The sequence below is a fragment of the Cervus elaphus genome, chromosome 1 (genome assembly GCF_910594005.1).
Source record: "Cervus elaphus chromosome 1, mCerEla1.1, whole genome shotgun sequence".
NCBI lineage: Eukaryota > Metazoa > Chordata > Mammalia > Artiodactyla > Cervidae > Cervus > Cervus elaphus.
Window position 1 is genome coordinate 94,970,998 of NC_057815.1, and position 60,948 is coordinate 95,031,945.

The 60,948-nt window shown below is 42.0% G+C and overlaps 1 protein-coding gene, 1 non-coding gene and 1 pseudogene across 2 annotated transcripts; 2 read left to right on the forward strand and 1 right to left on the reverse strand.

Moving 5' to 3' along the window:
- Positions 1-5,377: 5,377 nt before the first annotated feature.
- On the forward strand, positions 5,378-7,601 carry LOC122703215 (annotated as a pseudogene).
- Positions 7,602-17,917: 10,316 nt separating this feature from the next.
- Positions 17,918-58,608, forward strand: LOC122700551 (fatty acid desaturase 2-like protein FADS2B). Its single transcript, XM_043913503.1, has 12 exons — positions 17,918-18,229; positions 30,841-30,951; positions 39,669-39,866; positions 41,592-41,693; positions 44,899-45,024; positions 49,178-49,238; positions 51,820-51,896; positions 52,058-52,200; positions 53,831-53,927; positions 55,825-55,904; positions 56,639-56,764; positions 58,138-58,608. The coding sequence occupies exons 1-12, from the start codon at positions 17,918-17,920 to the stop codon at positions 58,196-58,198; spliced, it is 1,494 nt and encodes a 497-aa protein (XP_043769438.1). The 3' UTR covers positions 58,199-58,608.
- On the reverse strand, positions 24,933-25,039 carry LOC122703917. Its single transcript, XR_006343658.1, has one exon. It is a non-coding gene; the product is annotated as a U6 spliceosomal RNA (small nuclear RNA).
- Positions 58,609-60,948: the final 2,340 nt, after the last annotated feature.

The window sequence follows — 60,948 nt, forward strand, 5'->3', positions numbered from 1 at the left end:
AGTGAACTGTCACAGGGACAGGGACTCTGGGTGCAACAGACTTGGGTATGGCATAAGTCTTCATGGAGGTCACCATTAACCCCACCATAGAGCTGCCAGAACTTACACGAGACTGGGAAATAGACTCTTGGAGGGCACAAACAGAACCTTGGGCACCAGGACCCAGGAGAAAGGAGCAGTGACCCCACAAGAGACTGACCCAGACTTGCCTGTGGGTTTCCAGGAGTCTCCAGAAGAGACGTGGGTTGGTGGTGGCCTTCTGCAGGGCTGGGGGCACTGAGTGTTGTAGTACATGCATGGGATCTTTTGAAGGAGGTCACCATTATCTTCATTACCTCCACCATAGTTGCAGTTCAGTTCAGTCGCTCAGTCATGTCCGACTCTTTGCGACCCCATGGACTGCAGCACGCCAGGCCTCCCTGTCCATCGCCAACTGCCATGGTTTACTCAAACTCTTGTCCAGTGAGTCAGTGATGCCATCCAACCATCTCATCCTCTGTCGTCCCCTTCTCTTCCCACCTTCAATCTTTTCAGCATTAGGGTCTTTTCAAATGAGTCAGCTCTTTGCATCAGGTGGCCAAAGTATTGGAGTTTCAGCTGCAACATCAGTCCTTCCAATAAACGCTCAGGACTGATCTCTTTAGGATAGACTGGTTGGATCTCCTTGCAGTCCAAGGGACTCTCAAGAGTCTTCTCCAACACCACAGTTCAAAAGCATCAATTCTTTGGCACTCAGCTTTCTTCACAGTCCAACTCTCACATCCATACATGACTACTGTTAAGCCTTCAGAAATCACCTTTTGCCCTTCATGAGAACTTGCTTAGCAGACTTTGCAATCAGACTTAAAGATTATGTAAATGATACAAGAATGTTAACAGCACATCCAAAGATAAATGAGTGCACCGAGAATTAAAGACGTAAGGACACTCTGACCAGGTGAGAAAGAGCAGGCAGGGATCTCACTGAAATCAGTCACAAGGCTTGGCACTGCTAAGGTGAGACAGGAGCTGGGGGTTTAAGTGGGGCTTGCACTCACCCCCTCACCTCCATCACAGAAAGCATATATGACAGAGTGGAGTGTGCACAACTCTGGGCCTTAGCTATCCACTGAACCAGTCATTCACTCTGTAAGCGAATACTGAACACGAGTTAGTGCCTGGTTTGAAAAATGCAGAAGTGAAAAAGGCATGCTCCCTGCCTCCAAACAACTGATGATCTAGAGGAGGAAAGAGACAATAGTGGCGACAGAAATACAAACAAGACGTGCCCAAAGCAATAATCTCACCATGCCGAAGGAATCGTGAGAACACAAAGAGGAATTTCTCTCTATCAAGATTGAGCATGAAACAATAAAGGTGCTTGTTTAAACTGAATTCTGAAGAATGAGCAGGAGTACCCTAGAAAAGCAGGGTGCTGTGGACTAACATAGGCATGGTGACTTTGTGACGTCACACATAGACCTTAACAGGAGTACAGAAGGAGTGAGCAGGTGGGGACGGGAAACCACTGTGAGCAGAGGTCACACACGCAGCCTTTCCTGGGTGTCACCTGAGAATGCCTAGCAGGTTGTTTGGCAGATATGTTCACAGGAGATAAATATTTATTATTAAATGTAATATTATGTGAAGATTTAATCCCATAAGCAATAGAGCAGAATCAGAAGTATAATTTGTCTGTGGTTAAGCGAGAACAATGAAGACCTAACTTTACCAGAGCAAGGAAAACAGACAGGGCTTCTTTTTATCTAAGAGCTGGAAGGATTCTCAGATATTATCCAATGCAGTGTGCAATGATCAGCCAAAAAAAATTGCTTTTGATTTTTAATTCAGTATTCTTTGGGATCACTGAGTCCTTAAGAACAACACTAATGCATCACTTAATGTGAGATGAGGATATGGAGACCCCAAAAAGAAAAGCAGTTGTGTGATGTATACAGCTAATCAACAATATTCAAACTACCGTGCAATTGCACTCATTTCACATGCTAGCAAGCTAATGCACAAAATCCTTCAAGCAAGTCTTCAGCAGTATGGGAACCAAGAAATTCCAAATGTATAAGCTGGATTTAGAAAAAGCAGAGGAACTAGAGATCAAATTATTAAAATTCATTGGATCATATATAAAGCAAGGGAATTCCAAAACAAACAAAGAAAAGAAAAAAAAAAAGCAGGGAATTCCAGAAAAACATCTACTTCTGCTTCATTGACTACACTGAAGCCTTTGACTGTGTGGATCACAGCTGTGGGTAATTCTTAAAGAGATGGGAACACTAGACCATTTTACCTGCCTCCTGTATGCAGGACGAGAAATAATAGAACGGGATAGGGAAATGGACTGGTGAAAAATAGGGAAAGGAATACATCAGGCTGTTTATTTTCACCCTGCTTATTTAACTTCTGAGCAGGGTACATCATGTGAAATGCCAGGCTGGATGAATGACAAGCCAGAATCAAGATTGCCAGGAGAAATAACAACCTCACGTATGCGGATGATATCACTCTAATGGCAGAAAGTGCAGAGGAACTAAAGAGCCTCTTGATGAAAGTGAAAGAAAGGAGTGAAAAAGCTGGCTTAATACTCCACACTCAAAAAATAAAGATCACAGCATACAGTTTCATCACGTCATGGTAAATAGAGGAGGAAAAAGTAGAAACAGTGACAGATTTTATTTTCTTGGGCTCCAAAATCACTGCAAATGATAATTGCAGCCACAAAATTAAAAGATACTTCTTCCTTGGAAGAATGCAATGACCAGTCTAAACAGCATATTAAAAAGCAGAGACATCACTTTGCCAACAAAGGTCCATATAGTCAAACGAAGGTTTTCCCAGTAGTCATGATTGGATGTGAGAGTTGGATCATAAAGAAGGCTGAGCACCAAAGAATTTATGTTTTTGAACTGTGGTGTTGGAGAAGACTCTTGAGAGTCCCTTGGACTGCAAGGAGATCCAACCAGTCCATCCTAAAGGAGATCAGTTCTGGGTGTTCATTGGAAGGACTGATTTGAGGCTGAAACCCCAGTACTTTGGCCACCTCATGCAAAGAGTTGACTTATTGGAAAAGACCCTGATGTGGGGAGGGATTGGGGACAGGAGGAGAAGGGGATGGCAGAGGATGAGATGGTTAAATGGCATCACTGACCCAATGGACATGAATTTGAGCAAACTCCAGGAGATGGTGAAGGACAGGAAGCCTGGGGTGCTGCAGTGAGTGGGGGTCACAAATAGTTGAACACGACCTGTGAGGCGAGCAGAAGTAACACAACTTAGATTAGGAGTAGGCCTTCCTACTATCAGGTAGCTTTCGCTTAACAATGACCACTGTTTGCCAGTTAGGACCAATTAGCTTTCACCGATGTTTGCCAATTAGGAAATTAGGAACGGGGCGGAAACCCCCAGGAGAGTCCCGTGCGTGCAAAAGTATTGACCAATGAAATTGCTTTGCAAACGTGTAACCAATCTGCTTCTCACCCTATAAATTTGTGTATCAGCTTGGGCTCGGGACTCTCTGACTTGCACCACTGTGTTGGTTGCGGGTGGAGAGTCCTGGCTCGAGTCAGTAATAAACTTCCCTTCTGGCGAGTTGCATTGTCTTGGAGGCCTTCTCTCTTCCCGCTCGGGGATTTGGACATCGGGCATAACATTTGGGGGCTCGTCCGGGATCCCTTTACTGGGGGAAGAGAACACTTCCAGGACAGAGGAGAAGGATAGATAATATCACCGGTGCTCAGGAAAACTCAGCGGGCCCGAAAACCCAGCACTGTGTTGTCAGCTGTCTGTGTTTGTCTTTGGCTCTCCGTGTTTGTGTGTGTGCCGGCATTGTCTCAGGCAGGACAGGAAGTCCGGAGTAATTCCGGGGTTCTGCTGTAAAGCAGGGAGGTATCTGGCACAGGAAAAGTCCAGAGTAATTCCGGGGCCCTGCTGTGAAGCAGGGGGTATCTGGCACAGGAGAAAGCTTTCTCTAGCTGGCATAAGGCCAAGGCCAGCGAGCGCAATGGAAGGCAGCTGGCTCTGTGGGAAGGAGAGTTCCTTTCCTGATCCCGAGTCTGGTCTGGTCAGGGGGCCCGAAAACCCAGTGCTGTGTTGTCGGCCGACATTTGTCTGTCTGTGTGTTTGTCTTCGGCTCTCCATGTTTGTCTGTGTTTGTGTGTGTGCCGGCATTGTCTCTGGTTTTTAATTAGACTCTTTTCAGGCAGGAGTTTCAGTGAACAGGCGAATGGTTGTGGGGCAATTGATGAGTCCTGGCCAGGGCTACACTCTGGCGGACTCTGAAGGCCCTACAATAAGTAAGCCTCAGTAACTAGAGCCCAGCCAGGTGAAACTCTCCTTTCACTATGATTGTCAGCAGCTGTTGCAGGAGCAAATTCTGGCAGAAGCACGGAAATGGGTCCCAGGGGCTGACGGGAGGCCAACCGCCCAGCCTCATCTCGTGGACAAGGGGTTTCCTCTGTTGTGGCCTAACTGGGATTTTGAGCGAGCGGAAGGTAGGGGGCTTCTCCGAGTGTACCGCCAGACTCTGATGGCTGGCCTGCAGGCCACAGCAAGAAAGCCGATTTAGTAAGGCAAGAGCCCACTGAGAGCCTGGCAGCCTTCCTAGAGAGGCTAATGGAAGCTTTCAGGCAATATACACCTATGGACCCCCAGGCTGAGGAGTCACGCACTGCAGTCCTCTTAGCATTTGTAAATCAGGCAGCCCCAGATATTAGGAAGAAATTACAAAAGATAGAGGGATTGGGAGAACAGACGATACAGGATTTACTGAAAGCAGCTGAAAAGGTATTTAATAATAAGGAGACCCCAGAAGAAAGGGAAGAACGAATTTGACGGGAGGAAAGGGAATTAGCTGAGAAGATCAGGAAGGATAGAACTAGGGAAAACCGGAAGAACCAGAGGGAGCTAGCCCAGATTCTTTTTGTGGGGATAAAAGCCGGAACAGAATTGAGGGAACCTCGAGACCCCTGGATGGGAGAAAAACAGAAACCAAAAAGGCAGGCCCTAAAGAAAGATCAGTGTGCCTACTGCAGAGAAGAGGGGCACTGGAAAAACGAGTGCCCTAAGAGGGACCTGAGGAGAGGTACAACCCAGAGACAGAGAATCTCCCCTGGAACTCGAGTTCTATATGCGGGGGAAGACAGTGACTAGGGGAGTCAAGACTTGGCACCCCTCCCCGAATCCTGGGTAACCATACATGTGGAAGGGAAACCCGTTGGCTTCATGGTAGACCAGCTTTGTGCAAGGAGCCACGGGGACAAAATGCTATTAACAAAAAGTAGATCTGGGGACCCATCAGGAGTCCCATTCGTTTTTGGTGATACCAGAATGCCCAGCCCCTCTACTTGGAAGAGACTTGTTGTGGCTGATGGCATTCCCTGTGGATATGTTGGATAATTGCAGTCATGAGGAACTGGAAAATTCTGCTGAAGACTACATGTTAGATCTGAGGTATGGGGACCCTGAAAATCTGGAATGTTTTCGTATTAGCCTGTCAAATGTAGGCTTTGTACCTCTCTATGGTGGAGATCAGACCCAGAAAGTTCTTGCTCTCTTTGCACCTGAGGACTCACTCACAGCTGTGGCACTTTACCTTGCTGATCAGTGGTGGGCTATTGATGATACTGTGAAAACATCTATCCCTTCTAGAGAGGGGCTTAAGCAGGTGAGAACTGTTGGGGAGAGAGTGGTTAAAGCAGGAAATGGAGAAAAATGAGATCCCATTCCTGTGTCATAGCAGTATTCTGTGGAAGAAAGGAGAGGCCATTGGGTTTTCCTACAGAGCTGGGAGAATGATCCCTAGCCTTAAGAGATGAATAAATACCTGTTGGCCTGGGCTGAAACGGCAGGGATGGGACTGGCCAAACACATCCGGTCGTCATCGAGCTAAAGGCCTAGGCAACTCCTGTGAGGGTGAGACAGTACCCCATGAGCCAGGAAGCTCAGCAGGGGATCACTCCCCACATTCGACGTCTCATGGATGCCGGAATTCTCAAGCGGTGTCAATCCCCTTGGAACACCCCCTTACTGCTGGTGAAGAAGCCAGGGGGGACAGATTACCTGCAAGAAGTCAACAAACGGGTGAGTGACATACACCCCACTGTCTCTAACCCGTATACCCTCCTGAGCAGTTTGCTGCCTGAGTACACTTGGTACACTGTGTTGGACTTGAAAGATGCCTTTTTCAGCCTACCCCTGGCGGCCCAGAGCCAGGAGATATTTGCCTTTGAGTGGACTGAGGGGGAAGGCCAACCGGTAATCCCACAGAGGTTCAAGAGGTGCTGAGTGAGGACCTGCCACCCAGAGGTCCTTCTGCTACACAATTAATAGCCCAGCAAGAGGTCATCTGTTTGGGGTATAAGATCAGGCAGGGGCAAAAGTGGCTAACCCAGGCCATGAAGGCCCAAGACCCCCCGCCAGGTGAGAGAGTTTCTGGGGACTGTTGGATATTGCAGACTATGGATCATGGGGTTTGCTGAGAAGGCCCGGCCCTTGTATGAGGGAAGTAAAGAGACCCCAAACTGGACTTGGACTGAGCCAATGAAACAGGCTTTCCAGACACTCAGACGGGCCCTACTAGAAGCCCCAGCCCTTGCCCTGCCTAACCCAAATAAGCCATTCCAGCTGTTTGTAGCTCCATGATTGCAGCGAGATACTGGCTGAGGCCCTGGCGGCACAAAAAGACTTAACCGATGTACCCCTAGACAACAGTGAGCTAGTATGGTTCACTGATGGGAGCAGCTATGTAAGAGATGGGCAAAGGAAAGAGCAGCCGAATATGGCTCCGTGAAGTTTTATGCACTGTGTGGCTTTGGTGGGGTCTTAAGTTGTGGTCTGACACACACTGCTGTTGTTCCTCTGGATTTGGTGAAATGCCGTATGCAGGTGGACCCACAGAAGTACAAGGGCATTCTTAATGGATTTTGAGTTACACTCAAAGAGGATGGTTTCCGTGGCTTGGCCAAAGGATGGGCCCCGACCCTCATTGGCTACTCCCTGCAGGGGCTTTGAAAGTTTGGCTTTTATATGCTTGGAGAGAATGCCTATCTGTGGCGCACATCACTGTATTTGGCTGCCTCTGCCAGTGCTGAATTCTTTGCTGACAATTAACTTGGACCCGCCTCCCACAGGGGTTCAAGAACTCCCCTAATGAGGCTCTGAGTGAGGCTATGGAAACTGCTAAATTTCGAATTCAAACCCAACCAGGTTATGGTAACACTCTGAGGAATGCAGCTCCCAAAATGTATAAGGAAGAAGGCTTAAAGGCGTTCTACAAGGGGGTTGCTCCTCTTTGGATGAGACAGATACCATGAAGTTTGCCTGCTTTGAACGTACTGTTGCTGATTCCGTGGTGTCTGTGTTGAATAAGGAGAAGGGTAGCAGTGCCTCTCAGATCCTCAAGAGACTTGGATTTAGAGGTGTATGGAAGGGTGGTATCATGATCGGCACTCTGACTGCACTACAGTGGTTTATCTATGATTCTGTGAAGGTCTACTTCAGGCTCCCTCGCCCTCCTCCCCCTGAGATGCCAGAGTCTGAAGAAGAAGCTTGGGTACACTCAGTAGATAAATGAAAGCAAATATGGACTGAATCTGCGTGTTGATCAGTGTTTGAGGAAAATACAACTGGACGAGAGATAATCCAGGCTTGCGAAGTGTGAACGAGGTACCGAGGGGAAGAGCCAGGGCAACACTGGGAGATAGATTTCACTGAGGTAAGGCCAGGCAAGTACAGGTATCGCTATATGGTGGTTCTGGTAGATACCTTCTCGGGGTGAGTGGAAGGGAGAGCTTAGAGGAGATAGTGCCTAGGTACGGGCTGCCGGTGACTATGGGCTCTGATAACGGACCTGCCTTTGTGAGCCAGATTGTACAAGGGTTGGCCCAAGCTCTGGGGATGAAATGGAAGTTATATTGTGAATATAATCCCCAGAGCTCAGGACAGGTTGAGAGAATGAATCAGAACGAAGTTGGCAATAGAGGCTGGCGGGGACTGGGTGACCCTCCTTCCTTTCGCACTCTTTCAGGCACGTAACACCCCTTATAAGCTGCCCTTTTGAGATTCTGTATGGAAGGCCCCTCCTGTGTGTATTAGAACCTAGATGGAAAGGCAATTATGTTGTTTTGCTTACCACTCCTACTGCTGTAAAGGTTGACGGGATTGGACCCTGGGTTCACTGCAATCGTGTGCAGCAAGCCACACCGGAAGAACAAGAGCAGAATGGAAGGCAAGACCTCACCCATCAAATCCTTTGACTCGTCTGCCAGGAGGTCTCCTAATTCTCCTGCTGATTATTGCAGGAGCTGAAGCTATGTAACCTCTTGTGATGGGCCCTGGGAATGGGACCTAGGAAACAGAGATTTGGTAGACCCGAGTGTGGCGCAACCCGTAGGGTCAAGTACCTCAGATATGGGTGAACCAAGCTTTACTATCTCTGCAAGGCCAAGGGCTTTACTCCCTATGAGCTGCTGTAGATGACTTGATTTTTTTCTCCAACAGAGTAGGGTCTGCGAGGTTTCTATGCAGACCATACAAGAGTGGTAAGAGAATCAATCATTTAGAGAAGTCTTTGACTTCCTTGTCTGAGGTGGTTTTGATTAGAAAGAGAGAATGGGAAGCCCAGCAGAAATGGTTTGAGTCTTGTTTTCAACTACCTTAATTTCCACCCTCCTGGGTCCACTTAGTGTCAGCGGCCCGATGGAAAAGAGGAAGATTCCTCTACTTGAACAACAGACAGGGGGGAATGTGAGGCGAGCAGAAGTAACGCAACTTAGATTAGGAGTAGGCCTTCCTACTATCAGGTAGCTTTCGCTTAACAATGACCACTGTTTGCCAGTTAGGACCAATTAGCTTTCACCGATGTTTGCCAATTAGGAAATTAGGAACGGGGCGGAAACCCCCAGGAGAGTCCCGTGCGTGCAAAAGTATTGACCAATGAAATTGCTTTGCAAACGTGTAACCAATCCGCTTCTCACCCTATAAATTTGTGTATCAGCTTGGGCTCAGGGCTCTCTGACCCGCACCACTGTGTTGGTTGCGGGTGGAGAGTCCTGGCTCGAGTCAGTAATAAACTTCCCTTCTGGCGAGTTGCATTGTCTTGGAAGCCTTCTCTCTTCCCGCTCGGGGATTCAGACATCGGGCATAACAGACCGAGTGAACAACAACAACAACAACAATCAATAATGAGGGTTAGAACCCTGATGCCTTAAGTAATCGTTGCTTTATCACAGTTTAGGCAACACCTGTTTGAATAGGCAGTCACCAGCACCATGACTCCCAGGATTTCTAAGTACAGACCCATTCACAATTCATAATGGTGCAATTTAAGTTTATGGTCAGAGTTTCAGCTTCCAGTTTATCTTGAACTAAAACTAAGTTTGTGGATAGCAAATAGAAAGGGTCAGTATTAAGGAGGCCAGCTTACAATGATAAACAGTGGGTTTTAAAAAATCTCACATTCTCTGGCCTTGTCATATTAGTGATTCATGCCTTCACACATAAAAGAGGGGTTTGTCTTACATTCTGATTACATGGTACTTTGAAACTTCTGAACCAAAAGTAAGAATTGGTGTTTTCTTCATTGAAGGATGGTGGTAACTGATTTTTTAAATCAGAAAGAAATTTTAAAAGCAGAGCAATCAGTTTGTGCTATTCTTTACATACATTTGATCATTTCATCAGTAATCCCTGAATGAATGACAAATTGATGTTATCTAAAACAAACTTAATGGAATAAAAAGTCTAGTACTAGAACTGGGAGATGAATGAACCATAGGGTGTGGGAATTCAAGAAAATCTAAAAATCTCTTTGCTCAGTAAAATCATCTGGTGAACTTTCAGAAAATGCAGAATCTGGAAACCCCAATTGAACTCACTGAATCAGAATTTCCATAGGCTGATACCCAGAATTCAACATTTACAAAAGTTTTCCAAGTGCTCATGACCATCTAATCCACCCAAGTAAATTTTGCAACATTTTTCAGAACAGAAGATCCTAAGTCCAAATGATGACATCAAACAATTATAATCCTACGTGAGATATAAGAACAAGACTTGCTGTCCCTTTCCTTCTTCCAGGTATTTCATCTTTTTAGGACCCTGCCTATTTATTCACTAAATAAATAATTATTAAGTTCCTATTCTGCTAGACTTGAGAGTATGATAGTGGACAAAATAAAAATGATTATTTTCTCTGGAGCCTATTGCTTTCAGTCACTGGAATACTAAACAGATCCATCCAGGAACTTTTCCTGAATTTATAATCATAACTTTTTTTACTGGTATTTCCTCATTTTTTGCACTCGCTACAGACAAGCCTTTGGGCTTCCTGGCCAAAGTGGTGGAGAGCAGCTGTGGTCAATAACACTTAAATTTATATATCCTCCATTCAAGATAATCAGTTCAGTTCAGTTCAGTCGCTCAGTCGTGTCTGACTGTTTGCGACCCCATGAATTGCAGCACTCCAGGCCTCCCTGCCCATCACCAACTCCCGGAGTCCACTCAAACCCATGTCCATCGATTCGGTGATGCTATCCCACCATCTCATCCTCTGTCATCCCCTTCTCCTCCTGCCTTCAATCTTTCCCAGCATCAGAGTCTTTTCCAGTGAGTTGACTCTTAGCATGAGGTGGCCAAAGTATTGGAGTTTCAGCTTCAGCAACAATGCTTCCAATGAACACCCAGGACTGATCTCCTTTAGGATGGACTGGTTGGATCTCCTTGCAGTCCAAGGGACTCTCAAGAGTCTTCTCCAACATCACAGTTCAAAAGCATCAATTTTTCGGCGCTCAGTTTTCTTCACAGTACAACTCTCACATCCATACATGACCACTGGGAAAACCATAGCCTTGACCAGATGGACCTTTGTTGGCAAAGTAATGTCTCTGCTTTTTAATATGCTATCTAGATTGGTCATAACTTTCCTTCCAAGGAGTGTCTTGTAATTTCATGGCTGCAATCACCATCTGCAGTGATTTTGGAGAACAAAAAATAAAGACAGACACTGTTTCCACAGTCTCCCAATCTATTTCCCATGAAGTGATGGGACCAGATGCTATGGCGTTAGTTTTCTGAATGTTCAGATTTAAGCCAACTTTTTCACTCTCCTCTTTCACTTTCATAAACAGGCTCTAGAGTTCTTCTTCACTCTGCCATAAGGGTGGTGTCATCTGAATATCTGAGGTTATTGATATTTCTCCCGACAATCTTGATTCCAGCTTGTGCTTCTTCCAGCCCAGCGTTTCTCATGATGTACTCTGCATAATTTAAAAAAGCAGGGTGTCAATATACAGCCTTGACGTACTCCTTTTCCTATTTGGAACCAGTCTGTTGTTCCATGTCCAGTTCGAACTGTTGCTTCCTAACCTGCATACAGGTTTCTCAAGAGGCAGGTCAGGTGGTCTGGTATTCCCATCTCTTTCAAAATTTTCCACAGTTTATTGTGATCCACACAGTCGAAGGCTTTGGCTTAGTCAATAAAGCAGAAATAGATGTTTTTCCAGAACTCTCTTGCTTTTTTGATGATCCAGCGGATGTTGGCAATTTGATCTCTGGTCCCTCTGCCTTTTCTAAAATCAGCTTGAACATCTGGAAGTTCACGGTTCACATATTGCTGAAGCCTGGCTTGAAGAATTTTGAGCATTACTTTACTAGCGTGTGAGATGAGTGCAATTGTGCGATAGTTGGAGCATTCTTAGGGATTGTGTTCCTTAGGGATTGGAATGAAATCTGACCTTTTCCAGTCCTGTGGCCACTGCTGAGTTTTCCAAATTTTCTGGCATATTGAGTGCAGCACTTTCACAGCATCATCTTTCAGGTTTTGAAATAGCTCAACTGGAATTCCATCACCTCCACTAGCTTTGTTCGTAGTGATGCTTTCTTAGGCACACTTAACTTCACATTCCAGGATGTCTGGCTCTAGGTGAGTGACACACCATCGTGATTATCTGGGTCATGAAGATTTTTTTTGGTAAAGTTCTTCTGTGTATTCTTTCCACCTCTTCTTAATATCTTCTGCTTCTGTTAGGTCCATACCATTTCTGTCCTTTATCGAACCCATCTTTGCGTGAAATATTCCCTTGATATCTATAATTTTCTTGAAGAGATCTCTAGTCTTTCCCATTCTGTTGTTTCCCTCCTTCTCTTTGCACTGATCACTGAGGAAGGCTTTCTTACCTCTCCTGGCTATTCTTTGGAACTCTGCATTCAAATGGTAATATCTTTCCTTTTCTCCTTTGCTTTTCGCTTCTCTTCTTTTCACCTCTATTTATAAGGCCTCCTCTGACAACCATTTTGCCTTTTTGCATTTCTTTTCCATGGGGATGGTCTTGATCCCTGTCTCCTGTACAATGTCATGAACCTCCGTCCATAGTTCATCAGGCACTCTGTCTGTCAGATCTAGTTCCTTAAATGTATTTCTCACTTCCACTGTATAGTCATAAGGGATTTGATTTAGGTCATACCTGAATGGTCTAGTGTTTTTCTCCACTTTCTTTAGTTTAAGTCTGAATTTGGCAATAAGGAGTTCATGATCCAAGCCACAGTCAGCTCCCAGTATTATTTTTGCTGACTGTATAGAGCTTCTCCATCTTTGGCTGCAAAGAATATAATCAATCTCATTTTGGTGTTGACCATCTGGTGATGTCCATGTGTAGAGTCTTCTCTTGTGTTGTTGGAAGAGGGTGTTTGCTATGTCCAGTGAATTCTCTTGGCCAACCTCTATTAGCCTTTGCCCTGCTTCATTCTGTACTTCAAGGCCAAATTTGCCTGTTACTCCCAGTGTTTCTTGACTTCCTACTTGTGCATTCCAGTCCTTCATAATGAAAAGGACATCTTTTTTGGGTGTTAGTTCTAAAATGTCTTGTAGGTCTTCATAGAACCATTCAACTTCAGCTTCTTCAGCGTTACTGGTTGTGGCATAGGCTTGGATTAATCAAGCCATTATGGTATCATAATTAATCATGGTATCATTAATACCATGATATTGAATGGTTTGCCTTGAAAACGAACAGAGATCTTTCTGTCATTTTTGAGATTGCATCCAAGTACTGCATTTTGGACTCTTTTGTTGACCATGATGGCTATTCCATTTCTCCTAAGGGATCCCTATCCACAGTAGTAGATATAAGGGTCACCCATTCCAGTCCATTTTAGTTCACTGATTCCTAGAATGTCAACATTCACTCTTGCCATCTCCTGTTTGACCACTTCCAATTTGCCTTGATTCATGGGCCTAACATTTCAGGTTCCTATGCAATACTGCTCTTTATAGCATTGGACCTTGCTTCTATCACCAGTCACATCCACAACTGGGTATTGCTTTTGCTTTGGCTCCATCTCTTCATTCTTTCTGGAGTTATTTCTCCACTGATTTCCAGTAGCATATTGGGCACCTACCGACCTGGGGAGTTCCTCTCTCAGTATCCTATCATTTTGCCTTTTCATACGGTTCATGGGGTTCTCAAGGCAAGAATACTGAAGTGGTTTGCCATTCCCTTCTCCAATGGACCACATTCTGTCAGACCTCTCCACCATGACCCGACCGTCTTGGGTGGCCCCACACGGCATGGCTTAGTTTCATTGAGTTAGACAAGGCTGTGGTCCTGTGATCAGATTGGCTAGTTTTCTGTGATTATGGTTTTAGTGTGTCTGTCCTCTGATGCCCTCTTGCGACACCTACCGTCTTACTTGGGTTTCTCTTACCTTGGACGTGGGTTACCTGTTGACGGCTGCTCCAGCAAAACGCAGCCGCTGCTCCTTACCTAGGACGAAGGGTATCTTCTCACAGCCGCCCCTTCTGACTTTGAACGTGGAGAAGCTCCTCTCTGCCCTCCTGCGCCCGTGCAGCCGCTGCTTCTTGGAGATGGGGTTGCTCCTCTTGGCAGCCACCCCTGACCTCTGACGTGGGGTAGGTCGTCTCAGCAGCCGCCGGTGACCTCGGAGTGGGGAAGCTCCTCTGCGCCACTCCTGCGCTGTCGCAGCCTGGCGCTCTCGGGGTAATAGCTAATTCCAAAAGAAGTTCCCTGGCTCAGCTGGAGCTGAGTAGCTCTCCTGAATCAGCCTCTGTGGCTTAGAGGAGAAGGGTCACATTACAGAGACATAGTTGTTCCAATTGAACTACATCATCAGAGGCTGGGCAATTCTTCAATGGCACTTCTCTGAGGACAGTTCATTTGGGCTGCTTACTGTTTGAAAATGGCTCTGCTCAAATAATTAAGCTCTTATAGTAATTCTTTCATTATTCACTCATAAAGCATTTATTATGCATTGACCTGGTCCCAAGGATAAAAAGAAGCAAGAATTGTCTAGAGATTAGCAGTGAAGGCAAACAGGCCCATATGAACATTAGTCGGTAGTGAAATATTCTAAGTACCAAGAAAACACAAGAGACTTAAAGAAATATTCAGGTTTCCTTAAATGAGTCTTAATGGATATATAGATGTTTTCCTGGCCAGGTAAAGTAAGAAGGTTCCCAAACAAAGCATAATGCAGAAACAAAGTTTTTGTGCAGCAGAAGGAAGTTTCACGGTTAAGTGTAACTGTGGCTAGCAGATTAGTCATTGTGTAAATGATTTGCCAGTCCTGCCACTGTGAGTTGTGTAAATAACAGCAAGTTACTCAAGTTTTAGTGTGTCTCATAGGATTGTTGTGAGAATTCACCTCTCTAATGCAAGTGAACGGTTTAGAATGCTGCTGATACATCTTTGGTGCTTAATAAATGTTTTATTATTGTTCAGTTCAGTTAAGTCGCTCAGTCGAGTCCGACTCTTTGTGACCCAATGAGCTGCAGCAGGTCAGGCCTCCCTGTGCATCACCAACTCCTGGAGTTTACCCAAATTCATGTCCATTGAGTCGGGGATGCCATCCAATCGTCTCATCCTCTGTCGTCCCCTTTTCCTCCTGCCATCAATCTTTCCCATCATCAGGGTCTTTTCAAATGAGTCTGCTCTTTGCATCAGGTGGCCAAGGTATTGGAGTTTCAGCTTCAGCATCAGTCCTTTCAATGAACATCCAGGACTGATCTCCTTTAGGATGGACTGGTTTTTACCATTGTCAAATCATGATCACCATCATTTCAAACAAATGTTCTGTTCCTGGGCGTGTTTCTTTTACTTGTGAGAGGAGAGCCCATTTTGTTTATCACCATACCACAAATATTGTGATTTGGATGTGGCCCAGGTGCAAAGGAGTAAGTTCAAAGATCACATACATTAGGTTACTGACAAGGTCATGGTAGATGCAATAAACTTAGCTGAGGAAATTCCATTCTTCAAAAAACCACATGCTGTTTTTACATAATCATATACTCCCACCATGAATTACCAATTCTACTTGGTTTCATAAAAAATTTTTACTGGCTATACCTGTCATTCAGCCCAGTCCCCACCATGGAGTCTATAAACCAGAATCTAACTTCATTCTTTCAGAATAATGTTCCAAAGCATGAGTCATCTCAAAAACACAACACCACACCACAGAGACAGCTAAATTCCAACTTTAGAATTATTTCCTGTGTATTCTTAGGACATTGGCTCAAGGGATGAGACCAACACTCCCTTAGGTTTTAGTAGGAGTTAGAGAATTGTTTCTATCCCTGCCAATGCTTTATCTCTTCAGTCAATTACCAACCATGAGGACAATATCATTTTGAACCAGAAAAATCCATCCCCAAGCCATTATCTTTGTTGATTCTAAGCTACAACTGAACCACAACTACTGAGCCCACACTCTAGGGCCAACAAGACACCTGCTGAAGCCTGTGAGCCTGGAGTCCACACCGCACAGCAAGGAGGTCACTTCGTGCCCCTTGCTCACTGCAACACGAGAAAGCCCACACTCAGCAATGAAGACCAAGCACAGCAAAAAATAAAATAAATAACTAACTAAAAATAAACAAATAGGACCTACTTAAAAGCTTTCCACAGCAAAAGAAACCACCAACAAAACAAAAAAGCAACTTACTGAATGGAAGAAAATATTTGCAAATGATAAGAGCAAAAAGAGATCTAAACAACTCAACATAAATGGCTCATACAACTCAACATCCAAAAAACAAACAACCAAGTTAAAATATGGGCAGAAGAACTGAATAGACATTTTTCCAAAGAAGATATGCAGATGGCCAACAGAAATATGAAAAGATGCTCAATATTGCTGGTCATCAGGGAAATGCAAATCAAAACCACAATGAGGATTAAAGAAAAGGAAAAAAGAAAGAAAAGACAAAACACCAAATTGTAGATAGAAACAAAAACAAAATAACACACACACATAAGAAATGAAAACAGAACCAAAAACAAAACAAAACAAAACAAAACAAAAAAAAAACAAAACACAAGGGAACAACTAAAGAAACTAAAGAAACCAAAAAGGAAATCAAACAACTTTTAAAAAGCTAAAAATAAATAAATAAATAAGTAAAACAAAACCAAAGCAGAGTGCCAACTGAAGAATAAAGCAAAGAAAACAAAACAGATAAAAATTATCAGAAATCATTAAAAGATAATTAAAATGATTGAAAGATGAAATCTTAACACTTTTGGAAATAGCGATGGCCCTTGAGAATTTGGACTTCCCTGGTGGCTCAGATGGCAAAGCATCTGCCCACAATGTGGGGGAGACCCAGGTTCAACCCCTGGATTGGGAAGATCCCCTGGAGAAGGAAATGGCAACCCACTCCAGATTCTTGTCTGGAAAACCCCATAGACAGAGGACCCTGGTAGGCTACAGTCCATGGGGTTGCAAAGTCTTGGACGCAACTGAGCAACTTCATTTTCTTGAGAACATTACACTAAGTGAAAAATCAAGTAGAGAAAGACAGCTACCATATGATTTCACTTTTTTATGGAATACAGAAATGAAAGAAGTTAAAAACAAACATACAGAACAGTGCAGTGGCTACTCTAGTGGAAGAGCTGGGAGGACGGTAAAGTGGGTAAAGAAGGTCAACTGTATGGTGACTGACGGAAAATAAAACTTTTGGTGGTGAGCGCGCTGTAGTGCTTCAGAAGGTGAAATATAATTTTCCACACTGAAATTTATATAATGTTATAAACCAATGTAACCTCAATTGGGTGTTGCAAACATTTTAAAGTCACAATGCTTTCTTCAGAAATGTAAACACTTGGGGAGAAAGCCCAACGGTCAGAAGCGCACTCCGCTGTGTGACTCGAGCGCGCGCACCTGGTTCCGTGGCAACCAGGAAGGGGGGCGAAGATGCGAGGGGTGTGGTCGTGCCCGCGGCTGATTCTTGCTGATGTATGACAGAGAGCCAGAAAATTCTCTAAAGTATTTATGCTTCAGTTCAAAAACAGAAAAAAAATTTTTTTTTAAGTAATCTGAGAAAACCAGAATAAAAGGAAAATTTCCAATCTTAACAACAACCAGGAAAGAACATTTCCCAATTCCAGGAGGCGTTCATATCCTCCTAAAGGTTTTAAAATCTTCTGCTCATGTGTTGAATGAAAACAACTGTTCCTTTCAGAGACATGGGGGAGAGCTAATGCACCTGACCCAGCATGATGCCAGTGTAGGCGGTCAGCAGACAGGGAGCCCAGCCCCTCCTTCCAGGGGTCAGGCCACACATCCTCTGGGCTGTGATTGGCTCCAGCTTTTGACTAAGGGAAGTTTAATGATGAATAAGAATGCTGCTAAAATCTCAGTCAGCAGGGAGAGAAAAACTGAAGAGAGAAAGGTAGACTAATGTTCTAGGTGGTGGGGGAAGGTAGTCCGGTCTTCATCAGGACAAAAAAGATTCAGGACAGAGAAGTGAGACCCTGGGAAGGAGCTCACTATCAGGTTTGCCAAGAGTCAAGTTGGCTAAAAAGTTTTCTGTGTAGGCTTCTTTCTTCATGGAATAAAAGGAGAGGGAAAAGGTCATTCTGTAGTTCAATCAGGTGAGAATTAAAATTCTAAAAGTACAAAGACAATGACGTTTGAAGAAAAGCCTGAGAGCCTTGTAGATGAGAACCAGATGTACCTAGGTGCGAGGCATCAGGCAAACGGGAAACCAGGAGAAAGTGGGAAAGCCAAGTTCTCTGCAAGGCAGGAGGCAAATGAGAAATGCGACTTGCCCAGAAAAAGCCTCAACAGGTACAGCTGGCAGGAGATCCAGAGACACAGTCAGGAGACTGACCAGTGGCTGGTGATCAATCGCAAGGTCTACGATGTTACTGGCTGGGCGGACAGGCATCCCGGTGGGCGCCCGGTCCTCAACTACTACGCTGGGGAAGACGTCATGGTAAGGAACTTGAAGTCTGCCCTCTCTCTCTGTTCCAGCGGCTGGGTGGTTGGGACCTTAGCCGTCTTTCCAAAAGCATTTCAAGTATGTGTTCAAGCTCCATGATCACTCATCTCCTCCCAAACCAATTTTTCAGGATTTCTATCCAGCAAAACTTGAAAGCTAATTGAGCCTGAAGGTCTAGCTATTATTTACACTAGGTTTGGGGTGGGCTCAGATGCTGACAGTAGGTACTCTGTGTATTTCAGGTTTTGGTTTTTGTTCTTGGCATTATGTTTTTTTTCTTTTGTTTTGTGTTGAAATGGAGTCATTGTCTTATAAGAAGAAAGCTACAAATAGGTGAGTAAAATCTGGAAAAAAACGTTTTCACTCAAGTAGAAATTTCTCAGACTCCTATAGCTAGAGTGCCTGAAACAGACAACATTTCATGTGGTGAGCATCAAAATGTTGAACGATCTTGAAGGCGTACAGTGACACAGGCTTTTAGACTTTGTAGAGTTCTTTTTTGTCGTGTAGTTCATTAAATGTGATACAGGTAATACAATCACTTTTATGGAAAAAGTAACTGAAATCAGAGTGCTTAAGTGACTGACCCAAGTTCACCCAGCCAGCAGATCTCAGATTCAAAACACTTATTTTTCTTAACTTTCAGTCTTAACCACTTTCCTTCACTGTTTTTCCTAATAACTCCCATCCAACAAAATAGCTGAAAAAATAGACTTTCAAGGGATACCTAAAATACCACGTGTCATGTGTGTTAAGTCGCTTCAGCTGCGTCCAACTCTTTGCGACTCTATGGACCACATCCGGCCAGGCACCTCTGTCCTCAGGATTCTCCAGGCGTGAATACTGGAGTGGGTTGCCATGCTCTTTTCCAGGGGATCTTCCCGACCCAGGGATTGAACCTGTATCTCTTACCTCTCCAGCACTGGCAGGAGTGTTCTTTACCATCAGCATCATTTGCAAAGCCCAAAGACACCATCAGTTCAGTTCAGTTCAGTCACTCAGTCGTGTCCAACTCTTTGCGACCCCATGAATCGCAGCATGCCAGGCCTCCCTGTCCATCACCAACTCCCAGAGTTTACTCAAACTCATGTCCATTGAGTCGGTGATGCCATCCAGCCATCTCATCTTCTGTCGTCCCCTTATCCCCTGCCCCCAATCCCTCCCAGAATCAGGGTATTTTCCAATGAGTCATCTCTTCGCATGAGGTGGTCAAAGTATTTGAGTTTCAGCTTCAGCATCAGTACTTCCAATGAACATCCAGGACTGATAGACATATTCAAATGCATGACCTCACTTAAACCTCATCATAAGGAAAGTGAACGATAGTCCCATATTAAAGATGGAAAAACTGATACTAAAACATTAAAATAATGTATCTCAGAGCACACAAATAACAGTGACAAATTTTTAAATCAGGTAGGTTTTTTACCATAAAGCCCTTTATAGCTGATCTTAAAAATAAAGTTTCCATTTAATATTGAAGAGGGAGGTTTCTCAAATCTTAAATGCATTTGGGAATCCATTCTAAAATATTCTATAAGAAAGTTGATTTTAGCCCAATTAGAAACTTTTTCTCCACATTATACACATGAGGAAATGGAGAATAAAAGGTGTTAAACTAATTCAAGATCAGAAAATTAGCATATTATAGAGTAGAAACTTAAACAGATTTTTTTTTTTATGTTTTCCTTGTTGTTTTCACGTTAGTATATAATTTTTCCAACTGGTTTCAAAGCATAGGATTAAAAATATTGATTCATGAAACTCTGCTCTGTGAGTGTTACCTGACTGATAAAAACAGAATACACAAACATATGGCAAGTTTGCAAAAAAAGAAATATTTTGTTTTTTTGACAATAGCAACATCTTCTTTCCACAATCCTCATTTCCCTCCAATTTCTCAACTTCTCTGTCTAATCAGGGTTTTCTACCATCTTCTCATCTTGATTCTCCAGTCAGAGGAATGCCTTTCTTGAGCAGACCCTTCGATATTCCACCACTCTGGTCTGATCTGATATTTTTAAAACAAAACTCCACGTTTTCCTGGGAAAGGAAAAGCTTGTGAGCTTGTGGCCCATGATGGGAATCTCACATGTGTCAGGAAGACCCTAGGAAGCCAGAGAGCTGAGGATAGAAGAAGCCAAGTGACAGGCATTTGTGCAAGAATCAGGGGAAAGATGAACAAAAATAAAGGGAAAAAATACTTGTTGATGTATGACAGAAAACCACAAAATTCTGTAAAGCAATTATACTTCACTTAAAAAAAATGTGACAAAAAAAGGAAAAAAATACCACAGATCTCATCTCCACAACACAAAGAAAATATGGATGATGCTTTTCTAACAAAAGTCACAGAATCAGCTCAGAGGATGTGTTAGAAAATACGTGTCTTCAACCACCTTGGATATAACTGATAAATGTTGCTTGCAGGAAGCAGCTCAGCTGATGAATTTGTCATTTGCTGGTGAGTTTTTATCTCCCAGAAGTTAGAGAAAGACCATGATTCTGCATTCAATTCTAGTCAACAAGGAAGAATTGATTAATAAAATAGAAATGATCAGAACGTTATGGGAAAATACCCATGACACTTTAGGATTTGTGTCTTGAGTATGAATACCCTGAGCATGCTCAGTCATGTACCCTAGATTTTAGAAGGCAGATCCAGAATGTTAAAAGTCTCCAGAGGATGATGGCTAGAGAAGAATGGAAGCGTGCCAGGAGAACTCTGACAACCATGGTATTCCATGGCCACTCAGAGAACATGGAGCCTGAGGTGCGGTGTACTGGTTATATAACCCTGGGAAAGTCACTGAAATGCTCTGGAACTCAGCTTCATCATCTGCATAACGGGAATGACCTTACCCATCTAACTGGTAAATGAGACTAAAGCTTGTATAGTGTTTAGCATAATATCAGATGCACATTTCATTAAACACTAACTATTGTTATTCATATCACAGCATCCATAGCCTCAGAGATGTGATTCACATTTTCTGTTTACCACCTGCTTAGAAGTCCTGATTGTTTGTTGCCAACTGGGAACAGAGGAATACTTGGTGGAGAAACGGCATGTTCTCTAGGGAAGGAGAGAAGGACATTAAGTCAGAGAACCTGAGGTCAAATGCTCTCTCTCTACAGCCTAAAAAGTGTTTGCCGGCTGTGCCCTGAAGGGCAAATGTGCACCAAATATGATGTCTGTGCACAAGCCCTGGACCATAGCTGCACCTGCCCAGAGGGGGGCATCTTTCCTTATTTACATAGAAACTTCGCCAAGCCTCCATCCTTCTCATGAAAAGTACATAATGATACCAAGGTAATTTGTTCCATAGGGTCACTCATTCATTCATTCATTCATGTGGTGAATCATTCTAAAACTTTTTGTGATGTCCACTCTAATGATTAAGAGTACAAATTTGGGGATGAAAGAGGTGTGGTTTGTATCTGGGCTGCACCACTTACCAGGAATGTCCTGAGAAGCTTGCTGAAGCACTTGGAACCTCAGCTCCTTTTATCTAGAAAGTGGGATAATGATATTTCTATCTTAGTATGGTGTCAAAGTCAGCAGAGATAAAATAAAGGTTTTCTTCTTATACCTGGCACAGATTAAGCACTCAAATATGACATTTATTATTAGTTAATTTTTCTGAGATAAGTTGTCATTTTTTCCAAGGAATTTTACTAGAGTTAGTTAATTCAGTCACTCAGTTGTGTCCAACTCTTTGTGACCCCATGGACTGCAGCACAACAGGCCTGCCTGTCCATCACCAACTCCCAGAATTCACTTAAACTCATGTCCATTGAATCAGTGATGCCACCCTACCACCTCATCCTCTGTCATCCTCTTCCCCTCCTGCCTATAATCTTTCCTAGCATCACGGTCTTATCAAATGAGTCAACTCCTTGCATCAGGTGGCAAAACCACTGAAGTTTCAGCTTCAATATCAGTCCTTCTAATGAACACCCAGGACTGATCTCCTTTAGGATGGACTGGTTGGATCTCCTCGCAGTCCAAGGGACTCTCAAGAGTCTTCTCCAACACCACAGTTCAAAAGCATCAATTCGTCTGTGCTCAGCTTTCTTTATAGTCCAACTCTCACATCCATACATGACTCCTGGGAAAAAAAACATAACCTTGAGTAGATGGACCTTGTTGGCAAAGTAACATCTCTGCCTTTTAACATGCTCTCTAGGTTGGTGATAACTTTTCTCCCAAGGAATAAGTGTCTTTTAATTTCATGGCTGCAGTCACCACCTGCAGTGATTTTGGAGCCCCCAAAAATAAAGTCAGCCACTGTTTCCAATGTTTCCCCATCTATTTGCCATGAAGTGATGGGACCGGATGCCATGATCTTAGTTTTCTGAATGTTGAACTTTAAGCCAACTTTTTCACTCTCCTCTTTCACTTTCATCAAGAGGCTCTTTAGTTCTTCTTCACTCTCTGCCATAAGGGTGGTGTCATCTGCATATCTGAGGTTATTGATATTTCTCCCAGCAATCTTGATTCCAGCTTCTGCTTCATCCAGCCCAGAGTTTTTCATGATGTATTCTGCATTTAAGTTAAACAAGCAGGGTGACAATATGCAGCCTTGACGAATTCCTTTTCCTATTTCGAACCAGTCTGTTGTTCCTTGTCCAGTTCTAACTGTTGCTTCCTGACCTTCATAAAGATTTCTCAAAAGCCAAGTCTGGTGATCTGGTATTCCCAACTCTTTCAGAATTTTCCACAGTTTATTGTGATCCACACAGTCAAAGGCTTTGGCATTGTCAATAAAGCAGAAATAGATGTTTTTCTGGAACCCCCTTACTTTTTCAATAATCCAGCAGATGTTTGCCTCCAGTCCCTATACCTTTTATGAATCCAGCTTGAACATCTGGAATTTCACAGTTCATGCAATATTGAAGCCTGACTTGGAGAATGTTGAGCATTACTTTACTAGCATGTGAGACGAGTGCATTGTGCAATAGTTTGAGCATTCTTTGACATTGTCTTTCTTTGGGATAGGAATGAAAACTCACCTTTTCCAGTCCTGTGGTCACTGCTGTGTTTTCTAAATTTGCTGGCAAATGAGTGCAACACTTTCATAGCATCATCTTTTAGGATTTGAAGTAGCTCAACTGGAATTCCATCACCTCCACTAGCTTTGTTCATAGTGATGCTTCCTAAGGCCCACATGACTTCACATTCCAGGATGTCTGGCTCTAAGTGAGTGGCAACACCACCGTGATTATCTGGGTTGTGAAGATTTTTTGGACAGTATGTCTATGTATCCTTGCCATGTTTTCTTCATATTTTTTGCTTCTGTTAGGTTCATATGATTTCTGACCTTTATTGAGCACATTATTGCATGAAATGTTCCCTTGGTATCTCTAACTTTCTCAAAGAGATCTCTAGTCTTTCCCAATCTATTGTTTTCCTCTATTTCTTTGCACTGATCACCAAGGAAGCCTTTCTTATCTCTTCTTACTATTCTTTGGAACTCTGCATTCAAATTGGTATATCTCTCCTTTTCTCCTTTGCTTTTCACTTCCCTTCTTTTCACAGCTATTTCTAAGGCCTCCTCAGAGAGCCATTTTACTTTTTTGCATTTCTTTTTCTTGGGGATGGTCTTGAATCCTGTCTCAGGTACAGTGTCACGAACCTCCATCCACAGTTCATCAGGCATTCTGTCTGTCAAATCTAGTCCTTTAAATCTATTTCTCACTTCCACTGTATAATTGTAAGGGATTATATTTAGGTCATGCCAGAAAGATCTAGTGGTTTTCCCCACTTTCCTCAATTTAAGTCTGAATTTGGCAATAAGGAGTTCATGATCTGAGCCACAGGCAGATCCCAGTCTTGCTTTTGCTGACTCTATAGAGCTTCTCAAACTTTGGCTGCAAAGAATATAATATATCTGATTTCGATGTTGATGATCTGGTGATGTCCATCTGTAGAGTCCTCTCTTGTGTTGTTGGAAGAGGGTAAGTCTATTATACAACGCACAGGCACATGAATTCCTGTTATTGCATGTATTGTTTACCTGATATTTTTAAAATTGTAGGATTTGAAATTAATGCACAATGCTAATATATAAAATCAAGGCTCAGATCTTCTCACCTGGAAAAGCTTACCTATGAAAAGCCAGAAACAACCTATAAGTCCAACAAGAGGAATTAATTATATGGATTACAATACATCCAATGAAGCATGCTGCATGCTAAGTTGTGCTGAGTTGCTTCAGTCATGTCTGACTCTGGGCAACACTATGGACTCTAGCCCAAGGCTCCTCTGTCCTTGGCGATTCTCCAGGCAACAATACTGGAGTCGATTGTCCTGCCCTCCTACTGGGGAATGTTCCCTACCCAGGGATCGAACCTGCATCTCTTATGTCTCCTGCGTTGGCAGGAGGGTTCTTTTCTGCTAGTGCCACCTGGAAAGTCCCAAGTTTTATATAAGTAAGTTGACAATATTTCTGGGCTCCACAAAAGATGTAAACACAATCTTGTGAGGTGTGCACAAGAGTAGAATGTTCAGAACAAAGAAGTCAGGGTTATCACCCAATGTGCATGGTCAGCCACCTCCTTGTGTCTAAACATCACACTCTGAGAGGGACACTGAGAAACTCAAACTCTTCATCAGAGTAAAAATCCAATATGACAGGAAAAATATGACAAAAGCCAAGAGGAAATATAGCAAAATGTGTTTCTTTTTTTTTTTTTAAATATGGAACGCTTCACGAATTTGCGTGTCATCCTTGTGCAGGGGCCATGCTAATCTTCTCTGTATCGTTCCAATTTTAGTATATGTGCTGCCGAAGCGAGCACCAAAATGTGTTTCAACTGCTTGGAAGAATGCAAGGGCAAAGAGGATAGAGCTGTGTGAAAGTCCAAAAGAGTCAGCCATGTGGAATCAACAGAGGCAAGGTCAGGGCCAGGGAAGAGAGGATGTGTACAGAGGTGGAATACTTATCAGGTTCACATCGTGAGTAAGCACCAGCAGAACAGGTGTCCCGGCTTGGCCATATTCTTTGCTTAGCACAATCCTGGTCAATATGATGGCTTGAGGATGAGAAGAGGAGAAGGAGAAAGAGAGGATGAAGGGTGTGGGAAGTAAAGAATGAGATAAGAGAAAGAGGAGGGGGAGAAAGGGTCTTGAGTTCTGAGCGCAGGACTCTGGATTTTACCATCACTGTAGGTCTTCTTCTCCTCCCACTGCAGGTAATGACACTTCTCTAGCCCAGCCTCCCTCCCTACACCCAGTCCTACAAGGAAACCAACCAGGATTCTGAGCTGCTTGTAAAAGGAAAGCTCTCATCAGTAATAACTGCATCTTTTGTGGGCTGTGAATATTTTTTTTTTAATTAAACTTTAATTTGATTCTCATTTGAATGATGGTTCAAGTTGAAAAACAGGTACAAGAGTAAAGAGACAAGGGCAGTTAAAGTGCTAATGGGTGACAATGGCCATGAAGAGGAACTCTTTTTCAAATGCCAGCATGGAGGTTAAGTAAAGGTTGAAGATCAAGAAGAGTAAGTCAAGGCAGAATGGATACAGGTATCTGAATGGCTGAATCCCTTTGCTGTCCACCTGAAATTATCACAACATTGTTAATAGGCTATGGTCCCATGTTAAAAAAAAAAAAAAAATTAAATAGTCAAAATGAAGGAAGGAGTCCAGGGAACAGGCTGAAGTCCTGAATAAGGCACTGACAACAGAAATGAGGATGAGGGGATGGATAACCAGGAGACATAACTTAAAACAGGGGATAAGTGGCTAGGTAAGTAAGCAGGAGTAAGGAGTCTAAACTGCCTGATGGATGACTCGTGTAGGTAGGTGGGTGGTAGTTCCCATTATGAGGTAATGAAGCCAGGAAGATGAACACGTTTGGTGGGGACAGTGGAGATAGAGAGTCTGGACTGGAGTTCAGGTAAGTATATCACAGGAAAAAATCTCAAATAATGAAAGTTCTTAAATAATAGAGTGAGTTATGGCAAAAAAAGAATAACCCTCTGTTTATCCCTGAGGGTGGAGGGGAATCTTGGTGACTTCATGTAAACATTCTCCACTCCAAAGTGGATCTTTTCCAGAACGAAGGCACAGACTGTATTCTCCCCATAAATCAGCCTACTCAAAAATTGTGATCTTCCAGAAATACGAGGGACCTTGATGTAGCATTTGCCTTGAAACAGGTCAGATCTGAGAAGGAACCAGAAGAGAAATTACCCAAAGATGTAGGAATGGGTGTCCGTGTTTGGGTATTGAATATTCTGGTGAGTTTCTGTTTCTTTGGCTATGCTGCAAGGCGTGGGGGACCTTAGTTGCCCAACAGGGATGGACCCCACACCCCTCCATGGAAGCATGGAGTGTTAATCACCAAACTGACAGGGAAGTCCCCTGGTGAACTTTTTGAGATAAGCAAATCACAATCTATGTTCTAGTTATATTGATTTTGTGACTATATACATATATTCACTATGGATGCTTGTCTTTTTTCTGAATTTGTGGAGATTTCAACCTACTTCAGATGAACCAAATAATAATTATACAAAAATATCATCATTTAATGGCATCTGATTCCAAAGCTTAAGCTCTTTGATGCTAAGCTAAGTCTTCAGCAAGGTTTTGTAATGACTGAATAAATGAATGAAGGAATGAATGAGCCCATGTGGGAGAATAAGTAGTATCCACAGTTAGAAAACAAAACGAATCTTGAGAGATTAAGCGTTTTCTGAATATAAACAACATCCTGCACTGCTCCCTATGCTGTATTTTGGTGTAAATTTTATAGGCACACACTTTGATTGATTGCAGAACAAGATTTGGCAAATAGAGTGTCTCCTGGATTTCAACCCACACATCCCTCTAGGCCAAATGCCTTGATGCAGGGCACAGCCTGTATACAGTAGTTAAAATTTAAGGACATAATTCTTCTCAGGCCTTCTCACTTTACATACTTGTCTCTCCCACTAGGGATCATACTGCTCTTCCAATAAAGGACAGTTTTCCATCCCCCGTTAAATAACAGCAAAAAATCAGCAGGATTTCCAGTCACTGTGAAAGCAAAGATAATCACACCTTTCCTCTGTGTTGATACTTTTGGGAAATAATCAGTCTTAAGAGGAGCTACAGTGTAAATTTATGAATAGGCTAGGAAATAGACAGGATGGTTGAGAAGTGAATCAAAAGTTAACAGACAAAAATGAGAGATGATAAAGTAACTAAAAGGTCAGAAAATAGAGATGCTGAGAGTGGGGAAGAGACAGCAGTGCTTAAAACCCATATCCTTTGAACTCAGTACTTCTCAACTTTCTCCTTGTTAGAGAAATCATATACTGCTCTATTCATTCACCCTTTCCCTTATTCATGAGACATCTCTTGATCACATGCCATATTCCAGGCACAGCAAGAAACATCAGGTATAATTTAATCAATAGTGCATGGTCCCAGTCTTCAAAATAGCCAAAAGCCACTAAGAAGGCCTTTGTGAATACACAGGTTCACTGCAACATCATTTGAAAAGCTTTAGGAACACAGTGTCATGGGAGCCCGGAAGAGATCATAAATAACTTTCCTGACTATGTTAGGAAGGCATGTTTCATCTGGATGTTCAAGAATGAGAAGAAACTTTTTAAGTTGAAAAAATGGAGGAAAGCAGTCAAGGTAAAGGGAGCCGTATGTATCACGAAGCTTCAGAACTACACAGGGTCCTGGAATGCTTATAGAACAGGGAGACTTACACTGGAAAGAGTGAGGCCTGAAGGGTGTCGTGAGAGGCAAACCTGGAGAAGCTGGTTGGGGCCACAGACAAAGTGATGCACGTGATTAAAACCTAAGGTGGGAAACACCTTTACTAACTGCCTAGCATGCATATAGTGATCCCAAAACAATCTTCTGTCACCCTTCTTTCAGGAAAAGAACTGTTCATGTTAAGGCTGGAATTGATCTTCATGGCTTCCTGGCTTTAAAGCCACATAGACTGAGTTCAAATGCTGGCTCTCCCACATACTGTGGAAATGTCCTGAGATTTGGAGTCTTTATATGTATAACAAAAATGATGAAACCTCACAAAACTAAGTTGATGATGATGAGTTGGCCCATAGAGCACCTTGTACACAGGATACAGTAAAAAAAAAAAAAAAAAAAAAAAAAAGGTGTTACTCCCTCTCCCTTATTTAGCCCAGACTTTCTTCAGGAGGAGCATACTTGCCAAAGAAAGTTAATTAAAAAAAAAAACTCTTCAGAGATTTCACAACTTACTCTGTATCTAGACTCTAATAGGCACATTCCTTCAAATTGAATATTCTAAGACCACCTAAGCCACTTTTGTACTGCCCATTAACACAATGAAAAGAGTTCCACACAGCAGGGCAGTTCTTACTATTCTGGAATACTCTGCGGGTCTTCAGTCTCTGTTGTCACAGTACTGACCTGTGAATTTTGCTGAAGATCAGAAGAAACAGTGAACCCAGAGGAACATTAGCGTCAGCACACTGTTCCAGGGCTCCGGATGACTGCTCAGAGTAAGATGCACATCCAGGGCCTCACCCTCCTCTACACTCTGATCTTGATCCCTCAGAGTGTTTCGCACCCTCATCTGTTCCTTAACAACAGGCAGAACATGATTTTTCAGTATGGGCCACCCTGAAACGTTTAGTCACATTGGTAATCACCGAATGACTCTCATCCTGTTAGGTAAACTAACTTTAGAGTCATCGAATGTGACACGAAAACACATCTTTGAAAGCAGCATTTCCCGAGGGGGTCAGAGAAAGTGTGCAAAGGCAGAATGAACAGTAGAGCCTGGACTGGTTCTAGCAGATGCAAATCCCTTCTTACATCAGTCAATCTAGAAAAGTGAGTCTAAAGAGTTGATATTGCACCCCTCTGAATAACCTCATTGATTATATATATATATATATATATATATATATATATATATACACACACACACACAAGCCTACACATATGAAAATACTTTATGTTAGGCTTGCATGTAGTTCTAGATATATCTAAAGTTGCTTTAGATTTTGAAGATGGAGGGTTCACTGTATTCACTAAAACAATTCAGAGTTCACTCCGAGTGGAATATGGAAAGAAAATCTCTGAACTGTGATATTTTATTGAAGAGAAGGAAGGCAGGTAGCTCTTATCCCTGTGTGTCTTAGTCGCTTAGTTGTGTACAACTCTTTGCAACGCCATGGACTGTAGTCCACCAGCTCCTCTGTCCATGGAATTCTGCAGGCAAGAATACTGGAATGGGTAGCCTTTCCCTTCTCCAGGGGATCTTCCCAACCCAGGGATCTAACTGGGCTCTCCTGCATTGCAGGCAAATTCTTTACCATCTGAGCCACCAAGGAAGCCCAGAGGTATACACATAGGAAAGAGAACTAATATGTTTGAGAGTTTACTATAAGCCACTCAGATTCTAATCAGTTCACTTAATTTCTATAATAACTTTATATACTGAGTAGCTATTACTTTCACTCCCATGTTAGTGAAGAGAAAACAGGAGTGTGGACTGGTCAAGAGACTTGTCCACAATTACACCACAAGTACTGAACTTAGGTGGAGGAAGGCTGCTCGGGGATCCAGTTTCTTAATCAGCACTAGGCAACACCACCACTCCAAAGTATTGTGTATGGATTCCACACATTCACATTAAAACCTTGGTTATTTCTCTTCATACTTAATCCTTCCTATTCTCAAAGTCATAATAGCAAGAAGTCCAGTATCTTAGTCTTGGAGAAGCCTCCTTTCCTGAAAAGAGAAAAAAAAAACACAAAAACAAAAACTCCATCTCTTATTTCCAAACTTAAGCAGGACTTGAGAATCAACATCCTTCTCATAGCCACTTGGAGTTACTACTTAAAATGGGAATGGATTTGGCAAAATATAGTGGGTCAGCTCTATTTTGTGCCTGTCTCAAGCCCCAAGAGAGAATGCTATGGTGTTTTTTTATTTTTATTTTTTTGTTGTTGTTGTTTTGTTTTGTTTTAGAAAGAGTGCTAAGGCTTCTTCAGTGATAAACTTAGTCAAGAAAGTGCTACTTTAAACAACTAAGAATTTGAGGGCTTTGCTCCCATGCTCTCTTAGACATTTTTTATCATCATCAACTTTAACTTGTCTTTCCTTGGAAATAAGTTAATGCAAGAGCCTCTGTACCCTGGTCCTTGGTCAAGAACTAAAAGGGAAACTCTGATAGATGTGATTTGCATAGGCAGTCTTGGTTGCTGCATGCCCCAAATAATGTGGGCTACTTCCACACCAAGCCTGAGGTTTGACTCTAAAGATTCACCATGACCCATAATCTCAAAGCCAACTACTTCTTCTGGTGCTCAATAAAATAAACAACGATCTCTTCCAATGCTTGGGGATCAACCCAGGACTTGCCTCGTAAGCCATGCACTCAGTGGGTGGATCACCACTGTGAGGCTTTCATAGAGGAATTTCAAGGACAATTCTGAACAATGAACTTGAAGTGTCAACCTAGAATTAGAATTAAATGCTCTATAACATAGTCTGTGCTGATTCCTAAGGTCGGTACAGAATGAGATAAAAAAGGGGAGAGATATCTGTGTTGTAAGCATGTCTTTTTTAAGCCTCTAACAGTTCTCTCTGATTCACAGGACGTCTTCAGAGCCATGCATCCGGACCCTGACATTGTGCGGTTGTACCTCAAACCACTGCTCATCGGAGAGCTTGCTCTAGAAGAGCCCAATCAGGAGAGAAACAAAAATGTGAGTGAGGTCTCAGGACTCAAAAGTATGCAGAGGGATGGGGACAAGGTATATTTCAAGGCCAACTTATCCTTTTCTGTGGGAAACCAGCCATCATGTCTGAGAGGGTCTGCAATAGCATAAATAAGAGGATTCCGAGTATTTCAAAATAATGTCATCCTCCTGAGATCCTCAGAATTCTTTTTTTTTTTTTTTTAAGTGCAATTTCTTTATTTTGGAAAAGCCATCACCTGTATTACTGCGCCTAGGGTCCCTGAAAGCTCACTTACACACATTTGCTCTTGGTGGATACTGTCCCCTCAGCACCTGACATCTTGGGCTCACAGAGAAGAGGATGTTGGGGGGACCAGACCCCCAATCACTGGATGATGGCCAGGTTGGGTGTGGTCACCTGTCAGCCTGTCACTGAGGCGAAGTGGCCCAGGTTCCCTCCCATGTTGTGTCATTCTAGGTCTCCTGAGCTACATGGGGACAGAGCAGTATGGGGCCAGGAAGAAGGGACACAGCATCTGGATGTGTAGACACTGAGGAGGGAGAAGCAAGCACTGGGCAGAGGAGTCCTGGAATTCTTAAACCTCTGAGAAACAAAGGAATGGAATGCTTGGCCCTGTGCCAAACAGTAATTCCATGTGTCTAACTACCTACTTCTTGCCACGCAACTTACACATAACTTTTCTTTTTCCATGACTTCTTATAATTGTTTGATGCTCGCTGTTAGTTTCCATGAGAGCAGAGACTATGTGTCCTCAGTACCTACCGGCACAGGATTGGACTTGTAGTAGGAATTCCATAAATAGCTGTTGAATCAATGATGTGACTATATCCTAACTATAGTTCTTTTTACAATCGGAGAAATTACAATTCTAGGAGAATAAACTACCTTCTGAAAAGCAAAGAACAGGAACTCCAGTTCACCTCCTTCTGGCTCCAAACCTTTGGGTATTCCCCATGAAAAGCACCACTTTTCTTTCGCCAAGACTTTGGTTGACTGAAAAACTGTCTTCAGAGGGCAGGCACCTCCATAAGACTAGAGTTTCTAGAATGGTTGCACATAAAGCTTAAAGGGATTTTAGCTAATATTAAGCATGGCATTTTTTTTCTTTTGCACTTCATGTTTTAAAACAGTTTACAATTGTACCATTCTTTTGAAATAATTTGTACAAAGTGGTGATCCAGATATCGCTGTGAGGCAGAAAGAATAAGAATTACATTTCCACTTCAAGAAATGAAGAAACAAACTCTCAAGGGGATAGAAGGAATCTGAGGAGACAGGACTGATTACATGCAGGCCCAAGATGAATACTTAGGCTGACTCCTTAGGCCCAAGTGCATCCCTCAAGGCTGTGTTTCAGGAAGCAATGCACTGTATTGAGATGAGTGCGCCCTCAGGCTGACAGCCTGGACACAGAGCCCGGTTCCTGTGACAAGGTGTAGGAGCTGAGATGGTGTTGTTCAGTCAGTAAGTCACCTCTGACTCTGCGACCCCATGAACTGCAGCACGCCAGGCCTCCATGTTTCCTCACTATCTCCCAGTTTGCTCAGACTCAATGTCCATTGAGTCCATGATGCCATCCAACCATCTCATCCTCTGTCGCCCTCTGCTCTTCCTGCCCTCAACCTTTCCAGGCACCAGGGTCTTTTCCAATGATTCTGTTCTTCCATCAGGTGGCCAGTGTATTGGAGCTTCAGCTTAACCATCAATCATTTCAATGAATACCCAGGGTTGATTTCCTGTAGGACTGACATGTTTGATCTCCCTGCTGTCCAAGGGACTCTCAAGGGTTTTCTCCAACACCACAGTTCAAAAGCAACAATTCTTTGATTCTCAGCCTTCTTTCATGTCCAACTCTCACATCCATACATGACTACTGGAAAACCCATAACTTTGACTATATGGACCTTTGTTGGCAAACTAACGTCTCTGCTTTATAATATGCTGTCTACCTTTGTCACTGCTTTTCTTCCAAGGAGCAAGCATCTTTTAATTTCATGGCTGCAATCACTGGCTGCAGTGATTTTTGAAGCCCAAGAAAATAAAGCCTGTCACTGTTTCTATTTTCTCCCCATCTATTTGAATGAAGTGATTGGACTGAATGTCATGATCTTCATTTTTTGAATGTTGAGTTTGAAGCCAGCTTTTTTACCCTCCTCTTTCACCTTCATCAACAGATTCTTTAGTTCCTCTTCACTTTCTACCATTAGAGTGGTATGATCTTATCTGAAGTTGTTGATATTTCTCCCAGCAATCTTGATCCCAGCTTCTGCTTCATTCAGCACAGCATTTCACATGATGTACTCTGCATATAAATTAAATAAGCAGGGTGACAATATACAGCCATGATGTACTCCTTTCCCAATTTTGAACCAGTCCATTGTTCCAAGTCTGGTTTGAACTGTTGCTTCTTGGCCTGCATACAGGTTTCTCAGGAGGCAGGTAAGATGGTCTAGTACTCCCATCTCGTTAAGAATTTTCCACGGCTTGTTGTGATCCACAAAGGATCAGAAGAAACAGTAAACCTAGAGGAATATTAGTGTAGTCAGTGAAGCAGATTTTTTTTATTTTTATTTTTATTTTTTGGAATTCTCTTGCTTCTTCTATGATCCAACAGATATTGGTAATTTGATTTTTGGTTCCTCTGCCTTTTCTAAATCCAACTTGTATATCTGGAAGTTCTCAGTTCATGTACTGTTGAAGCCTAGTTTGAAGGATTTTGAGCATTACCTTGCTAGCATGTGAAATAAGAGCAATTATGTGGTACTTTGAATGTTCTTTGGCATTGCCTTTCTTTGGGATTGGAATGAAAATTGACTTTTTAAGTCCTGTGACCACTGTTGAGTTTTCCAAATTTGCTGGCATATCGAGTGTAGCACTATAGTAGCATTATCTTTTGGGATTTGAAGTAGTTCTACTGGAATTCCACCACCTCAATTAGCATTAAAACACCTCCATTAGCATTGTTCATCCCAATGCTTTCTAAGGACCTCTTGACTTCACATTGCAAAATGTCTGGCTCTAGGTGAATGACCATACATACCATCGTGGTTATCTGGATCTCTAGAGTTTTTTTGTATAATTCTGTTTATTCTTGCCACATCTCCTTAATATCTTCTTTTCTGTTAGGTCTTTACCATTTCTGTCCTTTTTTTTTTTTTTTTTTCATTTCTATCCTTTTTATGCCCATCTTTGCATGAAATGGTCCTTTGACATTTCCAATATTGTTGAAGAGATCTCTAGTTTTTTTCCATTCTATCATTTTCCTCTACTTTTTGTTTGCATAAGAATGCTTTCTTATCTCTACTTGCTATTCTCTGGAAATCTGCATTCAGATGGGTATATCTTTCCTTTTCTCCTTTGCCTTTCACTTCTCTTCTTTTCTCAGCTATTTAAGGCCTCCTCAGACACCATTTTACCTTTTTGCATTTCTTTTCCTTGGGGATGATTTTGATCATCATCTGCAAGACAATGTTACAAAGCTCTGTCCACAGTTCTTCAAGCACTTTGTCTATCAGATCTTATGCCTTGAATTTATTTGTCACTTCCACTGCATAACTGCAAGTTCATACCTGAATGGCCTAGTGGTTTTCCCTACTTTTTTCAATTTAAGTCTGAATTTGGCTATAAGGAGTTCATGATCTGAGCCATAATCAGCTCCTGGTCTTGTTTTTGCTGATGTATAGAGCTTCTCCATCTTTGGCTGCAAAGTATATAATCAATCTGATTTCAGTATTGACGATCTGGTGATGTCCATGTATAGAGTCATTTCTTGTGTTGTTGGAAGAGAGTGTTTGCTATGACCAGTGCATTCTCTTGGCAAAAATTTGTTAGCATTTGCCTGGCTTCATTTTGTACTCCAAGGCCAAGCTTGCTTATTACTTCAGGTATCTCTTGACTTCCTACTTTTGCATTCCAATTCCCTATGATGAAAAGGATACCTTTTTTTTTTTTTTTTTTTTGGTGTTAGTGTTAGAAGGTCTGGTAGGTCTTCAGAGAACCATTCAACTTCAGCTTCTTCAGCATTAGTGGTCAGGGCATAGATTTGGATTACTGTGATACTGAATGGTTTGCTTTGGAATCAAACAGAGATCATACTCTCATTTTTGAGACTGCACCCAAGTACTGCATTTTAGACTCTTTTGTTGACTATGATGGCTACTCCATTTCTTATAAGGGATTCTTGCCCACAGTGGTAGATACATTGGTCATATGAATTAAATTCACCCATTCCCATACATTGTAGTTCACTGATTCCTAAAATGTTGATGCTAACCCTTGCCATCTCTTGCTTGACCCCATCCAGTTTACTTTGGTTCATGGACCTAACTTTCAAGGTCCCTATGCAATATTGTTGTTTACATAATTGGACTTTACTTTTGTCATTAAACACATATATAACTGGGTGTAATGTCTGCCTTGGCCTAGTCTCATATTCTTTCTAGAGCTATTTCTTCATTCTTCCCCAGTAGCATATTGGATACATCAAGAGGTTCTTTAGGTCCTCTTTGCTTTCTGCCCTAAGGTGTCATCTGCATATGAGAGGGTATTGATATTTCTCCCAGCAATCTTGATTCCAGCTTCTGAGTCATCCAGCCCAACATTTCTCATTATATACTCTGCATAGAAATTAAATAAGCAGGGTGACAACATACAGCCTTGATGTACTCCTTTCCCAATTTGGGACTGTCAAGCGAGTGTATGCTCCTCGGTTCTTTGTCTTGTCACAACAAATATTTGGAGTGACGGACATTAAAGCCCCTTGGCGGGTCACAGCTCTCGGAGGACAGACCGTGTTATAGCTCTCAGGTCTCAAACGGACCGTGTTATAGCTCTTAAATAAATCAGTGTTACAGCTCTATTTATTTAGATAATAGCAGGAAAATCCATCTTTGAGGCATGAGGGCACTTCGATCCAAAGACGCGAAGAGAAGATCGCCCCATCATGCGGGAGAGGGAGGGAGCAAAAAGGAGAGAAGAGGGCTTTGGCTCCTCTTTTTATATGTTTCTCTGTCCCTGGGCCTGTCTTATGTAAATTGGACTTAGGCAAGAGCGTTGTTTGTTTTACCTGAGGTTCTCACTCTGGTCCTCGGACCTTCCTTTGTTCTATTTTCATGGGCTTTCCCTTCCAGGTCTTTTAGCCACCGTCATTTTGGACTCTTTTTCCCTATTCTAACTACCTAACAGAACCACTCCATTGTTCCATGTCCAGTTCTAACTGTTGCTTCTTGGCCTGCATATAGGTTGCTCAGGAGGCAGGTAAGGCGGCCTGGTATTTCCAGCTATTGAAGAATTTCCCTCAGTTTGTTGTGATCCACATGGTCAAAGACATTAGCATAGTCAGTGAAGCAGAAGTAGATGTCTTTTGGAATTCCTTTGCTTTCTCTGTGATCCAACAGATGTTAGCAATTTGATTTCTGGTTCCTCTGCCTCTTCTAAACCCAACTAGAAATCTGAACGTTCTCAGTTCACATACTGTTGAAGCCTAGCTTGGAGAATTTTAAACATCACTTTGTTAGCATGTGGAATGATTGCAATTGTGCAGAAGTCTGAACATCCTTTCGTATTGCCTTTCTTTGGGATTGGAATGAAAATTGATTTTTCAAGTCCTGTGACCACTGCTGCGCTTCCCAAGTTTGCTGGCATACTGAGTGCAGCACTTTCACAGCATCATCTTTTAGGGTTTGAAATAACTCAGCTGGAATTCTATCACCTCTGCTACCTTTGTTGGTAGTTATGCTTCCTAAGGCCCACTTGACTTCACACTCCAGCATGTCTGGCTCTAGGTAAGTGATCACAACACCATCGTGGTTATCTGGGTCATTAAGATCTTTTTTGTGTAGTTCTTCTGTGTATTCTTGCCACTTCTTCTTGATATCTTCTGCTTCTGTTAGGTCCATATGTTTCCTGTCCTTTATTATGCCCATCTTTGTATGAAATTTTCCCTTGATATCTCTAATTTTCTCAAAGAGGTCTCCAGTCTTTCCCATTCCATTGTTTTCCTCTATTTCTTTGCATTGATCACTGAGGAAGGCTTTCTTATCTCTCCGTGCTATTCTTTGGAACTCTGCATTCAGATGTGTATATCTTTCTTTTTCTCCTTTGCCTTTCACTTCTCTTCTTTTCTCAGCTATCTGTAAGGCCTCCTCAAGTATCAGTTTGCCATTTTGCATTTCTTTTCCATGGGGATGATTTTGATCACCACCTCCAGTACAATGTTATGAACCTCTGTCCATAGTTCTTCAGGCACTCTATCAGATCTTACACCTTGAATCTATTTCTCACTTCCACTGTATAACTGCAAGGGATTTACTTTAGGTCATACCTGAATGGCCTAGTGGTTTCCCCTACTTTCTTCAATTTAAGTCTGAATTTTGAAATAAGGAGTTCAGTATCTGAGCCATAATCAGTTCCAGGTCTTGTTTTTGCTAATGTATAGAGCTTCTCTATCCTTGGCTGCAAAGAATATAATCAATCTGATTTCGGTATTGACCATCTGGTGATGTCCATGTGTAGAGTCATCTATTATGTTGTTGGAAGAGGGTGTTTGTCATGACCAGTGTGTTCTCTTCGCAAAACTCTGTTAGCATCTGCCCAGCTTCATTTTGTACTCCAAGGCCATGCTTGCCTGTTATTCCAGGTACCTTTTAACTTCCTACTTTTGCATTCTAATCCCCTATGATGAAAGAAATCTAAGTGCTGAAGAATTGATGCTTTTGAACTGTGGTGTTGGAGAAGACTCTTGAGAGTCCCTTGGACTGTAAGGAGATTTCTACCAGTCCATTGTAAAGGAGATCAGTCCTGGGTGTTCATTGGAAGGACTGATGCTGAAGCTGAAACTCCAATACTTTGGCCACCTCATGTGAAGAGTTGACTCACTGGAAAAGACCCTGATGCTGGGGTAGATTGAATGTGGGAGGAGAAGGGGATGACAGAGGATGAGATGGTGGGATGGCATCACCACCTAAATGGACATGAGTTTGAGTAAGCTCCAGGAGTTGGTGATGGACAGGGAAACCTAGCGTGCAGCAGTCCATTTGGTTGCAAAGTGTTGGACACGACTGAATGACTGAACTGAACTGATGATGAAAAGGACATCTTTTTTGGTGTTAGTTCTAGAAGGTCTTGTAAGTCTTCAGAGAACCATCCAACTTCAGCTTCTTCAACATTAGTGATCAGAGCACAGGCTTGGATTACTCTGATATTGAATGGTTTCCCTTAGAAATGAACAGAAATCATCTTTCATTTTTGTTTTTTGTACCCAAGTACTCTATTTCAGACTCTTTTGTGGACTAGTACACTGTGTGATCTATTAAAGTTATCTATGGCCACCAGAATTCTGATGTTCATGGGGCCTCTAGAGATGAGCCCATCCAAACCTTTCCCAGGCACTGGATCATTTAAAAGTTGTATCAGTGAATTTGAAATGAATTTTCTTGCTTCTAGGATTATGTTCATAGCACTTTTTTATTATTATTTCAAATTTCTCTTCTCTTTTATATTTGAACAAACAAGTTTCCTTCTTATACCCTGGTTACTTTCTCAACAGTCTGAGTTTCAAACACATTATAGTTATTAAGCTAAGGAGATATTTCTTCCCAGGCCTTACACTGACTCTCGAGTATGTGCAAGTTCGTAAATCAGTGCTAGTACTTGACGTACATACATAAGCACAGTACTTGTACACAGAATCAGGACTCCTCCAACCAATGGACACACACTCTAATACCACAGGAGACCCTGTCTCATTCCTGTAGAGCTTCTGAGCATCTCACAGGAAATTCATCTCACAGAGCTAATCAAAGTGAACTCTATCTTTCATAAAGGAATCTTTTGCACACGCTAAATAGCTGATAACATAGAAAGTAACAGAGATCCGTATAGATAGCAAAGTCCCCCCAAGTATAATCAGAAATCAAACAGCACATTGATCTAAAAAGGCGACTGTTATGAATAGATACTCACGTCTACACATAAAGCGGACAACCAGCAAGGCCCTGCTGTTCGGCAGGGACCTACACTCAGTACCTCACAATGGCCGCCCGGGGACTGGGCTCTGAGGGAACAGCGCGTGTGGGTCACGTGCTGTGCACCTGACGGCAGTGCGACGCTGCTCGTCGCCCACACGTCAACGCGGCCTTTGTCTGAAAGGAGGAAACTTCTTATGGGGGCTTCCCTGGCAGCCCGGCCGTTAAGACTTCTCCTTTCAGTGAAGGGGGTGCAGGTTTGATCCCTCGTCAGGGAACCAAGATCTCACATGCCTCACAGCAATAAATAAACAAAACATAAAATGAAAGCAATATTGCCACAAATTCAATACAGACTTCAAAAGAAATGATCTGCATCAAAAAAAAAATAATTAATCAGTTTAAAAGAGAGAATTCTTAGAGTTATGTATCTGTTCAATGAACCTCCCCCATCCCCCCAAAAAGAAGTAAATTATAAGTCCCACAGCAATTTGAGGAGAGTTTACAAATCACTACTCATCTGTCTCTTCTCCAGGAAAAAAATTTATCATAACTTGTTTTAAGCATTTTGATTTTAGTTAATTTTTTAAGGTTTCATTTTTTGTTTGAATTATGCCTAATTATATTTATTAAATAAATAAATGTCAGTTCATCAAATTAAGGTATCATACATTGATAAAATAGATTAATAATTATGTTCATCTGTGCTCCCACTCCACTGAAGGAACTAATTCCTTTCTTGCATGTGTATCTCACAGTCCCAGTTGGTGGAAGATTTCCAAGAACTGCAGAGGACATTAGAGACCATGAATTTGTTCCATGCCAACCTGGGGTTCTTCTTCCTTCACCTCGCACAGGTCTTGATTTTGGAAGCCCTGGCTTGGGTAATAGTGTGGCATTTTGGCAGTGGCTGGCTTGTCACAATATTCATTTCTTGTCTTCTCACGGTTGCTCAGGTAAGTAGGTGTCCTAAGCCCAGGCAGCGGCTCTATGGGAAGCCTCAGAATTTTTTCTTCCCTCTTTACACTGGTGTCAACGGCTGCCCGGCACTTCCTGGCAAGTTACTCAACAGTGTCTGACACCAGCAAGTTATCAAAACCCACTGAGCCCCAGTTCTCTCATCTGTAACACGGGGTAATGATTTTTTATGGAAATGTTCTAAAAAAACTAAACAAGTTACTCTGTAGAGTGCCTAGCACAGAGACTGGCATGTGGTAAATATCCTTGACAGTTGCTACCATTTGCCCAACAGTATCCACACAATGTCAGTAACTGAAGTTCCGTTCTGGGCCATGTAACCTTCACCTATATCTTTCATTCTTTAACCAATCAACATTTTTAATGGTTGTTCAATGATTTTACTAAGACTAGGGCACATATGTGAACTTATTTTGTTTTCTTTTTAATCGCTCAGTTGTTTCCAATTATTTTAGACCCCGTGGACTGTAATCCACCAGGCTCCTCTGTCCATGGATTTCTTCAGGCAACAATACTGGAGTAGGTTGCCGTTCCCTTTACCAGGGAATCTTCCTGACCCAGGGATCAAATCCGAGTCTCCCACATTATAGGCAGATTCTTTACCGTCTTAGCCACCATGAAGAAAGAAAGCCCCACATTAATTTATACCTATACGTGTGTATATATATATATATATATATATAATATATATATATATATATATATATCACTATTTATACATGCTACTTCATAATAAAAAATTCTACTAAAAAGAAGTTATATATCTGTATTTTTAAAAAAATTCCCTGAGACCCTTGCCAAAAGCCTCATTTCACCAATATTTATCAATACACCAGTCTATGAAGAGAGTCTATTTATTATCCCATGATAATAGGATCATGGATTCTGCAGAAATGGCAATCAGCAACTGGCGTGTAGCAGGGCAATTGATAAATGCTTTGAATGAAGCACAGACTTCTGAAAATGGCATTCTATGCCCACAACTCTGTATTGGGGACACAAAGGGAAACACACCTGACCCTGCACTTGGGCAGCAGTCATCCAGTGGAGGAGATGGTCATTTAAATATCTAGACACGATACAAGGCAGAAGGGAAAGAAACAAGCATGTGCTGTTGGAGCAGAAAGAGGCATCTAATTCTAATTGAGGCAACTGGGGATGATTTCATGGAGAATTAACATCAATGTTAATTACAAAATTTTATATGCTAATTTTTTTCTTGAAAAGTCAACTTGCTTTATTCTTTGAAAAGCAACTTTTGGAATCAAGAAAGGAAAAAAAATATTTGACCGCTTAGCATTATCAGGAATTTTACATGTATTTTGCCTGCAAGACAGCTGAATGAGCAAGGTATAATGTTATAATCCCTGCTTCTCAGACAAAGAACTGAGCTCAGAGCCACCGACTAGCTTGCCAAGAGTTGTATAACTTGTAAAGTGGTGAAGGACAGTTCAGAGCCCTAGTCAGCCTGACTCCAAAGTCATCCTCCTTCCATTCCACATTGGACGATTCTGACAGTAGAGAGAAGATTCTAGGCTTCGAGAGCCACCTGTGCAAAGGTGCAGGGACGGGAAAGCACTCAGCAAGTGTGACAGATACAGAGACCTCCACTGTTCTCATGGGTCCCGAACCCACCAGCGGGCCCACTTACTGCTTTCTTCTTTCCTTGTCGACTTCTCTGACTGCAACCCTGTCTCTTCCAGGCTCAGAGTGGATTTCTGCAACATGACATGGGACACCTATCCATATTTAAGAAGTCCAAGTGGGATCACCTGTTGCAAAAATTTGTGATGGGTCATCTCAAGGTACAGAATGTTCCAGGAGTATGATGGGATTCTGAAAGTCATCTCACCAAGTAGTGGTTTCTACATACACTTATCAGCAAAAAATGTTACTACACACTCCACAAGTAACTGTAAATATACTGACAATGCAGTGACTATATATATATATATATAACATTATAACATATATGCTAAAATTAGAATTTTAACTGTTTAGGAGGAAAGGTTTATTTTTATTAAGAAGTTCTGTTTTTTTCTTAGCCAATAAACTATTTGGCCCAATCCCTGGGACACCACTAAAGAAACACCTCTCAGGAGATATACCCTATAAAGTCATGAGTAGGGATATTCTTAGAAGGGATCTGGACATGTACTTCTGGGGGACTAGGGGAATCCAGCCAACCATTTTGTTCCTGGGAGGACTATGTATAAATAAAAGAAAAGATGCAGAATAGAGAAAAGTTTAACAAAACAGAGAAACCACAGAAAGTTAGATGGCTCTGTTTAAGAGTTGAGGGTTGCAAAACCCAGACTGCTGGAAAAAGCAGGGCAGTTGGCCTTATCCCCCTCACATATGCTCCAGGAGGACAGGCACACTGCCCTATGCACCCCTGAAATGCAGCGCCTAGCAGAGTGCCTAACACGCAGTAGGCCTTCCATAAGCATGTGTGGAATGCATGAAGGAATGGATGGAGGAATGGAATGATGGGTGGAAACCTGATAACAGTACAAGGATTGATGACAGCCGGTTTCAGCCCTGGCTCTGATAACGCTCACTGTGCAACCCCGAACAAGTCAGATTCCATCTCTGGCTCTCAGAGTTCTCATCTCTAAAATCAGGACTTCAACTGGATCTCAGCTTTCCTCTGATGTTCTAGGATTCGGTGAGAAACCAAATGACAGAATGATCTCTGTTGATTTCCAAGGCAAACCATTCAGTATCACATTAATCCAAGTCTAGCTAACTCTGCTAGCCTTCGCCCTGCTTCATTTTGTACTCCAGTATTCTTGCCTTGATAACCCCATGAACAGTATGAAATGGCAAAAAGATATGACAGTGAAAGATGAACTCCCAGGTCGGTAGGTACCTGCTACTGGAGAAGAGTGGAGAAATAACTCCAGCAAGAATGAAGAGATGGAGCCAAAGTGAAAACAATGCTGAGCTATGGATGTGACTGGTGCTGGACGTAAACTCTGATACCATAGAGAGTGATATTGCATAGGAACCTGAAATGTTAGGTCCATGAATCAAGGCAAATTGGAAGTGGTCAAACAGAAGATGGCAAGGGTGAACATTGACATTGTAGGAATCAGTGAACTAAAATGGACCAGAATGGGCGAATTTAATTCAGGTGACCATTATATCTATGACTGTGGGCAAAAACCCCTCGAAGAAATGGAGTAGCCCTCATAATCAACAAAAGAGTCCAAAATGCAGTACTTGGATGCAATCTCAAAAATGAAAGAATGATCTCTCTTCATTTCCAAGGCAAACCCTTCAATATCACAGTAATCGAAGGCTATACCCCAAACATCAATGCTGAAGAAGCTGAAGTTGAATGGTTCTTTGAAGATCTATAAGACCTTCTAGAACTAACACCAAAAAAAGATGTCTTTTTCATCATAGGGGACTGGTTGCAAAAGTAGGAAACCAAGAGACACCTGGAGTAACAGGCAAGTTTGACCTTGGAGTGAATGAAGCAGGGCAAAGGCCAACAGAATTTTGCCGAGAGAACACACTGCTCACAGCAAACACCCTCTTCCAACTTTATCACTCCTGTATATATTCCAAATATTTTCACTTTAACATGAAAGAAATATACAAATTATTAATATATTTTACATTTCTTTTTTCATTCTGAGCCTTTGAATCTAGTATGTATTATATACTTACACAGCCTGCCTCAATTCGAGTGGTCACATATTAAGTGCTCAGTGGCCACACGTAGATAATGGCTACTCTATTGAGCACTGCAGATCTAAAATATACATTTGAGATTTTTGAGAAATGTCAGATATGCAATAAAAACTATGACTATTGCTTATTCTTCTATAAATGATTAATGAAATATGGGAAGGGAAGAGAAATTGAATATCTCAATATGCCAGCATTCTACATACAGAATCTCATGTCGCCTTAAACAACCCATGCAGGTAAATGTCATTACATTATACTATATTTACTGAAGATGAAATTGAACATCAGAGGGTAGATAATTTTCCCAAACCACACAGAAGCATTTATACAATCCAGTGGATTCAACTAAGTTGATGTGCTTCCAAACCCTTTTCTCTGTTAAAACCTTCAGATTTTCACTGAAAGAGAAAAAAAAAAAAAATCCCAAACAACCTAATCAGAAATGATATGAGCTCAGCATCAACTAAAATAGTTTTATTCTCATTTATATTTAATGAGATCATTGAAATTTGAAAATGTGATGATCAGAGGCAAACTCTCATAGGAGATGACTTCAGATCCATGACTCTTTAAAATATTTATTAAAGTAGGAACCCGGGGGCCATTTTCCCCCCAGAACTAATTAGTTTTAGAGCTGGTTTCTTTACTGATAAAATAAGAAGTGTACTCTCTGCTCTACCTATTTCATATCTCTTTTTAAAAGCAGGACCAAAAAAAAAAAAAAGATGGAAAAACATTTCATTTAATCGGTTTTATTCTTCTTCATTATCAGGAGTTGTTTTAGCCTGGAATTTGTGTTCCTGGATAAGATAATTATTTGCTGGTAGGCTTTTAGAGCCTCTAGCCAATAAATCATTCTGTGACCCAGGAATGGGGGATGGCATGTCCCAGGAATCCATATCCTAATTAAACTTTGGAGATGTAGGCAGAAAACGCTGATTGTTACTATTCAGGCGCTAGTCATGTCCGGCTCACTGAGACCCCATGAACACAGCACAGCAGGCTTCCCTGTCCTTCAACAGTTCATAAAGTTTGCTCAGACTCATGCCCATTGAGTCGGTGATGCCATCCTACCATCTCATCCTCTGTCATCCCCTTTTCCTCCTGCCCTCAATCTTTCCCAGGGTCAGGGTCTTTTCCAGTGAGTTGGCTCTTCACATCAGGTGGTCAGTATTGGAGCTTCAGCTTCAGCAACAGTCCTTCCAATGAATATTCAAGGTTGATTTTCTTTAGTTTTGGAAAACTCTGATAATGAAAGATATTTCAGGAGAGAAATCTTCCAGCTAATGAATGTTCTCTTCTCCTCAGGGCCTATCTGTAAAATGGTGGAATAACCAGCACTTCCAACACCATGTCAAAACAAATATCTACCTCAAAGACCCAGATATTGATGTAGAACCATTTCTTGTTATTGGAGATTTACAACCTGTCAAGGTATGTTTAGAAATACTAGGCACTTAGAGAAATGTTTCAGGAAGTGGCTCTTGGAAAGGTCTACACCTTTGTCTTGAGATCAGGCTGGAAATTCTGGATTCAAGTATGTTGTCAGAACATCTCTTCTTCTTTTAAGTCCAGGATATAGATTTTAAATAAGTGAATCTGGTGTTGTAAGAAAAGAAGAAAATGTGGAATGAATGACTCTATGATCTTAAAAGTCATTCAGTTTAAATCACTCATAAGAAGGCATGGCAGTACATTCGAGGAGTGCTAAATCAGGAAACACCTATGTATCTATTTATGTCAACTAATTCTAGCTGTTGGAAGAAACTAAGCTGTTATTTTTAGTTTAGGTTATTTTGGTTCATTTATACATGAAACTCACCTCAAATGCCTCATAATACACTTAGGACCTCACCTCTAATTCAGAATTCGTTTTTTTTTTTTTTTTTTCCCATGTATTTCTATTAGTTGGAGGCTAATTACTTTACAATATTGTAGTGGTTTTTGCCATACATTGACATGAATCAGACATGGATTTACATGTTTTCCCCATCCCGATCCCCCCTCCTGCCTCCCTCTCCATCCCATCCTTCTGGGTCTTCCCAGTGCACCAGCCCTGAGCACCCGTCTCATGCATCCAACCTGGGCTGGTGATCTGTTTCACCCTTGATAGTATACTTGTTTCAATGCTGTTCTCTCTGAACATCCCACCCTCGCCTTCTCCCACAGTCTAAAAGTCTGTTCTGTACATCTGTGTCTCTTTTTCTATTTTTCATGTAGGATTATCGTTACCATCTTTTTAATTTCCATATATATGCATTAGTATACTGTATTGGTCTTTATCTTTCTGGCTTACTTCACTTTGCATAATGGGCTCCAGTTTCATCCATCTCATTAGAACTGATTCAAATGAATTCTTAGTAATGGCTGAGTGATATTCCATAGTGTATATGTAGCACAGCTTTCTTATCCATTCATTTGCTGATGGACATCTAGGTTGCTTCCATGTCCTGGCTATTATAAACAGTGCTGCGATGAACACTGGGGTGCACGTGTCTCTTTCAGCTCTGGTTTCCTCGGTGTGTATGCCTAGGAGTGGGATTGCTGGGTCATATGGCAGTTCTATTTCCAGTTTTTTAAGGAATCTCCACACTGTTCTCCACAGTGGCTGTACTAGTTTGCATTCCCCCCAACAGTGTAAGAGGGTTCCCTTTTCTCCACACCCTCTCCAGCATTTATTGCTTGTAGACTTTTGGATAGCAGCCATTCTGACTGACATGTAATGGTACCTCATTGAGGTTTTGATTTGCATTTCTCTGATAATGAGTGATGTTGAGCATCTTTTCATGTGTTTGTTAGCCATCTGTAAGTCTTCTTTGGAGAAATGTCTGTTTAGATCTTTGGCCGAATTTTTAATCGGGTCATTTATTTTTCTGGAATTGAGCTGCTGGAGTTGCTTGTATATTTTTGAGATTAATCCTTTGTTCCTTCATTTGCTATTATTTTCTCCCATTCTGAAGGCTGTTTTTTCACCTTGCTTATAGTTTCTTTTGTTGTTCAAAAGCTTTTAAGTTTCATTAGGTCCCATGTGTTTATTTTTGCTTTTATTTCCAATTTCTGGGAGGTGGGTCATAGAGGATCTTGCTGTGACTTATGCCGGAGAGTGTTTTGCCTATGTTCTCCTCTAGGAGTTTTAAAGTTTCTGGTCTTACATTTAGATCTTTAATCCATTTTGGGTTTATTTTTGTGTATGGTGTTAGAAAGTGTTCTAGTTTCATTCTTTTATAAGTGGTTGACCAGTTTTCCCAGCACCACTTGTTAAAGAGGTTGTCTATTTTCCATTGTATATTCTTGCCTCCTTTGTTGAGGATAAGGTGTCCGTAGGTACATGGATTTATCTCTGGGCTTTCTTTTTTGTTCCATTGATTAATTCAGACTTCTTAAGCAACAGGAAAAGGACGGCAAACTCCAGGATGTCTTAGCTGTTAACTTTCTTAAACCTCAGCTTAAAAACCAGCATGTAAGGATTATTACCAAGATTTTCAGAGTCTGATTTCAACATAGAAGGTATAAGGATAAGCACAGAAAGGTATCTTTCCTTGAGAAGAAATAATGGATCCTGAGAATTAAGTGCTTAGGAAGAGGCTCTATCTCCTTCTGGAAGAATTTAGGAGCTTACTAACAACAAAGGAGTGTGGCTTGGTCAGTTGCTCCATGGACTTTGTGGTGACCAGAATTGTGCAACTTTCTGAAAATAGGTTTTCCCAGTTTTGGAAGACAACCTTCTTCCAATTAGCAAAAAAAGTCTCCTGCCAAGATATAAAGGAAAAAAGAAAGATACCTTGACTGTAGTCTTCAGTCAGTTGTTCTTCACAATGACTCTGCAAAGGAGTCAGAGCTCTCTAAAGTCTGCAAACTCCTGAAGTGAAGTCGATCAGTCATGTCTGACTCTTTGTGACCTTTTGGACTACAGCCCACCAGGCTCCTCCATCCATGGGCTTTTCCAGGGAAGAATAGTGGAGTGGGTTGTCATTTCCTTCTCCAGGGATCCAACCTGGACCTCCCACATTACAGGCAGACTCTTTACAGTCTGAGCCACCAAGGAATCCCTGTGAACTCCTCGGCTGACCACTAAACTTATCACATTTTGACTTCTCTCCTCATTCCCTCACAGCAATGGAGAGTTGCCTCACTGGAGTTCATGAGGCAGCCTGACCCCCTCCAGAAGTGCCTTCTGTAGAACTGTATCCAGTTCTCATGCTGCCTCCTCACAGAGGATGGAGACATCATCACTTCTCCACCATTCTAGAGACATATCCCTTGAGCCTTAGGTTCTGTATACTTTAATTTCAAAGCAACTCACAACACCTTACTTAAACTCTTTTAATCTCTAAAATTCAGTTGTTTCACAACAAAACTAATTCTGGTAAGCCTTAACTGTTTCTGTTCTTCCCATTTTACTGTCAGTCTTTCTACCACTTTCTTCAAACATTCATTCTTTTAATAAGTATTAATTAGATCCCCCAGGGCCAGGTCCTGTACTCATATTCTGGAAAAGTTAGACTTCTCCTTTGGAGCAATACTCAAAAATCAATCCTTGACCTACATTTGCCAGCTCTCCAAAATTTCCCACTGACTCCCTCTTTCAAGTTTCCTACCCCTTAAATATCCAGAACCTGGGAGTAACTGCAAGTAACTATCATTACTTTATCACCATGACATTTATTTTTATTTACAATAGTAAGAGAAAGAAGGGTCAAGTCTAATATCGAAATAACAGAAGAAATATGTAGAAGGGAAGGTATCAAAAGAATGGGAAAAGCAAAAAATTAAACACGGCTCACAGTGTTTTAAGTGACTGACATATGGTAAAATTATAGAGGAGATTTGAATTATCATTCATTCATTAATTCCTTCAACTAAACATTTATTAAGTGTCTCTTAGGTAATAGAGATAAACCATTACTTCTATGCTTCCTCTTAAGATACTTGCTGCCTTTGTACATTTGGACACAGACTAAATTAACTAAGAAGACCCCTAGGAAATGACTCAAATTCCCAGTGGTAAGATTATACATTATCAAGCCTTAAAATGAGTAAATCACAGCATGAGATCCACGATGGAGTCAAAGGAGGAAAGATGAAGTAGATACTAGAGGTTATGACTATGTGTTTTATAACACAACCATTCAACAAATACCTGTTAAATGGATGAATAGATAAAAGCAGACTGTGCTTCAAGCAAAATTCTAAGCACATAGTTTGAAGAAGACCTTAAAAACTTATCAGAAATATTCCTCCTGAATCACCATTCCATTCCACACCAGGACAAATATTTTAAAATGGCTCCCATGGGAATAATAATAAACAATCACAATCCCTGAATTCAAATGGGATAAGCCACCCCTGCAAGAACTGCCCACATTTAAATAAAGAAAAAGGCACCACAGTATTTCCTCCCCCTTCAGTTCTGGTTCTTCAGTGGCTTTAGTTTGACAGTAAATGAACTCTGACCAGATGGCTCTTTCTATAGAGATTCTACATACACACACACACACACACACACACACACACACACACACACAACCTTGAGTATAATAACAGAAGTCTATATTGTTCTTACTTTAGTTTTATTCTCTCCATTCAGTATGGGAAGAACAAAATCAAATTCATCAACTACGAGAAGCAGCACCTGTACTTCTGCACGGGTGAGTCACACAGGAAGCCACAATCCTTATCTTCCCGTTTCCTTGAAGCAAACTGTTGTCAAAACAGAAGGCATGACTGAAATCCTCCCACAGAGAGACGATCCCATGTCTTGTTGTGCCTCAAAAAAGCAGCATGCTTTATTTCAGACTTACCTGGGTGAAATCTGAAAAGGAAAACAGAAGAGCAATTAGGCATTCTTAATGGGCATCTCATCACTCTGGCTACTGTACAGGGAAGGAGATGTTCCAAGAAGGATGGGAGGCAGGACGCCAATCAAGGGGTCTGGAATATGTGACTCTTGTGCTGGATAAACTAAATACAATACTTATAAAGAAGAAAAGGATAGTGTATGTGCATAGGGAGGAAAACTAGGAAAAGAATGCTTAAGTACTGACTGTAGGTGCCAGAGAAAGCAGAGTCTCATGAATAAAAGTCACCTGCAGAGCTTCTGTGTGAAAGAAAGTTGACTGTTCCCACAGCTTACATACAGATACACACACATATAAGATAGATCTGGACATGTTCTAGGCTTGAGAGAAAATAGGGTAGCTGAATAGTGCTAATACCAATGAAAATATTAGAAGCAAAAATGTTCTGCTCTTAACCAAGTCAAACTGATGATAGCTCACAAAGGAAAGTTTAGGACCCCAAAATATGCTCGTCTAACACATGCTTACTCATTTGGAAAAGAAACCCAAATTAGCAAAGTTTCCAAACATTTCCTGTAGATCAGTGGTTCTCACCTAAGAGCATAGTTGCCCCCAACATTTGACACCGTACAGATACTTTTTTGATTATCAAAACAAAGCGGGAGAATGGTACTGACATCCATGGGGCAGAAGCCAGGGATGTCATGAAATGCCTTACAGGACACAGAACAGCCCTGAACAGTAAAGAATTATCTGACCCTAAGATGCCAGCAGTGTTAAGATTGAGAAGCGGTTGCAGATGATCTGGCTCGCCCAAACACTGGCCACCAGTGGTCATCTGTCTCCTGCCTGACCGGGGTGGCCTGTGAGTCCATTTTCTGAGACACGAGGCTCAACCACCACTGCAGCCTCTTCCAGTGCTAGAATTCTGAGGACTTCTCCTAGTGCGGTTATTCTCTTTCATGACCAAAATGGGTGTAGAGGACACTGGTTCTCCAGTTTGAAAGGTAGCTATTCCAGCCCAGACAGATGTGTATTCACATAAGAAAAAACTGTTGGGGTCTCTTGTCTGAACTCTCCTCCTGTGTGTAGTAAAACAATACAGCCTTAGCTTATGAGGAATGGGTGAATATTGTAGCTTCACTGCAGAATGCCCAGCTTACAAACCACATCGTCCTCAGGAGCTGTTTCATTTTGTCATTTTCTTTCAAATGTCTTCAGCTTAGTATGACAGGTACAAATGAGTCATACTTAACCTGTCAAAGGGTGATGAAGCTTGACATTTCATAAAGGTGGCAAGACAGCTTTCATGCAGATTCCTGTAGTAAGGAAAGGTACTTCAGTATAAGCTGAGCACAACTCTCAGAAAAGAAAGGGGGGAGACTTTGAAAACACCGGGACATGCTAAAGGAAATTAGGGAAAGAGGATAAAGGGAGGGGAAGCTGGTCATGTGGTTAAGCCATGTGTGTCTTCTCACTGGTGCTTATCAAAGTCAAACTCCTTACCCTTCCAAAGACTGCAGGACAGAGCCCGATCCTCTAAGACTGTACTCCAAAGGATGACTCCCAAGTCCTTGAGAAAGACATTTCTGGGTCAGGGAAGATCCATCTCAGAGGGACAGAGTAAGAATTTTATAATTGTAAGTTTTCTAACAAATGATCGAAGAAAAAGGAGGTCAGAAGCCTACTGAACATGCATTAAGTTCTTTGGACAGTCTTGAACTTTCTCATGCAAGAATTTTAAGGGGGCTGGAGTCAACCCAAGAGCATGGCCTTGAACTGTTCTTAGAAACGATTTCTAGCATTTCTGTGAGTCTCTTAGTGTGTAGGGTGGACAAAATCATCTGTGCTGACAGTTCACAGACTTTGAAAGTTTGCAGGTCAAGAGTGGAGCCTAGTCAGGAAGGGGACTCCAGAGCTTCTGGCTCAAGTTTGATCAAGGAGAGAGTTGTCAAAGTCTGAAGGTTGTCCATATGACTCCTATGTGCTCCAGGCAACTTCAGTGGTCCTGGGGGATGAGCAGGTAAATAACTATCAGACCAGACTCAGTATGCCTGCTCTATATCTGCCACTTCAACATATTGTGACAGGGCTCAACACGAAGGATCGTGAAGGATTGAAGGATTCCAGGGACCTTGAGAAAACTTGAAAGCTCAGAGCAGAAGCATTCCAGGATGCCTTCATCAGGAATGACTCAGATCTTCAAAGCTTCCCTAGTCTCCCTAAGGGTGCTTGAACCAAAGTCCTGGTTCAGGCTCAGAGACTCTAAAGGCCCAGCAGCATCCAGGATGTGGCTGTGGATCTCCATCTTCCATCCCTTCTCAGGGGAAATATTCCAGGGGTAGCATGTTAAGATCAACTCCCACTCGCTTCCACAGGAATCATATCTGCTTATTTTTTCACTATCCTCTTTTTTTTTTTTTTTCCTCAGTTGGGGTCCACCTTTTCATGCCGGTAGCTTTGAACCTGAAATCCATGAAAGAGATGTGCCGGAGAAGGTGCTGGGAGGTGAGCAACTCGATTCCTTCTCTAGAGCTCGATCAGGCTAGTAGAAAAGGGGAACTGTGCATGCTCGGTCCTTTCCAGATGTAGCTTCCTTGAGTACCAGGATATAAGATTTAGCCAGTTTTATTTCCACTAGCTTAACTTTCAAGCACTTCTTTCTGCAGGACATCGCCTGGGTCAGCAGCTCTTACATTCGCTATTTCATCACATTTGTTCCTTTCTTTTTTTTTTTTTTTACTTTTTTTTTTTTTACATTTGTTCCTTTCTATGGAATCTTTGGAACCTTGGGGCTCATGTGCTTAGTCAAGTAAGTAAAGAATAATATTCTCCCACTCTTATTCTGGATGGTCCTCTTACCTTTCTTATCTGAGCTATTTATGAATAGCAATGATTAGCAGATTATGACACCAGACCAGATACTAGTAACTGAGATATTTCCAAGAAAATGTGGGATAAAACAGCTGAAATAGTTGAATGAGTTTCTTGGAAACTGAATTTGCCCAATCTTGCCTTTTTTCCCACATGATTAATTCCCAATTGTGGTATAGTAATCCCTCAGCGTCTGAGGAGGATTATTCCCTGGACCCACCTCAGTTACCAAAATCCAAAGATATTCAAGCTCCATAGTCATCTATTCATATATGTGGTTCCACAACTGAGAATTCAGGCAAACACTAATCTTGTAGTAGAGTATGTGTTTACTAAAAAATATCCACATTTAAGTGGACCTGCATGTTTCTCAAAGGACAATTGCATTCTGCCTGATCACCAAGTCCTTCAAACTGTAATCCAGCTGGACATCATAATTCTACCGAAGATAGTAAGAGCCCAGTTTTTTAAAAAGTTATTTTATGACTAGAGATTTTCCCCACATCAAAAGCACTTTAAACTGAATCACCCTGTTCACCTCGCGATGCATCCCTGCCTCATCACTCACGTCCCTGCTCATAGCGGCGGCGGCTCCTCCGCGTCAGGCGGTTTGCTGACGGCTCACGGTGGGCCTCCCTGCTGGCTCAGACAGCAACGCGCCCGCCTGCATTGTGGGAGACCCGGGTTCCATCCCTGGGTCGGGAGGATCCCCCGGAGAAGGAAACGGCAACCCGCTCCAGTATTCTTGCCTGGAAAATTCCATGGATGCAGGAGCTGGTGGGCTACAGTCCACGGGGTCGCAAAGAGTCAGGCACGTCTGAGCGACTTCACTCACTCTACATGCATTATCTTATTTGATGTAATCAAAAATGCACAACCAGGCAATGTAGATAGTATCAATTTCGTTTTTCTGGTAAGAGAACTAAAGTTCAGAGAAATGAAATCACTCACTCAAGAACTAATAAGGGCCAGTAGCAGTGCCAAATCACAACTCGTCCCCAGTTCTATCTGATGACAACAGCCAAACTGTTAATCACATTGCATATATGCTTAAGTTGTTGTCACTATAGTTGCTAAGTCATGTCTAACACTTTTGTGACGCCATGGACTGTAGCCTGCCAGGCTCCTCTGCTCTGGGGGTTTCACAGGCAAGAATACTGGAGTGGGTTGCCATTTCTTTGTCCAGGGGATCTTCCTGACCCAGGAATCAAACCCAGATCTCCTGCACTGGCAGATGGAATCTTGACCACTGAGCCACCAGGGAAGCCTGACCTTCAGTTATCTAGGGTCTTCTGAGCCTTGCACCAACGCCTTCAGAAAATACTGGGGACACTGCTCTGGTACAGTAGGCTGCAAGACAGGGAGTGTGACTGATTCCCTAGTGTGTAATCTTCAGATATAAAAGGTCTGCAAAGATGAAAAACAAATAACCACCACTTTATTGCAACCTTTGAGTCACTGCCATTTCCTCTAATGCTTGGCCAGATCTGCAAGTGGGTATGCAAGCCCAGTGACTGGAACTGAAACACCCCAAGGAATGATCTAAACTTCCTTTTATTCTCTTAAAGCTTTCTTGAGAGTCCGTGGATTGCATATGTTACCCAGATGAGCCACATACCAATGAAAATAAGCAAAGAGGAGAACCAGGACTGGTTCAGCACTCAGGTAATAATGCTGTTCTTGGGAAAGCATCCACCAAAGCATCCTGATTACCATCTGCTTACCTCACATAATACTTATTGGAGGCTTACAGGCGCCAGGCTTTGTCAACTGTTTTGCATGTAGCTACATGCTCAGAGTACTCCCACTTCACAAATGGTAAAATTGAGGTATGAAGAAGTTCTATAACTTGTGTAAGATCACACAGCTAATAAGTGGTAGAAGCAAGTTTTATTTATTTATTTATTTGGCCACACTGTGTGGCATGCCGGGTCTTAGTTCTCCTACCAGGGATCAAACCTGTGTTAAGCACACAGTCTTAACCAGTAGACCAGTGGGAAATCCCTAGAAGCAGGTTTTAAACCTCGGGAGTTTGATTTCAGAAACTTTGCTCTTAACCAAGGCTTAATAAACTATAGTCCAAGGGCCAATCTAGTCCAGTCTGTGTTTTTGTAGTTCTATTGGAACACAGCCACATTTATACATTACATATTCTCTGATAACTTTCATTCTAAAACAGCAGAACTGTGTAGCTGTGATGCAGAATTAAAACATTTACTGTGCGGCACTTTACAAGCAAGGTTTACTAAACCTGCCTCAACATGAAACAGTCTTTCAATGAATCTCACACTCCTAGAATAACAGAATGGAGAACCCTGCAATCCCCCTCATTTCATTGTATAGATAGTGGGGCCCAGAGGGGAGACTCAGCATTCTCGGGGAGAATGCAGCTAACAATTAAAAGACTTGTGACCCATGTAGAATACCACTGCCCCCTAAGCCTGACACTGGCTGTGTTGTGATTACCTGGAGAATCCAGGCATCATACTGCTTCCTTCTCCATGCTCATTTCCAAGTTCAGTGGACACTCCACACAGCAGTGGTTCTCAATCTTTTTGATCAAGAAACCACTCTTAAAACTTATTGAGAATGTGAAAGAGCTTTCTTTTGTGGAGGTTATATCCACTGATACTTACTGTATTTGAAATTGAAACTGAGAGTTTAAAAATATATATTAATTGATTTAAAAAAAAAAACAAGATAAAGTCAATAAAGGTTAACATCAGAGTGATGACATCATCCCATGTTTAATAGCCTCTGGAAAAACCCATGGTATAAGCATGCATGAACAAGAATGAAAAAGGCAAATACTGTCTCAGAAGTATTATGGGGATCATTTTGACATTGAAGATCCCCTGAAAGTGTCCTAGGGAACCCCAAGGTGCTCTAAAGTACACTTCAAGGAACCCTGACATAGAACAACTGCAAAAATAACGTTAAAAATGGCAACAACCCTAACAAGAATTAAATCTTAGAAAGGCATTGAATAAAAGTCACATTCATAAGCATTCTACATAGTCTGGAGAATCCTATAAACTTCTTGTCAGTCTGTCTTTGTGTAAAATAAAATACATTAGATTAAAAAGGAAGCTATTTGTATATATTAATATATTAATAAATGTATTTCTAGGCACAGAGCCCTTGATTAAAGCCCTTGCATGCTTTATTCCCCATTTAGAAGTCCTTTAAGTCTATTCTGTGGTAATAACATTCAAACTCCTATAATTTCTACCAGAGTCCTACAATCCCACTTCCATCTGCCAAAGTCCTTACTCACAATACCTTAGTCTTCTGATTTTGAGGGCTGATAGTGACTTAGTCCTCTCAGATCCTATTCACTTCTTTATATCTATTGCCTTATCTATACTTCTTAGCAAAATGCCTTATTTCCTTTATAGTTGCAAGGTCCCTGAGACCTGGGACTTATTTTTATCCCTCATGGTTTGTGACACAAAATGCATACTCAATCAGCACTTGTTGAATGATGGATAAATAAAAGAGTAACTAAATCTCTTGTTTGTCACGGGCTAATCTACATCTAATGTAAGCTTTTTCTTTGCAGGTCTTGGCCACCTGTAATGTTGAACAGTCCTTTTTCAATGACTGGTTCACTGGGCACTTGAACTTCCAAATTGAGCACCAGTGAGTAAGAGAAACAGTTCATGATAAAGGGCAAGGGCTGTCACTAATAACTGCCCTCCATATAGTCCAGAGCAGAGCAGAAGACTCACCAACTTAAGGGAAAAAAATGAACCAGGGCTCTCTAAAGGATGCTATTTTTCAATTAACAACAATGATAGATAAGGGAAGAAAGAAATGAAGGAAGTGTCACAATTGTGAGTAAATGGAGTGAAATCTTGGAAAAGTATCAGTGACTCAGTTTCCAGATTCCTATGGGCTTAGAAATTGGCGATTTCTTTGCATTTGCTTTGTTGGCAAAACCTAAGAAATATCAGGACACTTGGGTAACCAACTTGTGTTCAAACTTAACTATGTTATAATTCAAATATTTTCTTATCTGTGTCTTTGGAGCCAAGTTTACAAAATAACTAAGGAAGTGGAGTCCCTGCTGCAATTTCTAAACGGTATCTGGAAATACTTTACCAAAGGATCAGTTACAGAGAGGAAACGGGTAGTTCACTGCTGCTGTTCATGGGGTCGGAAAGACTCAGACATGACTGAGCGACTGAACTGAACTGAACTGAAGGGATAAGATGAGTCTGCCAGCAAGTTTTTTAACTTTCCAGAACTAAAGAATTGTGCAAGGTCAAGGTTGGGTCTCTGTGGTTGATACCATTTTATTTTCTAAAAGAAGGAAGGGAACTTTGGGTTTCTCCTTAGGTCTGAAAAGTTGTATATCTCCTCTGTTCCCCTAGTCTGTTTCCCACAATGCCACGCCATAATTATCACAAGGTGGCACCTCTGGTGAAGTCACTGTGTGCCAAGCATGGACTGCCGTATGTGAACAAGCCCATGTTGAAGGCATTTGGAGATATTGCCAGGTAATAACAGTCCCCCAACCCACAGCTCTCATTTCCCTTCACTGCTGGTCCCCAGACTCTTCACTGCTTTATCAATCATCATTCAGTCAATAGCTATTTATTAAGGAACATTCATGTGCCCAGCATGGACAGGAGGCTTTATAAGGAGCAACACTAACAGAGAAATGATAATAGTCATTCCTACCATTTACCTGCTGCCTTCTAGGTACTTCTTAGTGAAAATATCTTGGTGCCCTACTAAATTACAAGCTTCTTATAAACCAGGGTTCTGTATTATTTGTCTTTGTATCACCCACAAAGCCTTGACATGCTTTAGAACTTAACCAGTAGAAGGGACTCTCCGTTCATCTGGATCAGGGTTGAAAACTAAGCTGCTCGCAGGGTCTGGTGGGACAGGCAGGGGTGACTCTTCCTATAGGAACTGAGAAGCCATATTCATCCTAAAGCATGCACAGTTACCTAGAAAATCCTGTGCTCATCAAATTAACAGCCAAAACCTTGGTTGAATATTTTTTATCTTCACATTAGGAAAAAATATTTATTAATATAAATAAATAAGCCATCAAGGCTAGACCTGGTCAGATCTGATCCCTGAGCAGTAATCCATCTTCACTTTCTACCACTGCCCTCTTCCTTTCCTGGCCTCCAGATATCTGAACCCCCTTCAGTTGCTACAGAACTCCCTGCCCCTTGCCCATGACACATCCTTGCTCACCTTTACTTCTACCTAGAATAATCTTCCAACCTGCCTCCCCCCGCCCCTGTCACCTTCTCAAGTTCCATTCACTCTCCAAAGCTCACCTGAAAGGTCTTTTCTTCATCTCAGTCCTCCCTTGCCCCCAAGACTAAACCTGTCACATGCTTGCTTCTCTTCATGTCTGACTTTTATCACAATCATGATTAAATAGCATGTTGGGTAATATGTGTCTCCCAGTGCAGACCAGGAACTCCAGGTGGACAAGACTCTCATCACTCTTATTCACTTCTGTGTCACCAGAGCCTAGAAAAATGTTTCACTTTATAAAGTAGGAGAGGTAGGTGGATACAGGACGAGTTGGTTTATAGTCATATGGTTTATCTTACAGAGATTCAGCAGAGCTTTTTCTTTTAATACTGGAGAGAAGGAAAGTGATGCTTTGGAGTACAGAAAAGCATAAAACAAAATATCAGTCTCCTCCATATAGAAAATGTGAACTCACCTTCATAAGTCAGTGTATTTGACTCCCTCCGCCGGACAAGATAGAAAGAGGTCTTTCAGATATAGTTGAAAACAACAATGTTGTAAAGTATTAAGTAAAAGAGCAAATGTTCCATGAAGTAGCTCCTTTGACCTGAGTCTTACCCGCTCATGATTTTGTCTGCTCCTCTTGCAGGGCCCTGAAGAAGTCCGGAGCCCTCTGGAAGGAGGCTTACTGCACGCATCCACAAACATAATGCAGATGTGCAGGTGCTAAAGAGAAAACCACAGGCCCCAAAAGTGTCACTTGTGCTAAAGCCCATGGTACCAAACCTCTACAATACCTGACATAATTGCAGTTACAGCCTTCCCCAGAAATGTTATCTTAATCAGCTAGTCTGGAATTTTTGGGTAGGCAATGTGCTGTGTTTTACTCCTTCTCCATTCCTGCCCCTGGCTCAGAGAAAACCCTTGTAATCCCTCCCCCAACGGGGAAAAAAAAAAGTGTCTGCCCTCAATATACTTTGCTGATGGCTTCCTTGCCCCTCCTTTCTTCCTATAAAAACCTTCCATTTGCACAACCTCTCAGAATTCCCTTCTGCTTACTAACTGGGATATTGCTTGATTCAGAAGTCATTGAATAAAGCCAATGAAGTCTTCAGATTTACTCAATTGAATTTTTAACAGCTTGTTCAATAAGATTCCCAAAGGAGGACACTCAAGGTCTATTACTTTCACAACTTCCCAGATCACTGAGTGTGGCATTAGAATTCAGATGATCAATCCTGTGTATCATGTCTGCCCTCTGCTCACTATCCACATGAATAAAGATGGCTTAATTGGGTAGACTTCCATTTAAACTAAATGACTCATGAGAGTTACGTTACAGTCCTACCTGAAATTCTTCAATGGATTCCCATTGCCCCTGGAATAAAGTTGCAATCTGCAACCTGGTGATTGCCAGCAGACTACCAGCACCGGCCTTCCTCCAGGAACCCTCTCCCCCCTTGTGCCACTCCCTCCCTCAGCTTCAGGCCCAGGCAGCCAAAGCAGGCACAAGGGAAGAATGTCTGACCTCAAATAACACCCAAAAACTAAGTCTCCGCATCACCTCCAGGGAACCTAAGGATCAGGACATGACTAGAACTTTAATGCCAGAATCTTTTTAGAAGTGAAGGGTTCTCCATCCTAGAAGATCCCAGGTTGAAGCTTCAACCATATCCTATCATAAATGGACAAGTTCCAAAGTCCACTAGTTGAAACCTGCTCCACCAACATTTCTGCCAACGAATACATCCTCCACAACTCATAATGTTTGACCGAACCCCAGATCAAAGACACAGATTTGAGCCCTTCCCATGTCTCCTTGCCAGTTGGCCTCAAAATAACACTCTTCTCAAGAGCTGGTGCCATAGTATTGCTTTCTACGTGCTTCAAGCAGTGAGCCCTTTGCTTGGTAAAGATTTCAGGGAAGCCTCCCCATTAATTCAAGGCCTCCTTGTGATATACTCTGTAGTAATTACTAGAAACATATTTTTACATCCATTTGTGTGATTCCTTAGTCTTCCACTGTAACCTGCAATATCCGTAAGAGTAGAGACCGCCTGACATGATAGAGACACTCAATGAAGACATGCAGAAGGAAGGAAGACAGGGAGGGAGCTGGAGGGGAGAAATGAAGGAGGGAAAGAAGGAAGTGTCAACTATAAATTGGCACTTGACAGCTACCTCTACAAGGAATAAATCAAGTGCTGCTGAAGCTGCTGACATTCAATAACCTCTGAAAGAAATTTAGAGTGGAGAACAGGAATGAGGCACTCTGTGCTCTTGGAAAAACTGGCAGGACAGGTCTTCAGATAGTTAGATATTTTCAGGAGAAGATTTTTTCAGCCCAGTTATTACATCTGTTCATATCCAGAAAAACTCATTAATGGTGAATCTGCTCCTCATGACTAGCAGCAAATATCTGCCAAAATGTGTGCATGACTGCAGGTCCCCTCTTCACTAAAATCATATACGACACTTACCTCATCCCCTAACAAGACACTGAAATGTTTTCAGAGATAAAAGAACAAAACTGTAAGTCAGGCAGCAGTTCCTCCTTGGAGCAGTTTCTCAGAGCTATCAGAAATGCTGTCTCCCAGGCTGGAGTCCTCATTTTGCTCCAACAAAACTTAACTCACAGCTCTCATGTTGCGCCTTTCTTTCTGTCTACAGGAGGAAGGAAGGGAGGGAGGGAGGATGCAGGAAGAAAAAGCTGTGTGTAAACATTGCTGTTGTTCAGTAGCTAAGCTGTGTTGAACTCTTTGTGACCCAGTGAACTGCAGCACGGCAGGCTTCCCTGTCCTTCGCTGTCTCCCAGGGTTTGCTCAAACTCATGTCCATTGAGTCAGGGATGCCAACTAACCATCTCATACTCTGTCGCCCACTTCTCTTCAGTCTCTCGTAGCATCAGGGTCTTTTCCAATGAGTCGGCTCTTCAAAATAGGTGGCCAAATCCTGAAGTTTCAACTTCAGCATCAGTCCTTCCAGTGTATACTCAGGGTTGATTTCTTTTAGGATTGACTAGTTTAATCTCTATGCTATCCAAGGGACTCTTGAGAGTCTTCTCCATTACAATGGAAAAGCATCAATTCTTTGGAGCTCAGTCTTCTTAATGGTCCAAATCTCACATCTGTACATAACTACTGGAAAAACTAAAGCTTTGACTATACGGACCTTTGTTGACAAAATGCTGTAAATGTAATTCCTTCTAATTAGAGAGTAAGATGAATTTTATCAAACTTGTAAGGAGCATTTCTGTATTCTAACTGAATTATTAAAATTCTTAGCAACAGTTATGAGCATCTCCTAAGCTGTAAATACTGAGTTGCACCCTTCATAAGTATTATTCCATTTAGTCCTCACACAGTTAGAAAAGGCAAGTTTTATAATTAATCTCATTTTATAAATAAAAACATGACACTTAAGGGAGGCCAAGCAACTTGCCTGATGGCACAGGTAAGTT

What these genes read in the sequence shown, in the direction of transcription:
- LOC122700551 (XM_043913503.1), top strand. Translation starts at nt 17,918, where the DNA reads ATGACGTTTGAAGAAAAGCCTGAGAGCCTTGTAGATGAGAACCAGATG. An exon ending in ATCAGGAGAGAAACAAAAAT is followed by an intron (nt 30,952 to 39,668) that starts GTGAGTGAGGTC and finishes TGTATCTCACAG; the next exon opens with TCCCAGTTGGTGGAAGATTT. An exon ending in AGGACTGGTTCAGCACTCAG is followed by an intron (nt 53,928 to 55,824) that starts GTAATAATGCTG and finishes TTTTCTTTGCAG; the next exon opens with GTCTTGGCCACCTGTAATGT.